The sequence below is a fragment of the Chenopodium album genome, chromosome 3, assembly GCF_948465745.1.
Source record: "Chenopodium album chromosome 3, dcCheAlbu1.1, whole genome shotgun sequence".
NCBI classification, from domain to species: Eukaryota; Viridiplantae; Streptophyta; class Magnoliopsida; order Caryophyllales; family Amaranthaceae; genus Chenopodium; species Chenopodium album.
This window is the reverse complement of record NC_137836.1, coordinates 31,532,606-31,604,694: the sequence shown is the minus strand read 5'-3', so window position 1 is coordinate 31,604,694 and position 72,089 is coordinate 31,532,606.

Sequence of the window (72,089 nt, the reverse complement as noted above, 5' to 3'; positions counted from 1 at the left end):
GTCAGTTCTGGATATAGTTTTGTATCTCATTCATATCTTTTTCGTTATAGCTCGGATTTAATATTACAATATATCATTGGAAATATATTTTCAAGATATATCCAAATCTATTAAATTTGGATAAATATTATGAGGCACGAAAATAAAATCTGAATATATTCCACTTCGTACAAAACAAGGTTACAAAAAAAGGAGTAGTTTTATTCAATTTCAAACTCTTTGAAACATAATTATCAATCATAACTCCATTAGGATTTAAAAGAACCTTATAGAGTATTTTAGAAGACTATAATCAATCCTAATAGCTTTAAGAATGATAATTAATAATAGGCCCTCCTCTAGATCATTGGGCCATAGGTAAAAACCAAACCGGGCTAAGTTTAGTATTTTGGCCATAACTTCCTCAGTATTCATCGGAATTGGGCATATAATATATCGTTGGAAAGGTCTTTTCAAGCCCTATCCAATACACTATTATTGGACCCTTATCGTGGGCAAAACTAAACTGGAATGCACGGTTTTCATAAATAAGGTAAGAAAAGAAATATTTTCAAAAACAGAAAGAAGAGATATTTTAATAAAAACATCCTTATTGCTTGAAGTTTCACACTTTCGCTATGATCTATAATCAAATGACATGAAAGGAATTCATCACTGGGTTTGATTTTGGGGAGACACAGATGGATGTCTACAGAAGCCCCCACTTTGACTGAGTTTGGAGAAACGCAAGTTTCGAAAACAAAAGTCAAAGTATCGATAGGGACGGAGAATGATTCAGAACGTTCTGCGATCCTAAATCACTCTAGTAACGCCGATACCTGCTAACAAGCGTTAGTTAAAACAGATAAAAGAGTAAAGAAACGCGTATCTTGCACCGTCGAGCACACGTCTCTGAAGGAGTAACTGATTTGTTGCTGTTGTTGGTGACAACCTTCCGCAAGCTAGGGAATGTCGTCTTGATGTTTTGACGATCTTCTGCAAGCTAGAGAATACCTCCTGAAGACTGCTACGCTTGTAACTGCCTCCAATTTCTGCTGTGATAGTCTTCGAAAAGACCACCGCTTGTCAATCTTTAAAAGCTCACTTGAACTTTACTTCCGCTATGCCCGTACGTCGGCGCTTTGACCAAGTATGCTTCAATGTTGTGTTAAGATTTCATGACAAAGGGTTCCTAAGGGAAGGACTATTTGGTCATGTATCTTTGATGTGTGTGATAGTGATTCTAAAGTTAGGCCGCAAAGGCTAAGTGTGTGGAAAGATATTATTTTTTAAAAGAGTCAAATGTTGGTGACTCTTAGGCTAGGTAAGCTAATGATGTAAGAATCAAGCCCCCAAGTCTAGCTCTAAGTAGATAGGGATGAGCATTAGAGATCCCTTGATATGATCATGGTGTGTTAATGTGAATATGAATGCATGTTTATTACGGTCGCACCTCGATGTGAGGTTGCCTACGTATCCGTTAGGAATCAGGCCGAACATAGCTCTAGCCGAACCTTGCACAGGTGTGTGTATACCTCAAAGGGTCTTTTTAAGGGTTGTAATGTGGTTAGGCTAAAGGTTTAAAGAAGAAAGGGATAAAAGGCTCAAGACCCTAGATAAGCCCCCAAGGTGTGCAACTTTGCTTTTGGAATATTTATACTTTCATGCTTGAGGTTTCTTACTTTTGAGCTTCTTTTTTTTTTCTTTTTTTTTTTTTGCTTTACCATTCTTTTTATTTTTATAAGTGTAGGCAATCCCGATCATGCGGTCTATCTCTCACTTGGCATTCATGTTTCACAAGCACGGTACCGAGCACTCAATAAGAGACGCAATCTGAGACGTGTTCATATCAAAGACATGTTCATATCAAAGACATTGGAACACTTGCCCTTTTGTACACTTTTATTATTATTATTATTATATTGTATTTTTTGCTATTTTAATCTTTTAAAGTCATTCATGCTTTTTGAAGTTACAAAAGTCACACACCATCCCATCTCAAGGTTAAGTAGATGTAGGTTGAAAACTGAAATGTCTATCGTTAAACGAGGCTCAAAGTGGTTTATGAAGAAAGGATTGTAAATTAGAAAGGTGAAAGGCAATATGATGTGGCTACAAGGGGTGCCTTAAATTATTGGTATACCTTGTGCTTAGCTTGACAATGATTTTAATTATTTTATTTTATTTTATTTATTTATTTATTTATTTATTAATGCAATGTAATGAAATGATCATATGCAAGGAAATAAATACTCATTTTATTAAAAGGAAAAAAAAAGATTCTACAAAATTAATTTAAGGGAAAAGAAAGGTGCCTATGCTAGCCTTATTGGGGGAAAGGGTAAATAAAAAAAGAAATAGAAAAAAGAGGTCATGAAATCTCGTCGTTGAAGCTCGTCTCTGTCTTATGTCGTTTGCTTCATCATTACCCAGTCTTCTCGTTAGCTACAAGCAATGGGATCTTATTTGCTTCTATGAGATCTTGTATGAGATTTTGAAACCTGTAGCATTCATCAGTAGTATGACCGTGTCCTCGATGGTACTTGCAATAAAAGTTGGGATTCCATCTCAAAGATCAATTTTCTGGCGTTGGATCCTCGGTAGGGCCAATAGGTTTCATTAACCCTCGATCAGAGAGACGATCGAAAGTAGCATCGTAGGTCATTCCATCCAATGACCTGAACTCTATCCCGGGTTTCCTTTTGGATCCTTGATTGTCCATGTCTAAGACACCATTATGGTCAAAGGTACTAACAATATTACTAGAGTGGGTGTTTTCGGAAGAAGAAGGATTGTTGTTCTTATTTCCTTTCCAGCCAAAGTGGTTACTATTGTTAGTAGCTTTTTGTTTTGTGAGGTCATCTTCGATTTCAATTCCGATGTCATAAACGTTGATATTTTAAATTCTTTGAATACTTCTCTTGGAGATTCTTGATAAACAACCTCACAGATTCTTTTTCGGAGGGCACCTCAATCATCTTAGTGGAAGTTTCCCTCCACTTATTAAAGAAAGAAGTAATGTCTTCATTCTTTTTTTGTCTTAGCATCTCAAGTTGTCTATAATCGGTTTCAACTTGAATATTGCACTTGTACCTATCAATGAAAGCGCTCACTATTGACTCCCAATTAAGTAGAGGTTCTCTCTTTGTCAAGGGAGAAGAACCATTGTTGGCAAACGGTTTCAAGAGATAGAGGAAATATAGAGGGAAACACTTTCTTATCAATACCCTTAATACTTATTATTGTTTCAAAAATTCTTAGATTAAAATAAGGGTTGTCAGTTGCCTTGAATTTTGGAATGTCGTTGGCATTGAACTTCTGCGGAAGAAGCTCCTTTTCCACCAAGACCCCTTGTGAACTAATGCCTTGAAATTTGTAGTCACTAGATTGCTTGCTCAAGCTCTCTTGCATGAGCTTCATTTGTTGTTGCTTCATAGGATCATTGATTTTGAGGGTTAAAGCCTTCAACGCCTCAGTCACATCAGTCAATTGGTTCCTGAGTTCGTTGACTTCTTCTTGAGTTGTCATTATCTTCTTAGCTTTCATCTTTTGACGAATCGGTTTATCAAAAAGTAAGACTTGAACAAAGGTGTTGTCCTTGATTTATCTCCCTTCCCTCCTTGACCAAGTACTGTGGAAAGGGAAATTAGGGATATCGACTGTTAATTATTTGACTCAAACTGTATTCAACATGTAAAGATGGAAGAAGTTAGGAAGAAAGAAGGTTTTAATGAGAAGAAAGATGATGTAGATGGAGAGATATGAAGAAATTAGGAATAGACTGTACCCCCAACTTAAATGACGGAAAAAATCGACTCATGCATGAACCTAAGACATGGTCATGGTGACATATACTCAAAGTGTGTGCTAAGACTAGTGAGTGTAGGTGACATGTTAAGACTCGTGTCATGACCATGTGGCTAGACTATGTGACCGGACTAAAATAAAGACTAAGTTAAGACTTCACGTATATGCATTAAACCGGAAAGGCTGTGGTATTTTATTCATAACTTTTGATTTGTTACTTTTATTGGGATCAAACCAACGCCAAATTAAAGATAAAACTCGGCGATACAGATCCATAGGTTGTACAACTCGTAGTTCTTTCTAGAACTCCGGCTATGACCAAAACAAGTTGACGCTTGTGCTGTATACAGGAATAAAAATCCAGGTTGACTTAAAGGAATTATGACTCGATTTTAGGTATATTTTTTAACTACAAATTAATTAATTAATTAATTAATTAGGCAAAGTTTTTTAGTCCTTGGTTAGTTTATTTAAGACTTAATTACAAACACAAGTCAAACCAAACGGTTAGCTTAGTCACATAATAAGTATGCATAAGTAAGAGATGCACAAGTAGTCAAGTAGTCACATCATGATGCAATGAGTTTGCAACCTAACCATGGCTCTAGTTCTCTAAAGTTCGGGATATGGGTTAGTCAAAGAGGTTCCATGGTTAATTGTCCGGATGCACCGCGCGGAAGCCTAACCGTAAAGGGTTGGCGAGAGTGGATGGGACACCACGAGTTAAGAAAAACTCTCTTCCATGGTTTGGTGAATTCAACATTCTCGGATGTACCTTCTCTTGCTCAGAGCGTTCAATCAGGTAGATGGAGCATGAATTCCTAGAGGGTTATGCTCATATGTAGAACACATATGGGTTTTAGAAAAGTGAGAAAAACTCAATCAGGAAGTAAGATCGAGCAAACAGTGCTAAAAATTGGTCAAAATTAGAATGCATATTTCTGGCTCGGTATTGGAATAACTTGGCGCCAGCAAACAGAGGCTGGCGCCAACGATTTGGCTTTGGCGCCTGACGACAGAAACTGTCGCCTGGTGCCAGAGTCAAATTAATGGCGCTAAACTCTGTTTTCTTACGCTAGTTCCTACATGTCTCAGCAGCTTTCTGTGCTCGATAAAATTTTCCAGTTTCGTGCAGCATTATTTCGATTCTAGTTGTGAAAGATATTCCTCAAATTTCCTATGTGTAAAAATCTTATGTTTTAACTCATTACGAATGGTCTTTCCAATGAGATCTTTTTTATACATATGACAATAATGTTAATCGAAACTGCGCACATGAAATACTTAGAACTTTTCTAGTCTCATCCACTCATTCTAAATCATTGCCAAAATAAATTTCAGTAATTAAATAGAAATCCTTCCCAGTGGAGTCGCCAAAAACCGTTGGGAATATTTCAAGAATTATCTGTAGCTTAAACCCCACTATGATCATACATTAAAGTACGGTGGCATCCAAAGGGAAAGAAGATAGAGCAAAAGAGTCGCCAACAAGTTTGATGAACTTGTAAACCGTTCACAAGGTGAAGGTTACACCCCTTATTGATCCAGAAGATCGTTAACTCCAATAGGTCTGGAACCATGACTGGTAGTTCGGAGATGAAGGTACAAATCCAACATAAAAGAGATTGAACCTGCCCTAATAATAGGCCTCTACTTTATTCTGATTGTATTCATGTGCGCTTTCTGACGAACATGTAATCAATAGGATTAACCCTAAACCTTTTTATCTATGTTGGTTGAATTTAATGCACAAATAAACCTATTATTGGCGATCACTTGAATTATAATCATATTAACCCTAAACAATATTATTAATTATCTTATTAAGCATGATTACAAGTGCAAATTCTCTTTAAACATGCATAAAAGGCGTGATCAAGCAATAACAAATAAATATAATCAAGCAACATAATAAATAATCAAAATAATAACAATTATAAAAATAATCATAATAATCATAATTAAAATAATCATCATTAAATATAACAATTATAATCATAATTAAAATAATAAAATTAATCATAATTAACATAATCATGTTAAAGCATAGTAATAATAGCAAGACCCTATGCATGATACTAACAAGATTAATAACAAACCCTAGAATGTCACTAAACATATGAAAATCAATGTTTTGACCCTAACATGATACTAACATGAATATTAGGAAAGAAAACAGGAAGCATCGCAGGAATCATAATAAGCATATTTGATATTAGAAATTATAGTAATTACCCTAAACATGATACTAGCAAAATCAAAATGCCTAACATAACACTAGGAATCATAATAATAACCTAGACATGATTTCTATATCATAATATCAATAAATCAATTAAAGCACTTACTTGGATGCCTCGTACCTCTTTCTAATAACAAAATACACACGTTATGTTAAAATATAAAATAAGGAAACTATAGAAAGTTTAGACTAGATTTGGGACCAAACCCTCATAAATTAAAATCTTTCACGTCTAGGGCAAAGGCAACTTTGAAATTGGATAGGTGTGTCTAGATCTTGTGAATGCGGAGTTTTGTGTGCAAAAGGCTAGTTGAGAAAAGAGAGAGAGAGAGAGAGAGAGAGAGAGAGAGAGAGAGAGAGAGAGAGAGAGAGAGAGAGAGAGAAAGAGAGTAATCAAGAGATTCTTGATGAGAACTGGTGATTTGAAAAAGGGTAGATATGACCTCTTTTTATAGAGAAAAAAGAGGGTCGAAGAATAAGAAAAGAATCCGAATTAGAATCGAAATAGAACTCGATGGACAGCAGTTTTTACGGATTTTTTTTATCATATCTTTTGATATAGAATTCTAAATAAGGCACATAATATGTCTTTGGAAAGCTCTTGAAGTATACGTTCCAACTCAATTGGAATCAGATTAAAATCTTTTGTAGATAAAATGTTATGGCCGAAATATTAGGACGGTGTCAGTTTTGGATAGAGTTTTGTATCTCATTCATATCTTTTTCGTTATAACTCGGATTTAATATTATAATATATCATTGGAAATATAATTTCAAGATCTATCCAACCACATAAAATTTTGATAAAGATTATGAGGCACGAAAATAAAATCAGAATCTATTCCAATTCGTACAAAACAAGGATACTAAAAAGAAGTAGTTTTATTCAATTTCAAACTCTTTGAAACATAATTATCAATCATAATTCCATTAGGATTTAAAAGAACCATATAGAGTATTGTCAAAGACTATAATCAATCCTAATAACTTTAGGAATGATAATTAATAATAGGCCCTCTTTAGATCATTGGGCCGTAGTTAAAAATCAAACCGGGCCTAGTTTAGTATTTTGTCCATAACTTCCTCATTATTCATCGGAATTGGGCACATAATATATCGTCGGAAAGGTATTTTTAAGCCCTATCCAAATACACTATTATTGGACCCTTATCATTGAATAAACTAAACTTGAATGCACGTTTTTCATAAATAAGGTAAGAAAAGAAATATTTTCAAAAACAGAAAGAAGAGATATTTTAATAAAAACATCCTCATCACTAGACTTTTAACACATTCGCTATGTTCGATAATCAAATGTCATGAAACAAATTCATCACTGGGTTTGGTTTTGGGGAGACACATTTGGGTGTCTACAGAGTTGTGCGCGCCTTTTTCTGCGGCAACACTAAGTTTTAACTTAGGTGCACCTAAATCCGTTATTATTAGGGTTTAAGCACGGGCATAAAACTTATTATGAATGGGTTTAGTTTATTGGACCTTTTTTTTGGATTTTTTCTTTGATTTGGGCTAGTCTTTTTTGTTTTGTGGCTTAACCAGTTATCCATAATTATTCTTCACTTTGATCCAACACGAAGATGGCTTTATTTATCGTCATTGCACTTCCTGTCCGGACAGGAGGCCAAAAGTAGATGTCTACAGTTAGCCCCCACTTTGATCGAGTCTAGAATAGACGATGATCAAAGTAGTAAAGGAAATAAATCCGAGACTCATTCTGCGAAGTTCTCTAAGGATAGAGAATCTTTCAGTAATGTTTAAGGATGTCGAAACAATCCTTGGTTTGCTAAATGTTTAAAACAAGTAGCTATTAAGGCTAGAAATATTCCTTCCTAATCTTAACATGCTAAAGAATCTAGATTGATCCTTTGCAATTGTAGAACGCTCCTACAAGTAAAAGTATTCTGGGTGATGTCATGTCATGAGAAGAGATCGGTTTTAAAAGAATAAAAGGGGAGGATTTCCTCTCAATCGTGTCATCGTTGGTCTAAAGTCCCTCGATATGTCATTAAAACTTTAGCCTGACTTTAACAAAGTAAAAGATGAAAAAGGGGTTTTCGGTATTCGAGCTGAAATGGTCCGGTATTCGAGCCAGGTCCGGTATTCGAGCTGGACTTCCACAAGATAGAAATACATGTCTCAGGACTGGAGGCATATATCCAAATATAGTGAGAGGAAAGAAAGTCAGCAACTCTCTCATGAGTACACGTGTCTCAAGACTAGGGCACGTGACTACATAGGCGCGACATCGTCTCGTCGCTTCTTTATACAGGGGGTGGATTTGACACCCTGACTGTCCGGTAGGTTAGTAAGCGCACTAACTACCGTATTTGCTCCCATTCAAGAAGTGCCTGTTCTTGAAGGTTCGGCGCGCTTGTCGACTCGTTAAGCTAACGCCTACAGTAATTCTCTACCTATTAGTTCCGAGAGGTAAATCTTGCAAAGCATGGGCTGAATGAAATTTTACGCATCACCTACGCCGTACAATTTTGCACCATACGATATGCCATTTGCATTTTTACGATGCATGAAAACACCCTCCTTTTTGCTTCGGACGTGTAAAAAGAAGAAATCCCGGACATTTGTAACGTCAGTACAGTAAAATGACAAACCTGTCTATGGGTGATTTTACGTAAAGCACCACCACGAAACGTCTGAAGGCACTCTTACGAAAAACGATCAAAACGTATGCTTGGGGAAGGCACAAAGCACGGTGTGCATGCAATATTTTGCAAAAAACTAACAAAAAAGAAAACAAACTACAATATGCAAAGCAAAAAAAATGATTTTTATAATTTACGCGCCATTACGTCTAATAACGAGCAAAAACCATTCAAAAAAATGATCAAACGGATTAAAATTTGGATACCGGTCATTTAAGTGACCAGTATTTGCCCGCAACTCAGTAGGTCGCGCTAGCCAGGTGCGCGCATCGTTCTGAGTTGCGTTGGTTTGTCACGCACAACTAATTCAGTTTCGCGCGACATTTAAGTCAGCAAAAAAAGAATCGTTGAGCGCAATTTTTCATTTCGCTTTCTCTGTCCTTCCTTCAAGATTTTTGCTTCTTTCTTTCTCTAAAGAGCTCGGATTTTCTTGTTTTTCGTAGCTAATGGAAGTAGATCTCATCCCTTATTCATATTTGCCATAATTTCGTTCATTCTTGGCTGAATTTGGGCGATTTTCGAACCGTTAAACCCCTAATTTTGAATTTGGGGGTTTTTATTCGACTTGTTTTCATGAATTTGTTTGTTTGTCGTTGTGACATGTTTAAGAAATAAATTGCAACAAATTTCATGTGAAGTGATAAAGTATTGATCCTGTATGAGCATGTCTAGCATATATGTATATTTTTTGTTCTAATTTTGATTTTGTGCTTGAATTTTATTTCTCTTTTGTTTTGCTCACATAGACTATAATTGTTAATTTTAATGTAAATTGAAGTGTATAGAACAAAAATTATGCATTAATATTATAAATGAAATTTTGAACTTTTATAGTAGCATGAATTTGTTCTTGCGACTCATGTTTATTTTTTCATGCGTAAGTTTCAAAATTGGTTTTATCAATGATAAAAATAACCGACGGTTATTCTTATTCACTTATAAAACTGTGATCTTAAGATTTGCACAAAACTAGTTAGTTTAGGGAATTCTTTAAGACATCATCAAACTAGAGTAGTTTGTCTATACGTCGGGCTTTTGAGCCCCCATTTTATATTGTATCAAATATTGTAGCCCCAATGTTGGGTGACTTTGATGACTTGTTTGTTTTTTAATAATTAGACCCTTTCATGTTGCTTGAAATGGGTCTAGAAATCCTATGCTTCGTCTTATTATGATAATAACTAGGATCTTGGAAATGATTAAACTAGTGTGTTTAAATCGTTTTTTGACCATTCATAGTTTTAACAAAGAAATTTTCTAAGTATATTAATATTGGTCATTCATTAGAACAAGTAAGAGGAAAAATGAAATGTTGTTCAAATTTTTTATTTTTTTTTATATATTCTTGCTACTTTTGAATTCTTTCTTTTGAGTTTGAATTTTTTTCACTGTTTTGAAGCTCGAGAAAGTATATGTTATCCCCCTTGCAAAATTCTAATGTGTGGAACAATGGATAATAATGAAGACTCCTTAATTTAGAATTTAGGAGTCTTTTGTTTACATTCTAACTCATGAAATAATGTGTCTTGATAAAATTTTCATGATGAATGATTGAGTACTAAAATTTCGTATAAGCAAGTATGTTTTATGCATCATGATTTTGTTTCTTTTGCTCTATACTAGTCATACTCTCTAATCTCTAGAGTAAATTGAAGTAATGGAACAACAATTATGCACTAAGATTAGTTTCTGAAGTTGAACATGAAAATGGCTTGAGTATGTAACATGTTTAATGGCCAATTTTAGTTGCAAACTTAGTTTTCAAAGGAACAACATGATTATTAAATCATTGTGATACGTTTGAAAATTGTAAGGCTCGAGATCTACGTAAACCTTTGTAGTTTAGGCGATTCTCGAAAGTAGCTCGAATGGCATGAATATCTCATTTTGTTTTTTTGTTGATATTAGAGCCCCCATGTGTCGGGTTATGTGCATTCTTGCTATTTCACAAGTCTTGGAGCCCCCATTTTTGGGTAGCTCTAATGACTTGCTATTTTTTAGGCCATCCATATAATCATGATATTGGGATGGACCAATGTATATATCCTATTTTTGTTTTTTGAGATATTTAGGATAATGACATGGCTTTTGCATTTTAGTTAAATTCATGTTTAAGAAAGCAAGTTAGTTCTTTGCTTGTTTACAAACCAAAAACAATTGTGTTCAAGGTTTAGTAATCTTACCTAATGTCTAAACGTTTGTAACAATCATTGTGGTGATTTTTTCTCAAAATTGATTTAGAACATCAAATATTTTCTTTTTTCTTATCAATCTTTGATTTTAGTCAAGTAGGTGGTTTGTTTGCCATCCCTTAGCCAATATTCTTAGGAGAACTAAGCGAGAACAAGTTCGAGTCAAGAAGAAGTCGAATCTTAATTCATTCCTTTTGGAAAAATACATGTATTATCCAAACGGTTATAGAGAATCTGAAAATTTATTTATTTTGAGAAAACATAAATTCAGAAAGGAAATTTTGAATACTATTTTTATTATAAACATGTAGTTTCGAATAAGAATTCAAAATTTGAAAAGGGTCCAATAGTTTGTTTTGAGAAGCAACTTTTTCTAGTAGGCAAAAATCATAATCATATTATTTTCAAAACTGGACCCAAAATGTAAAGCAAAGTCTAGCTTGTAAATGAGTGTGACTTTTTTGTCCAAGATTGATGAAGGTAAGTTGTAATTCGCAACTTATTTCAACAAAGATATGAAAATTTGAACAAACTTTTGTATATCTAATTTTGTTTATGTTCTACTTTTTAGTGTTTGTCATCATTGTCATATTTTTCTAATTGAAAGTGAAGTTCTTTCAATAAAATAAGCACCATATTCTGAAAATGAATGTTTATCAAACTTAGGTTTGGTGGAGTGTTAGAATAATTTATAAAATTGTTCTAATCAATTTCCAAAATATAGTCTCATTTTAAAATGAAATTTAAGGTGAGACTTATATTTTTAATTAGAAGCCCCCAAGTGTAGACTTAGGTGACTTTTGGAATTCATGTATACATATGCTAGGGGATGTTTCCCATGTTTATTTAAGTCCCCAAGATTTGTATTTTCAACTTGCGGAATACTGCTTATGTTTATCATAAATTGTTTTATCAAGTAACATAATTAAATATTTTGGTCAAATAATAGGAAGTAGTATTCTTCCCTTTGTCATTTAAAGTTATTAAGATGGTTCATAATAAGCTTTGCATGACATTGATTTCGCAGCATAAATAGCGTATTCAAATCTATAAATAGAGAGAAGTGGGGATGTCCTGGCTTTTTTAAGTTCCCAATTTGAGGCAAAGAGCGGAAAAATTATACTATTTCCGAGTATTTTAGTTGCCAAATGGGAGGGATCATCCCGACTTACCCCCTAAAAAAGAAATTAACAAAAAAGACGAATTTGTTTAAAAAGGAAGGAGAATCCAACTTTCCCATAGAGGAATAAAGAAAGAAAATTAGACATGTTTTTGAAAAGCAAGGATTATTGACTTAATATTTGAATCATCGTGATGACTTGGCAGTGAGGTATACGTGTAATAGTGATAATGATCATTTTTTTCATGAACCAATCATGTTCAATCAATGTTCCTCGCTTAGAGAAGATGGAGATATCCCACGCAGGCGGACATATTAGTTGCTCATGATAAGTGAGAAGACCAATGCTCTAGAGTTGTAAAAGACATCTAAAGTTGACGTCAAGGCTGTCGATATATCAAATCAATTTATTATGTTAACTTTTTTTCTTTCTAGGCAATGTATATAGAACCTGAATTACCTTGGTAATAAATAGCCCTATTATTAAAAGAAAATAAGATGGTTGTGTTTTTTTAAAGTGATAGTCATCTCATTTTTCGTTGGAAAAAGATATGAAAAACATCGAATTTAGTTTGATTATATTGCTTTACTAACATGATGTCATCAAGCCAATGGCTATCAAATCATCCAAATCATTTGATTTTTTTTTTTTTTATGATTTTGTAATTATAACTCAACACTTCATGCATTTTATATATGGGCATGACTACTCAATAATATAGTAGGTCCATATGAGCAAAGGCCTAAGGTTGGCCATATTTTCATGGAATGATGATTTTGGTACATGGTTACGGTCTACTCAAGGTGGGCCATTCCAAGGTTGTAACGTGGCTAGGCTTGGGGATATGAAGAATGGATAGACTCAAGTATACTTCAAAAATCCCTAACTTTTGGTGTTTCTTAAATTAAAACCCTTCTGCTTTGTGTGGCAACGTCCTACATTAGGTGCCTTTTCCCTGTCCTCTCTTTTTTTTCGACAAGTTTTGTTTTGGGTTTAAAACGTGTTTTTCTTTTTTCTTTTTGATTTGATCTTTCCTTTTGGGTTTAGACTAACTTTGTGTCCCCCTCTTATGTTCGTTCCCCCAATTTCCTATTTGTATCTTTGCACCATTTCCATCCCAAGGTATGGAATAATGTAGGTTGAATAACTAAGGCTCAATTGACGAGGCTCAAAAGGGCTGCCAAAAAGATGGATTTTCTCTAAGGTTAAGAACATGGGATTATATTTATGGAGTTTCAAGTTGCCTCCTGTGTTGGTGAAATCATCATATCCTTTATTTGTGGGCCTAAGATGGGCCTCTTTTCATTCAATACATCTTGTAAGCCAAAGCTCATCGAGATTCTTAAAGTGTTGAGTATGTACGCTTTTTGATATTGCCTGTTTGTATGTATACATTTTATTTAATTCAAGTCAATAACAATAAAGAGATTGAAAAGAGAACAAGATAGACGTACTTGAAAATATATTTTTTATTCATTAATTAATGAGAGTACAAAATAAGTAAATTTGACAGCATGAATCCCTTAGTCTATCATAAAACAAAATAAAGAAACAAAACAAGACCTAGGGTGCTACATCTTGAATTGTTAACAACTTCTTGAGATTGCGTCTTCAAGCTTTATCAATTTCTGACGTAGGTGAAATTCTCTCTAAAAATCAAGTCCATCTATATGATTCATGGTTTCATTTATCAAGTCCCTTTCAATTAATATTCCCACAGTATAGAATTTTTGGAATGTGTCTAAACTAAGGTATTGTAAATGGCACTTGTATGGTGGAGACATATTGTCTATGAAATTTGGGACAAGTTCATGATCCGAGGTCTTTGTGGAATAAGAGAAACCTTTGATCGCCACCTAGAAAAGAAGTCAATGAAGCCTTCTTCTTCCCCTTGCTTAAGCAATTCGAGATTGCGCAAGGTAGTTGTGAGCTCGATGTTATCTCCATATTGGGTTAAAAACGCTTTTACAACGTAACTCCAAGTGGAAGTTTGTTTTGCATCGAGGTTATAAAACCATGATCTAGCATTTGGGTCCAATGAAAAAGGAAAAGTACATGCATATAGGCTTGGCTCAACCCCTTTCAATGCCATAATTCCAATAAAGCTCATTAAGTGAGTCCTAGGATTGTCTGTAACCTTAAAAGTTAGAAATTCCGTAGTCAAGAACTTTTCTGGGAGAGTCTTGCCACTAGGTTGTGGTGCAAGCTCATAATTGAAGTACTTATTCCCTGAGTTAGCTCGAAGGACAAGTTTCTCGAAGGCCTCTACTTTTTCGGCTCTTGCTTTTTCTTGCAGAATGTTTTCTTTTTCTTTTTTTTTGCTTTTATTTTAGCCTTTTCTGCTTTTTATGAGCCTTCATTTTGGCTTCTTCTTCTCATAGGGCCTTTAGTTTTGGAGTTCCTCTCTAAGTTTCTCCAATGCTGCTTTGTCACCCATGATTGGACTAGTATGCGAATGTGGAAGATGATCTAGTAATGTGTATAACGAGAAATTGAGCGCGTTCACTTAAACCTTCTCTGCCAAGCATTCAAACAATGAACCTAGGTCAAAATGATTGTTTTATTTCTTTTTTCTTAATTCTTGTAATACGAATTCACTTTAAGCAAGTTTGTAGATGAAGAATGTAAAAAAAAAATTCACGAACAATCATTAATGGAATGTCATGATATGTGTTGACTTCAACAAGGTAATCATCTAAGGATTTTACTTTAAATGAATTGTTTTCGGAAAAGGTAGAAGACAAAGTCAAGAAAGTTGGATTGAAAATGCTCATCAAATTTTAGGAATATTAATTAACCCGAACATACTCCTTAAAATGATCAAATATACTATAGTATTTGTTGATCATTTAGATTACAATAGAGATCAATATCGTTTTTTTTTTTAATTATGATTCTCATATTGCTTATCTTTAAAGGATAATATATTACTATTTGTTTGAAAAGAATGATGACCTTCGAATATAAAATCCAAGAAATAATTAAATCATTTTTGCGGTTTTATCATTCATTATATATATATTTTTTTTTTTCTTACTCTCTTTTATATATATATATATATATATATATATATATATATGGATTTTCTTTTTAAAACATAGAAGAGGTAAACAAATTATACTCTTAAATTAAGGTTGACCAATTACATCTAAAAAAAATGATGAACACGAAAATAGGCACGTTTAAGAATAAACATGTTGATGACGTCCTATTAGGAGATGCGAACTTCTAATGACGAACCTCACAAGAAGTAATGTCATTAGCTAGATTATAAAGTATGTACACAAATCATCATAATAAAAAATAGTATCGTGCGCAATTTGCCACATGCTTTTCTTTTTCTTTTTTTTTTGTTTTATTTTTTTATTTTTTTTTTACGAAAACGCAAAAAAAACGATAAAAAAAAATTTTTTGAAAAAAAAAAAGACGGTCGTAGTTAAAGTTAGACAACGTTTTTAGCCAAAGAGATATTTTTAACACCTACTTAACGATTAACCTTGAAGCGGTAGTATCGTTTTCTCCGTATGATATTGCTCGTAACAAGTCAAAGTCAACGTTGAATAGTGGGCGCTCGCAAGACACAGTGTTGCGCGGAGATGCCGCGCGCAACTTCTGAACTTGCGCTAGGAGGGCGCGTTCAATTTTGACAGTTGCGCGTGCCACCTGGTAGGTTCGAAAATGGAATTTTCTAAGCTATGCCCCTAAGGTAGTCGAGCTAATAAGGTGTACCCATGCTTTTTCAAATTTCTAAGTTGTGCCCCTCAACTCACTACCATTAATGAATGGTACCCTCCTTGGGACTTCCACGTCACCTATAGTTAGCTATAAATTTAATAAAAAGATGATAAGAGGTAAGGAAATGATACGAGAAAGAAATCTTAATCACAACAACTCGAATAACGAAAACTAAAGCCACGAAATCACACTCTCAATTAACTTTTAAATAAGTAATAAGGGTACATTTTAGTATTGATAAGAAGTTGAAGGGCATGTCTTAGAAACTTGAAAAAGCATGGATACACCTTAGAAACTCAACTACCTTAGGGGTATAGCTTAGAAAAACCCATTTTTTTTTTTAACACGAAAACGCAAAACGAACGATAATTTTTTTTTTTTTTTTTTTTTTGTCGAACCATAATTTTTGCGAAATTTTTTTTTAATATATCTCTAAGTAATAAGTTGGAATTAGTTAGATCAGACGCGAAGCAGATATTCATATGTAGTCACATAAACACAGAAAAAGAACCGTCAAAGCATACAATGCCATTTTAAGGTCAAGGCTTGGGTGTCCAAGGGTACCATATCTTAAGAAACGATGCACAAATCAATCACTCAACATGTTGACCCATGACATCACCCTCTCAACATTTTGTTGACGATATGGGTGGGATGATTGTTATTGATTTCGGGATAGAAGCCTAGTGTTGGCTACCCCTAGTCAATAAGCCAATCCCCAATGGTTACATTGTGCTATGATTATGCATAATGCAATGTTGCTTGTTCGGTTTTTACTTTTGTGAAAAAGGAAGATATTATACGTTCGAGTCTCGCTCTCTACCTAGAGATTATCCAAGTTAGTTCCGTTACAATCCATAGGCAACCTAGTGTTGGAAACCTTGAACCATAACTTACGAACTAATCTTGTAACATCTAAGTCCCCAGTGGAGTCGCCACTATACGGAGGGTGATCCCATCGTAAGGAGTACTCTCCTTAAATGCCCTTGGCCACTTAAAAGCCTAGTACTTTACACTTGTTAGGGTGTAGTAGGATCTAAATTCCTGACTGTTTGGGAGACCTTGAATTAGAAATGATACTCTCATCACGCCATTTTGTAAGAAACAAGTAGGAGTCGCCAATGAGTTTTAGAAAAAATCATAAACCTCGTTCATGCCTTTCTTCCATGTGGAGTTCATGGAATAATTACCACGAATCATAAGTTTACCCATTCCCAAATTGGTCTATATAAACCAGAAATGAGTTCGGAAGCGAGGGTACTAAAACAACGTTCCTTTTAGGGAGGAATCGCTATTCTAGCCCTAGTAGAGCCTCTACTATCTCTTCCTTTTTCACAATTTCATTACCAAACAATGTATGCATTGTGATACCTAAAACTATGTTATTAGTTGATTTTATTTACAAGCATTAATCACATAGGAATTACATTGCAAAAGTCGTTATTCTTATTTAATAATATTCGTGAAAGAACAATAAATAAACAAGATTCGCCTTGTCTTAAGTGATAAAACAACAATTAATTATTCAAATTCTAGTCTTGATTAATGAAAGAGTACTATGTGAATTAATTAATTAATAGTATGTTTAAAGTGATCAAACAACACTAATTAATTAATTAAAGTCCTTTTAAAAAAGAAAATAAAGGTGATTTAACTAAGTGCTCGGGAATTTACCACTTCTCTTTGCTAGATCTCCGTTTAGAACACTTATGGACACCTTATTGTTGGGAAACCTCCAGCGTAGTAACAAATTATCGAAAGGGTAAGTGTTTAGGACAAGAGGGCTAGGTTGAACAAGTTCACAAGTAATTTCGCCAGAGTTTTTTAGGTTAATTTTTTGTCTGTTGAAGCCTCGGTTTAAGCTCGTATTTATAGAGAAGGATTAGGTTTAGGGTTTTGAACAATCTGCAGCAGCAGGTGTCGCGCGCAACAGATGAAGTTGCGCGCGGTGACCCAGCGCAGGTTTTAGAGTTGCGCTGCTATGTGCAGCGCAACTATTGGTCTTGCACGCGGCTTTATGGTAAGATTCGATTTTATATTTTTCGTATAATTTCTGAATAATTACAAATTCCGCAGCACAACTCTAGAAGTTGCGCAAGGTGTCGCGCAAAGCTGAAATAGTTGTGCGCGGCAGCCCAGCGCGACTTTGTAAGTTGCGCACGACTTTTTCTGTGGCAGCACTAAGTTTTAACCTAAGCACTCGTAAATCCGTCATTATTACGGTTTAAGCACAAGATTAAACCTTATTATGATCGGGTTTAGTTTATTGGACCTTTGTTTTGGCTTTTTCCTTTAATTTGGGCTAGTCTTTTGTGTTTTGTGGCTTAACCAGTTATCCATAAGTATTGTTCACTTTGATCAAACACGAAGATGACTTTATTTATCGTCATTGCACTTTCTGTCGGGACAGGAGACCAAAAGTAGCTGCCTACAATGGCATTCAACACCATCATTCTTCTCCTTATAAACCTTAAGCAAATGGAGAAGTTGATGCAGCTAATAAAAATTTAAAGACTATCATCGAGAAAATGACAGAAAATTACAAGGATTGGCCTGACAAACTTCATTTCGCACTTTGGGGTTATCGCACATCAATTCGCACATCAACATGAAATACGCCATTCTCCTTGGTTTATCGAATGGATGTTGTACAACCTACAGAGCTAGAGATACCGTCTCTACGCAATGCATTAGAAAGTAAACTCGATGAAGTCGAATGGACTAGAGCAAGGTATGAAGAGCTAATTCTACTTGATGAAAAGCGACTAGAAGCTCTACATCATACCCAATGCTATCAAACCCGTATGGCTAGACATTTTAGTAAGAAGGTTAAGTCAAGAAACATCAAAGTAGGAGACTTGGTGTTAAAAGCATTGAGGAAAAATGTTTTAGATCCAAGAGGAAAATTTAGGCCTAATTGGTCCAGACCTTATATTGTCAAAACAATCCTATCGGGAGGTGCAGCAAAACTTACTAACATGGATGGAAATGAGTTCTCAAGCATGACAAATCTTGACCAACTTATAAATACTACCCATAATTACGTGAGTAAGATACTCAAGAGAGCTACGTTTGCCCTGATTCCTTAGGAAAGGATACGTAGGCAACCCTTTACGGGTGCGGCCACTTTAATTCTTGCAAACCTTGCATCCTAGAAATAAAAAGAAATTCAACAGAAATTCAACAACAACAGCCAACGACATCCGCAAAATAGCGGCGCCGCTTTTCTTGGAGTACCTGGGCAAATTTCGGTGTTTTTCAGAAAATTTTCGGCTTCCGTACTCGAAAAATTCTGGAAAATAAATTTTTTTTTTCATTGCTTTACTAAATTTAATTTAAACAAGTTTATTTAATTAAAAGGCTGAAATTTCATTAATAAAATAAAATTAAAATTACATTATTGATGGAATTTAAATAAAAGCTTAATAAAACAAATTAACTTTAAATTTAAAACTAAGTCTAATAAATTGGAAGTTAAGCAATGCTTCAATCTTTCTTCTCTTTCTTTGCTCTTTTCCAATTTTTATCTGCATCCTCTTCATTGTCCATGACTTTAGCTAGTAGGCATCCTTTGGAGGACCTACATTCAATTTTAGAGTAAATGGTTTCTCCCTTAGCTAGGACTCCATGTTTCTTTTCTACCCAAACCTTCTTCTCTAAAGTGTCTGCTTTTCTTTTCCCTTTATCCTTTCTAGAGTCTTTCTTCTTAGGCATCATAGGTGTTTTGCATGAATTCAATCTTTTCACCCAAGCGTTCCTTAACAGGAATCACTTTGTCACCTAGACGATTCTTCACATTGGTTTTACTCTGATTTTTCTTGTCCTTTGAAGGTTTCTTGAGAAGTCACCTCTTTACATCATTGGGCAGGGAAGGAGGAACCTTTTGGGTAATCACTTCCCATAAAGGTCTAGCGCTCCAATATGCATCAAATTTCTCTACTTCTTGTGAAACAGGGAATTAATAGGGACAACAAAGATCCCCAGAAGGAATTGTTTGAAGTAGGTAGTACTGTCTTTTTACCCTGCAGGGATAATAAAAAGTCATTTTGGTTAAGCTTGGACGACGACAAAAAGGTTGCTTGTTGACACCAACCATCTTCTCTATTTTCCACCAAGGGATGACCCACTTAATAGCAAAGTTGCAAGAAGCGAAGAGTTTTTTCCACTCATGGTGTCCCATCTTAGAGAAGCGTTTCTTTCGCCTCACAAAGCAATTTAGAGTATATTTTTCAAAATTGTCAGGAGGACTAATTGATTCTAGTCTCTCCATTAGACATATCTGAAAAAAAATTCAATGCAAATAAATTAATATTACTATATAAAAATACCTGTAATAAAATTAGATAACCCTGAAAAGGTACTTTTGGATTTCTCTTCAATTCATCAAGACTTAGCATAGTCTCTCCAACAATTAATGACATTGGATTTCTTCAAGATTTAATTTTCTCCAAAACAGTTAATATGATTGCTTGACCCTCATTAGTTTTACCACTATTGAGAAGATATTGATTAAGCATGCAAAAGAGAAAAGCCCTTCTTATATAAACATGAAAAGATTCAGAATAAGGTCTGTCAAAGCAATGGCGTGCAAATTCTTTCAAATTAACTAAACTACCATCTATAATATTTGTAAGATCTTTGTCTCTTAAATTAAAGAAGCGCTCAAAATCTTTATAATAATATTCATTTATTCTTGGGATTACTACAAGATCTAATGAAGGGAAGCCTAAGATGGCACCAAATTCTTCCGGTAAAGGGCTAATTTCATCACACCCTAGTCTAAAAAATGAGTATATGTGTCCCAATATTCTACGGAGGTATGAATAAAATATCAATATCTACCCCGTTAACACAAGGATCGACCCCCTTAACACCATAAATACATCCCATGTGAAAAAAGTCAAGTTCTTTTTATCTCTTTAGCAGTTAAAGACCGACACCATTCACGAGTGAAATCGGTAAAACTCTTAGTAGCTAAAGACAAGATTATTTGTTGAGAAACTAAGACTATGATTAATCTACTAAAATTATGATGAAATTCAGCAAATTAGGGGGGTATTTATACACAAAATCGATGCAGTTTTATTCCGGAAAGGATTCGAAGTCAGCGTACTTATGCGCCAAACGACAACTCTGTCGCTTGGCGACAGAAGCAACGCCCGACGTCAGCACAAAATGCGTGGCAACACATGGCGCTGCAGCGTTTTATCAACGAGCTATTCAAATCGCGCTTTTCTGGCTATGATTCAAACTCGTATAATGACTTTACGATTTTATCCCTTTCTACAAATACCCTTACATATTAATTTCACATATTTTCCTTTAATATTTCTTTTTCGGATTTAATTCAGATTTAATTTAATTTTAGGTTTGTAGCAAATCCAATTTTATTTTTCATTTTTTCTTTTTCGGGGAGAAAGTCAGATACCCTCCATTAATAAAAATGACAGAAATTTTTTGCGCAAAATTATTTTTATCACAATTTTTTGCACAAATATGCACATAAAAATGAAAAATAAATGCAAAAAAATGCAGTAATAATAGATGATAATATGTATATACAAATATGTCTAATAAATGAGTCAATCAGGCAAAGTCCTATACAAGTCAAAATAAAATAACACAGGTAGAAACTACGGTGATGGAGGATGCAGATGATGAGGGATGTTCATCATATCAAAAAACTGTGCAGAACGAGGAGTACGCTCCCCACGAGCTCCAGCTCCAATCTCTTTAGGAGGAGGAAAACTCAGCTCAGGACCCGTCCACCCAAGGTCGCCCTGATGAACCGACAGAGGTTGAGGTTGTGGAGGCTGCTGCAATGACGAGCCGACCTTGTACATCCCACCACCTCTCGGAGCCGAAGTCTCCTCTCCCTTGCTTACCGGCTCAGCACGTGCACCCTAAGATGAAGAGCCCCAGCCCTCCACCGCCTCGGTCCGGCCAGTGTTATATTGACCACCTTAACCGCTAGAACTAGTGCGGCGGCGCCTCGAGCTAGACCTCGCCGACTCTCTACAAACCTTAGGTCTTGTCCGGGTACGAGAAGGAATGGGTTGACCCTGCAAGAAGAAACTAAGTTAGAAGCAATCAAAATAGAAATATAACAGTGTAGAAATAAGGAGAAAAAGTTACCTCCTGAACAGCGTCGTCGCGACGATAGGTAGCCATGTTCCTCATCCGAACGAGCTGGCTCCAGAAGGCGTCTATGTACCTCCTCATCGCCGTAACCACCTCACGCAAGAACTGTCAAAGAAATGAAATCAGTAACAATACAACACATAAATGAACAAATAGCAAGTAAATAAACTCACCTTAGTCTGGGGGCGAGGAATGGATCACTCCACAAAGACCTGGTCCTCAGGAGCCAGAGGAATCATCTCCTCGATAGGCCCGTATATCCCCTGGTAGTGGATGGACATACGAGGGGGCATGAACTTAGTAGGCCTAGCCTGACAAAAAGCAAACCAAATTAAGTAAAATATCACTTGGGGGCTACTTAGCGAAAGGTAAAAAATAAAAATCATACCGCCGCCTCCGCTAACATAAAAGGGGCCGGAGCTAACAACGGTAGCAACTTCTCGTCGTAGTACCGCCCTAGGATAGCATGAGATCCGCCAATGGGTACCAGCAGGTGACCTCTCGGACATGGTGAGCAGCCTCACGTCATTAAACATGTGACGTGGCGGAGAAACAGAAACGACAAAAATATCCGAGGAGTGCTGAACTGCGGCTCTCTCTACTAGGTACGCTGCTGCCCCATATGTCCCTGGGAAGTAGCGACGCTCAGCAGTGTAGTGCGCGGCAAGCCCAAGAACAACCAAACCGCCCCATGGCTAGTATAGCACCTCAGGCTCATGCAAAGAATACTTATGAGATAAAGATCTACTAAAAAGCAATACAAAAATGATAGCTATGCAAAAAGCTCATACCGAGAGGATCTGCTCTCGAACATGGGCGGTAGTCGCTCGGATGTAGCGACCTCCCCAGCAGGCGCCCACAGGAAACCCGCATGGCAATGACCTCGTCGGCGCGAGAGAAAGAAAGTACTCGTAGAACCAGATCTACAAAAGACAAAAGATATCAGCAAATGCTAACAACAGCTTAGAGCTAACTTTGTAAGAGGCAAAGTATACCTCTACGACTCTCCAGAAGCCTGAAAGAGCGATGTCTCTGGTGTAGGACCGGTGTCGACACGAGTCATAAGTCCCGATCAGGTGAAGATCGCGATCAGGTAAACATCGCGGACAGCAAGAAGGTAGTAAAGCAGCGTCCCACTACCCTAGTAAGGGGAACACGTCCCTGACAGCAAAATAAGCGCAAAGAAGTGCACTCGCTACTCTCGGGTGGTCGCATCATCCTCGAAAGCTGCCGCCAGAGTAGACCGGCGAATACGCTTGGTGCTGAACTGTGATGACTCCACCTGAGCAAGGGCCCGAACAGCAATCGGACCCAGCAGCTCATCAACTCCAGGAGAGTAGACGCTGATGTTGCTGTCGAACGGCAGCGAAGTAGAACTGAACTCCATTCCCGATATGAGACTGTAGTCACTGGGGTGACCATCATCTTACCCTAAGGAAAGTGAAAAGTGTTGGTGGTGTCCCAAAAGAACTCCACCAAAGCACGAACCACGCGGTGACCTCCGTAAAAAAAAGCTCATGGCCTGCGTGGCCTCAAACAGGGCAGTAAGCCCACAAGACTCCCAAAGAAGTCTCAACTCCCCATCGACGCTGAAGAACGTATGGTACAACTTGCCTAGAGTGTCGTTGCTTAAGCCATGGCAACGCGTCCTACCAGCGGTGATCCCACGATGCACCCTCTCAGAAATGTGGTGGCCAGGGGAAAAGTACAAAGTCCGCTCATCCCACTCGGGTAAGGGACCAAGAGAAGTGGACGGGTCGGCGTCCTCCTCAATGGGCTAATTCTCCTATCGTGTATCTCGAGACCATGAACCCGAACCTCGTTGTCTAGCCATACTACATTGTGCAAAATTAACATAAATTAAGGTTCTATGTATCTAAGGTTCGCCTAGCTGCATGATACTATGTTCACAAAAACAGAGTACGTAGTACTAAAACAGAGCACAATTTGAATTCAAGTATATATGGCATTTTTCAAGCAACCAAACAATTTCTTGCAATACTATGATAACTATTGTGACAAATTGGACAAGAATTGCAAGAAAAAACATCAAGAACAAGCCACATTGTTTTCCTGACCTTAAGAGGTCCAACAATGGTGAATTGTTCGTTTCTTCACCAAATTGAGTCAAACAAGTCTCAAAATACTCCCAAGGCAATATACAAACATAATCAAGCAATTTCATGGCATCAAATTTGACAAACAAAGCGAATTAAGCAAAAGAATTTTCGAATTTTTCAAAAATTCGTGAACAAAAACGCACAAATTCCGCAAAATCGGGGTAAGTTTGAAGAAAACTTACATATATCGGGAAAGTAGATGAATAAAGCTTCGATTTGCAACAAATTTGAGCAAACTTGGTTAAGAAACGAGCAAGTTAGAGCAATTCGAATTCTGCAGCGATTTTCGAAGAAAGAAGAGCATTAGTGGCGAAATGAAAATGAAAAGCGAATTTATACGGAATCCCGATTCTGGCGCCAAACGACAGCTATGTCGCAAGGCGGCAGAGTTCAGCGTTTGGCGATTGAGCCAAATCTTGGCGCCAGCGACGTTGCAGCGGTGACACAGCCCTCAACCACTAAAAACGGTTATTTTAACCTCGTACAGCAATATTTGGGTTCCTCGGTACGCCAGTTAGCCCCTATAAGCAATTTGACATGATTTAGTAAGCAGCTTTGTTACAGTCGCATTAAGTGATTGACCTGATAAATGATCGTCTCCCTTAGCTTAAAGCGTCTAAACATTGGCTCACTGCAAAAGCACCAATATAATGGTTCATACATATACAAAAAGCACCGACATACTAGTTCACAATTCAGAGGCACCGACATACTGGTTCACAAGCAGCAAAAGCGCCGACGCACATGCATAGCAAAAGCAAAGGATCGATAGGCATTGGTCTTCGGTGATACTCTTCAGGGTATTGTCGCAACAAATGAGGATAGTTTCAGGCAAAGCAATCTTCGATCGTGTTCTGTGGCTCGCGGAAGATGGTCACAAAGCGCTAGAAAGTCGTTTCAGGCGAAGCAATCTTCAATGGGGTTCTCTAGCTTGTAGAAGTCTATCACGGCGGAATTGGAAGCAGTTACAGGCGTAGCTGTCTTCAAGCGGTATTCTCTAGCTTGCGGAAGATCGTCAAAACAAACAGTAGGATGGCGTTCCCTAGCTTGTGGAAGGTTGTCACAACAATATCAATGCAAAAAATCGGTTACCTTCAGAGACGTGTGCTCGATGGTGCAAGATACGCTTTTCTTAACTCTTTTATCTGTTTAACTAATGCTAGTTTTGCTGGTATCAGCGTTACAAGAATGATTTAAGATCGTAGAACGTTTTAAATCATTCTCCGCCCCTATCACTACTTGGACTTTTGGTTTCGAAACTTGCGTTTCTCCACACTCAGTCAAAGTGGGGGCTTCTGTAGACACCCATTTGTGTCTCCCCAAAACCAAACCCAGTGATGAGTACCTTTCACGTCGAATCATAATCGAATGAGGTGAAAGTGTGAAAAATCTAGTGTGCGGTTAGTGTTTTTATTTCTTTTCTTTCTCTCTGTTTTTGAAAACCTATTTTAAGAAAACAGCCAATCTAGTTTGGTTTGGTCCATAGCAAGGGTCCAATAATAGTGTAGTTAGGTTGGGTTCAAAAACAGCTTTCCAACAATATATTATAAGCCCAATTCCAATGAATAATGAGGAAGTTTTGGCCAAATTACTAAACTGGGCCTGGTTTGATATTTATATGCGGCCCAATGATCTAGAGGAGGGCCTATTATGATTTATCATTCCTAATGCAATTAGAATTGATTATAGTCTTGTAGAATCTTCTAGAAGGTTCTTTTGAATCCTAGTTTAATTAGCATTGATAAATTGACTTTAGTTGACTTTTAAGAGTTTTAATCAGAATAAAAGAAGTGTTTTTAAGGAATATACAATTTTTCTTTCTCGTACGGTTAAATTTTATCAAAATAAGGAGACGCATGGAAAATTATTTCTAGCGCCATATGACATCTCTTTCACCTGGCCACAGACCTGGCGTCTGGCGACAGATCTGTCGTTTGGCGACAGGTGCGTGTTTGGCGCTGCAGTCGTGTTTTATTCTTTTCGAAAGTCTGATTCGTTTTTTATTATATCTGGCTGATTTTCTCTATAAATAGCCTCCTAATACCTCCGTTTTCAATCACCAACTTTCATCAATTCTCTCTAATTCTCTCTCACCCATTCTCATCAAGAATCTCTTGATTACTCTCTCTCTCTCTCTCTCTCTTTTCTAAACTAGCCTTTTGCACACAAAATTCCGCATTCACAAGATCTAGAAACACCCAGCCAAGTTCGAAGTTTCCTTCGCTCTAGACGTTAAAGGTTTTAATTTTTGAGGGTTTGGTCACAAATCTCTATTTCAATTATTTGATTTAACTGTTTGTTTATTATTTTCCTTGAAGTTACTAACGTGTGTATTTTGTTATTAGAAAGAGATACGAGGCATCAAAGTAAGTGCTTTAATTGATTTATTGTTATTATGATATAGAAATTATGTCTAGGTTGTTATTATGATTCCTAGTATCATGTTTAGGGTAACAACTAATAAAGGTTATAATATCAAATATGACAAATGTGATTCTTGCGATGCTTCCTATTCTCTTCATAATAATCATGTTAGTATCATGTTAGGGCTAAAGCTTTGATTTTGATTGCTTAGTGACATGCTAGGATTTGTTATTAATCTTGTTAGTATCCTGCCTAGGATCTTGCTATTATTATGCTTTATTTTTAACATGAACATGTCTATTTAAATTATGATAAATATGGTAATGATTATTATTATGTTTATTATGTTGCTTGATATTTATTGTTATTGCTTGATCACGCCTTCTATGCATGTTTAAAGTGAATTGTTACTTGTAATCACACTTAATAAGATAATTAATAATCTTGTTTAGGGTTAATATGATTATAATTCAAGTGATCGCCAATAATAGTTTTATTTGTGCATTAATATTCAACCAACATAGTTAAACAAATTTAGAGTAAACCTATTGATTGCGTGTTAGTCAGAAAGCGCACATGAATACGATCAGAATAAAGTAGAGGCCTATTATTAGGGCAGGTTCAATCTCTTTTAGGTTGGATTTGTACCTTCATCCCCGAACTTCTAGTCTTGGTTCCAGACATATTGGAGTTCATGATCTCCTAGATCGTTAAGGGGTGTAACCTTCACCCTGTAAACAGTTTAAAAGTTCCTAAAACTTGTTGGTGACTGTTTTGCTCTAGCTTCCTTCCCTTTGGACGCCACCGTACTTTAGTGTATCATCACAGTGGAGTTCAAGTTTGGGGTAATGCTTGAAATATTCCCTACAAGTACTAACCTTTTACATGCTATATGTATAGTACTAACCTTTTGGATGTTATGTTTCTAACTTGATGCATAACTTTTTTTGCTAAATATAATTAAACTTTAATGCAATTAGTATGTAGCTTAATTTATGCATTATTATGTTATTTATATTACTAGTGCTATGGATGAATTGATATAGGTTCGGCTAAGGGTGAAATAGGTGGCGTAAAAGGAGACAATTTTTATCTCACGTATATTGCGACAGACTAAAGTTGTCGTAAGTAAGAAGTTGACGACATATAAAAGCTGTCGTAACTTACGACGGCTTCTAACTGTCTTTATCAGCAACATTTTTGAACTGTCGTACAATTTCATGTTTGCGACATTTTGTGGTTGTTGCAAATTACGACAGTTTTGAAAACCGTCGCTAGCTGCGACAGCTGTAAACTGTCATAAACTCACATGTTTGCGACAGTTTTTACGAGGCACAACACAATTACAATGACGTACTTAGAATAAGTCGCTGAAATAACGAACAATCATCGTTATTGTGTATGCGACAGTCAAACATTCTTAAAATTTTGTTTTTGTGACAACTGTGACAACGATAAAAAAATTACAACAGTAAGCCATCGTAACTTGAAATTGCGACGATTTTTGCTTATTTGCGACTGAAAAAAGTTGTCGTTAAATGTATGTTTTCTTGTAGTGAACATGAAGAAGAGGCTAGAAGGCGCTAAAGGAAAATGGGCAGATGAACTACCTAACATACTGTGGGCAGATAGAACAACTCCAAAAGATGCTACAGGTCACACTCCTTTCTCACTTGTGTACGGATGTGAAGCAGTAATCCTAACAGAAGTACAAGTCCCTACTGCAAGGTACGGGTTGATGACAGATAAAAGATATCAAGCCGAGCTGATACACAGCTTGGATTCTATAGAATAACTTAGAGAGGACGCAGGAAAGAGAATAGCAACCTACCAGCAGGAAGTAGGAAGGAGTTTCAACAAGAATGTGAGAGCAAAAGTCTTTAAGATAGGAGATTAGGTCCTTAAAAAGGTGTACGAGAACACAAAAGAAATAAATGCAGGAAAGCTAGCACCCAACTAGGAAGGACCCTATGAGATCATCAAGGTAGTAGGCAATGGAGCATACTATCTAAGAAATGCATAAGGGAAAGAGATACAAAGAACCTGGAATGCAGCACACCTAAAGCTTTATCATTTCTAAGGAACAGAGAATGGTACGTAGTCATTACTCCAACCCCCTTTCGTTTTTATAAATAAAAAACAACAAAAAAGTAGAAAACAACAAAAAACAAAAACAATAAATAAATAAAAAGCAAAACGAAAAAAATCTCCAACAGCCAGATGCAGCACGACAGATACTTTTCCTTACTCTAAAACTTTATTCAATTTAGTTTATTTTCACTACGAGTACTGACTTAAGCACGAAGGGCCGTTGGAGAAACCCACGAACACCCCTCACTCTATTTTGTTTTGTAAGGACAACAGCGCAATACAAAGGGTTGTAGGAAGCAGGGTTTTGTTAAGGGACTAAATCAGAGTGATCGCTTGTTCTACGAACCCCCTCTTGGTCGTGGAGAAGGTTCGTCGCAACCATACTTTCCATCAATTAATTATCAAGTTAAATACCGGGTATAAGAAGAGGTTGCAGCGCCCTTAGAGGACATCCATGCTCAGTTCGATGTCAGGGTGCAAGAGGCACTCAAAAAAGAAAGGGATGAGGCACAATGAGCGAACAAGGTTCTCATTACGCAAATGCTGAAGGGTTGGTCTGAGTTTGGCCATAAGTACCTTTCTTCTTGCACTCCTACTCCACCTCTCCATCCCACGTGGGAGGATGACTCAGACATGGGAGGTGGTGGTGCTGACCAGACTCCAGTGTCTTTATTCGTAGGTGTTAGTTGTTATTAGTCCTAACTTTAAGCAAGTTATGTGTAGTACTAACCTTTGGTATTTTATTGTTAGTACTAACCTTTTTTATGCTATATGTATAGTACTAACCTTTTGGATGTTATATTTCTAACTAAGTGCAGAACGTTTTTTGCTAAATATTATTAAACTTTAATGCAATTAGTATGTAGTTTAATTTATGCATTATTGCGTTATTTATATTACTAGTGCTATGGATTAATGGATATAGGTTCAGTTAAGGGTGAAATAGGTGGCGTAAAAGAAGATAATTTTTATCTCACGTATATTGCGACAGACTAAAGATGTCGTAAGTAAGAAATTGGCGACAGATAAAAGCTTTCGTAATTTTTACGACAGTTTCTAACTGTCGTTATCAGAGACATTTTTAAACTGTCGTATTAATTCATATTTGCGACATTTTGTGACTGCAGCAAATTACGATTGTTTTGAAAACCGTCACTAGCTGCGACAGGTGTAAACAGTCGTAAACTCACATGTTTGCGACAATTTTTACCTGTCGCAACACAATTACAACGATATATTTGGAATCTGTAACTGAAATTACGAAAAACCGGCGTAATTGTGTTTGCGACATTCAAACTGTCATAAATTTTTTTTTTCGACAACTATGATTGCGATAAAAAATATTACGATAGTTTGCCATCCTAACATGAAATTACAGCGGTTTTTTGCTTATTTGTGACTAAAAAAAGTTGTCGTAAAATGTCTGTTTTCTTGTAGTGAACATGAAGAAGTGGCTAGAAGGTGCTAAAGGGAAATGGGAAGATGAACTACCTAACATACTGTGGGCAGATAGAACAACTCCAAAAGGTGCTTCGGATCACACTCCCTTTTCACTAATGTACGGATGTGAAGCAGTAATCCCAACAGAAGTACAAGTCCCTACTGCAAGGTACGGGTTGATGATAGAAGAAAGATATCAAGCCGAGCTGATACATAAATTGGATTCTATAGAAAAAATTAGAGAGGAAGTAGGAATGAGAATAGCAGCCTACCAGCAGGAAGTAGGAAGGAGTTTCAACAAGAATGTGAGAGAAAAAGTCTTTAAGATAGGAGATTGGGTCCTTAGAAAGGCATACGAGAACACAAAAGATGTAAATGGAGGAAAGCTAGCGCCCAACTAGGAAGGACCCTATGAGATAATAAAGGTAGAAGGCTGTGGAGCATACATGGTAAAGAACGCAGAAGGGAAAAAGATACATAGAAGCAGGAATGCAGCACACCTAAAGCTTTACCATTACTAAGGAACAGAGAAAGGTATGTAGTCAATAATCCAAACTCCTTTTGTTTTTACAAAAAAAAAAAAAAAAAAAAAAAAAAAAAAAAAAAAAACCAACGATTAACAAAAACCAAAAAAAGAAGATGAAAAAGAAAAAAGAAAAAAATCTCCAACAGCCAGATGTAGCACGACAGGTACTCTTCCTTACCCTAAAACTTTAGTCAATTCAGTTTATTTTCACTACGAGAATTGACTTAAGAACGGAGGGCCATTGGAGAAACCCACGACCACCCCTAAACCTATTATATTTTGCAAGGACAACAACGCAATACAAAGGGCAGTTGGAGGACATCCATGCTAAGTTCGATGTGAGGCTGCAAGAAACACTAAAAAAAGAAAGGGAGGAGGTACAACGAGCGAACAAGGTTCTCATTACGCAGTTGCTGAAGGGTTGGTCTGAGTTTGGCCGTAAGTACCTTTCTTCTTGCACTCCTACTCCACCTCTCCATCCCAGGCGGGAGGATGACTCAGACATGGTAGGTGGCGGTGCTGATATCTGTAAACTGTCGTTAACTCACATGTTTGCGATAGTTTCTACCTGTCGTAACACAATTACCACGACAAAGTTGGAATCTGTCCTAAAATTACGAAAAACCGTCGTTATTGTGTTTGCGACAACTATGATAGCGATAAAATAAATTACGACAGTTAGCCATCTTAACTTGAAATTTCGATGGTTTTTTGAGTATTTGCGACTGAAAAAAGCTGTCGTAAAATGTCTGTTTTCTTGTAGTGAACATGAAGAAGAGGCTAGAAGGCGCTAAAGGAAAATGGGCAGATGAACTACCCAACATACTGTGGGCAGATATAACAACTCCAAAAGGTGCTACAGATCACACTCCCTTCTCACTAGTGTACGGATTTGAAGCAACAATCCCAACAGAAGTACAAGTCCCTATAGCAAGGTACGGGTTTATGATAGAAGAAAGTTATCAAGCCGAGCTGATACACAACTTGGATACTATAGAAGAACTTAGAGAGGACGCTAGAATGAGAATAGCAGCCTACCAGTAGGAAGTAGGAAGGAGTTTCAACAAGATTGTGAGAGCAAAATTTTTCAAGATAGGAGATTGGGTCCTTAGAAAGGTGTACGAGAACACAAAAGAACTAAATGCAGGAAAGCTAGCACCCTCCTCGGAAGGAAAGAGATACATAGAAGAAGCTGGAATGCTACACACCTAAACCTTTATCATTTTTAAGGAACAGAGAAAGGTATGTAATCATTACTCCAAACCCCTTTCGTATTAAAAAAAAAACAACAAAAAAGCAGAAAACAACAAAAACTAAAAAAAAAAAAAAGAAAAAAAGCAAAAAGAAAAAAGAAAAAAATTTCCAACATCTAGATGTAGCATGACGGGTACTTTTCCTTACTCTAAAACTTTAGTCAATTCAGTTTATTTTCACTACGAGTACTGACTTAAGCACGGAGGGTCGTTGGGGAAACCCACGACCGCCCCTCACCCTATTTTGTTTTGCAAGGACAACAGCAAAATACAAAGGGCAGTAGGAAGCCAGCGTAACTTGAAAGCGCAGCACAGCTGGAAGCAGCATATCTTACTTGCAGAGCATGAAACGCCAACAGGGCATACATGTAAGCAACATTACATCCCTATTGCAATACAACTGTAATACAACTATGATACACAAGATAACACAAAAATACACATAGCATAAAAACATACTGAAATTACTTAGTTGCACGAAGCAACAAAACATGGAATGCATCAAACTGCAACAAGGCAACACAAAAATAAAAAATATCCAGCTGTACTAAGGCAACCACAACAAACATACTAAAAGAAGAAAAACAAATTGTTTAGAAAAGCTAGGTGACACAGCACCACGAAAACTAATGTTTTCTAGTGTTGTCAATAGGGACCTTCTCCTCAGTAGCAAACTTCACATCTCTAGGGCCATCCTTAGCATCCTCGTTAATGGGTGAGTTAACTTCCTCATCAGCACAGCTCGGCAATAGTGAGCCAGGAGCAGCAAACCCCTCAGGAAAGGTCTTCTCAAAATCAGTCTTCTCAGTAGTGTAGTCCCACGCTTCATGCTTCCCTGATGATAGTCCTCCATCATCTCCAGGTGTGCCTTCCCAAAGTAGTAGTTGGCCATGTCAAGAGATTCATTCGCAGCATCCTTCAAGGTACTTTTCAACCCATCCCGTTAAGCAAGGCATTCCTTGTGATTGTTCCTCTTAGCCTTCAAAGCATCAGAAGCAACCTTATACTTGTCAGAAAGGGAGTCACATTATTTCTTCATGGCATCATAGACCCGAGTTAACTATGACACCTTGTTCAATACACCCGAGCATGATTGAAGACTCTGCACAAGCACACAACTGAATTAGGACAAAATAATCTATTATTTCTGTTTTATCGATTTTTTTAAAGTATACTATACTTAGAAGGATTGCACAGCGGTTTCTTGGGAAAGGTCAGCAAAGGTCTGTGTAGATTGGCACTCCTTAAAGGAGGGAAAAGGAAAAGTGTCTGCCTGAGGAGCCAGAGCCTCATAGGAGAAAGTTGCAGCGTCCACAACAGCAAACATCTCCAACTTACTCTTAAGACTAGTATGAGGCAGAGGTGGAGGAGGAGCATTCCTCAACATGGTCACCTAAGTCGGAACATCCTCAGGAGTCCTAGAAGAAGCCCGTGACCTAATGCAATCCAAGATGGAAAAAGAGCTAAGCAGATCATGGGACCTTAGTGACCTAGAAGTATCTAAGAAAGACACGACAAATAAAATGAAATTCAACAAGGCAGTCATAGCAAAACAGAAGTAGTCCTCACAAAACAAGTTCAGCAGTACAATCTCAACAAGGCATAGCAAGAAAACAGAGAGAAACCAACATATGACAACAGTAAAATTAAAAGACAATAACATTACAACAAGAACAAGTGTTATACGAGAAGAAAAGGCATACCTAAAGACACAACAGGGGCAATTTTTTGTTCAGAATCATAATCGTCCAAAGTCTCGATCTGAATAATTGCTTCAGGCTGCGTCAACTTGATGAAAGATCTCTCGTCTACACTCAACTCGTACAGCTTGTCAATTAGAGAATGTGATTAAGAGAACTGCTTCAATTTGCTTACTACAACCATCACGCAAATAAGCCCAAATCAACAAAGAAGGAAAGCAACACAAAGGAACAAGAAAATAAATACCTTCGGCCTTAACAGTGTCAATCATGAAATATTTGTCATGACGCAACGAATCAATCCTGACAAAGAAAAACCTATGATACCACTTCTTATCAAATGCCTTCTCCAAATCTGCCACCAAAGGATCAACACCTTCCTACAAGCGAAGTTCAACCCGAACTTTACCACTAGTTCTAATAGTGTAAGGATAGCACAAATCCCTCACATCCAATTCTATACGTAACAAACCTCTCACTCAACTAATCAAGAATTTGCAAAATTCTCCAAGTCTGGGGCAGCAATTGACAAGGCGAAACCTTAATCTTGGACATAAATTGACAAACAAGAGCAGAAAAAGAGAAAGTGTGCCCAATTACAAAGGGGTACTCAAAGAACCACACCCAACAAGGGGCTATCCAGTCCGCCCTCTCCTTAAAAGATTAAATCTTCACCACCACACCATCAGGAAATTGCAACAGTGGCAATTTTCTTAACATCCTCCTTCGTCATATGAGAAGGATAGACGTCCTTAACAGGAAAAACATTTTATGCAACAAGACTCGGCTTATTCAAGCTTTCCTCAGCCCTAGAAAACACCACTTTCATCGTCTCACCCATCGCAAAACAAAAAGGAAGCAAAAGAAATAAAAACATAGAAGAGTAGAGAAGAGAGAGAAAATACTTGAAGAAGAAAGTTCAAAATTGGGGCAAAGAGTGAAGTGATTTGATGTGAGCCTGCATATCCAATAAATACATCAAGAGAAATAAACCGCCCTTCACAGTTATCGAAGCAGTTGCCTTAAAACTGCTACCATGTTCCCTTATTTTTATTAACCGTTGAAATTACTTCCAAAATTCAAAATTTTTCCAACAACTCCCTTCTTGTAATTTCCATCTTCAATGCTTGAACATAGAAATTAGGGGCTATTGTTGGGCCCGTATTATTAAGAAACCCAATACAATTAGTGCACCGTTATATAAAAGGCATTCAAAATCAAGCAAGCGGCCTGATTAAGACATTTATGGCAAAGAAGATCAAAAGATCAATCATAAAGTTACTTGCCAAGAATACACCTGCTGAACAAGGAAAAGAGAATAAAATCAAAGAGATCCTCTCTATTTGAATATATTCTAAATATTCTTGTAACCCTAGCTGTAACTAGGTATAAATAGAAAAATTGGACATGGTAATAGAGACACGTGCCCACTCACACATTAATACAAACAAAATATTTTGATTATTCTCTCGGAATTGTGTCTTTACTAAACAATGAGCCTATCCTTTCTCAATATTGTATCTTTAAACTCTATCTCTTTAATATAATCATTTACTTATTGCTTTAATATTGTTCTTAGTTATTGCATTTGATTATTATGTTTTGATTGTTATTAACCCTTAACCCCTTAAGCAAATTCCCGGATGACCCTATTGAGATTTGCCTAAACATAATTGAACAAGATATTATATGCATTAATGCATATATTGTTGATGGATTTTAGCGGGAGCTTACAATTTTTAGGTTCAAAAATTAACAATTGTTTAGGAAAAAAATAATGCTTAATTATCATTTCAACTAAATATAAATATAAATATTTAGTTATTTTATATATCAACATGTTGATTTTCCAATATGAACACTTTGTATGTACTAGCTAGATGTTTGTTTTTTTAAGGATAGATGTAGGTTATAGTAGTTGCCTTGTAGCTAAGGCAACATATATGAGGCGTATTATATGCCCTCGTTGTCTATTCATAAGGCAACACATTTTTATTCAAAGGCAACAATTTTTAAAGCCAATGTAAAATGATACATAAGGCAACACTTTTACAAAGACAACAAATGAAAAATGTTGCCATCTAAGGAGACAATTCAAAAATGTTTCTAAATGTTGCAACTCCCAAGCATTTAGTAGTTGGAAGGGCTCGAGCTTGTTTCCTCAAAGTCACAATGTGAGTTCCCCACCAAGTCAACCAAACTTGCTTATATATATATATATATATATATATATATATATATATATATATATATATATAGGGTATATAACTCATTTTTTTGTAGTACTCAAGAAAAAAGAAAAGATTATTTTTCTCTTTTATAAAATCAAAATGAAATTCTACACCACAAATATATTAGATATCAATATATACAATACAATTCAATACATAATATCAAGCATAATAAACTTCTAAATCCAAATTCTAAAAATTCAAGTTCGTGCTATTGATTCATGTTACATTGCTTGGCGATCCCATGCCTTCTTAATTTCCTTCTCTTTGCCGACTTTGATCATTTTTTCTTGCTATTGTGTGGTGTAATTGACGTACGTTATCCACGATTCTTCTTGGATCTAATTATAGACAAAACCATCCAAATTATTAGATAAGGATAAAGACTATAGTTGTTTAAATGAACCGAGTATTAAATAATAATTAACATGCATGGAAGAGTATAACAATTGATATGCTCGAAACAATATGCAAATGAACATCTATTTTTATATTAATAAACATATATTAGTTTGGAAATGAACATAAAAAGATAATTATAGATTAACATGATATGTATGAGAATAAACTATTGAAGTTTCCTTCTTATTGTTTTAAGTCTTCTATTGCTTATATGTAATATTTTCTAAACTAGTTTTAACATATATACTTAAATTGATTAAATAAAGATTTTTTATTAGAATTCAAAACCCATATGAAAAACTATCAATATGTGATTGATCATATATCCCTATAAGAATGAACATATATTGAAATTAAAAATTGAAATGAACAATTGCCAATATGAGTAATGATTGACTATGTACCTTAATGAGAATGAACATGTATCGTAATTAAATGAACATTTTATGTTACATAATAGAATGAGTATTAATAACCAAGTGTATATTTATTAATACTAGTTATTGGTGCGCGCGCAATGCCCCCCCCCCCCAACGCTATGATATGTAAATTTGTAACTGTTAATCGTGTGTGTTATCTTGAAAATTATTAAAATGCATGCAAAATTAGTTTATATTATTTGGATATGTTTTAATGATTGTAATGTTTAGGTTTGTATGTGAATGGTAAAGCAGCTTACTGGGCGAATGCGTGCTCTTGTATCCCTTTCGGTGTTTTTTTTTCGGTGGCCATGATTACGTGCTAGTAGTAATCGATTACTTCACAAAATGGGTAGAATCTCAGTCATATGATTAGCTCACTACACCTACCACCGCCTTTCTTGAAAAAGAAAGGTCGGAAGTTGTAGCTCTCTTCGATCCTTCGAGGAAGGCTGCAGTAAAGAAGATGAAGCTAAATATTACACTTTAAAAAGTATTCTATCTCGTTCTGTTATATCCCAAATTTTCTCTTTCTCATTCGTGGACTCTCTCTCTTTCTCCTTGTTCCTTTTTAATGGATTCATAACTTATAGCGCTCTGTCTCTCTCTCTCTCTCTCTCTCTTTTGTATGGTCATGCAAACACAAACAAATTTTTCATATGAATCTAATTAAACATGATTACAAGTATTGGAAAATAAATTTCTAGGATATATTAGATAATACTAACCACATTCACCAATCTTGAAAATACTGCAAAATTTACAAAGTAAATCTTTATTGGCCACCCCCTTCCTAGTCTCCCTCTTCACCATAATCTGTATATTTTACTTAATGTTTTAACAATTGACTTATATGATTTTACAAATTATAGAATCTTTTCTACTGTATAATTGTTGTTTATCTACTCCTTGATCTGATTACCTACTAAAGATGGTCCTTTGAACAATCTTTCATCTTTTTCTCACCAATTTTCTTTATTATATTCACATTTCTAATTTATCTCCATTTTTCTCCTCCATAGCATCTAAGTCTCTTCCCTGTAGAATTAAATACTTAAAACAGTCTCCTGAACTCACCTTTCTTCCCCCCCCCCCTCTATCTCTCTCTTCTCTCTCTCTCTCTCTCTCTCTCTCTCTCTCTCTTACTTTGGCATTGTCTCCCTACTCCATCTTTTTTAAAAAAGTTTTATTTTTTAATGACTTTTTTAAAAATTATAGGCGGCATTTGCTCTCCTCTTACTCATTCCTTATTTTGTTTGTCGAAACTCTTCTTGTCACTCTTATTCTTTCTTTCCTAATCTTTCTTATCCTTGGTGCATCTTTGAAAAGGTTTTGAAAATTATATTTTACGGCTATTTCACCAAATGCCACTGAGTACTTTAAAAATTCACCAAATGCCATCGGGTTTTTCTAAATTCACCAAATGCCACGGACAAACAATGTATTGTCATGGCGTGCCATTATTGAGCTCTAGCCGTTAGTTATCCGTTACTGCAATTCTTAATTCACCAAATGCCACCGACTACTTTTTATTTTTCATGAAATGCGTTTACTTATATAAATTATTACACAATATACCTCAGACCTACTGAGTTATAACCACTAGTTAGTTTCGCCTTTTTTTATTTTTTTAAGGGTAAACGATACCCAGTTTGTTGTATAAATTTGATACTTAGAACACACATAGTAAGTAGCCCTCTATTTGCATAATCATGAGTATTGCCCGTTACAAAAACTCTTTTGTAACGAATTTAATTGTGCCCGTTACAAATGAGGTTTTTCTACTAGTACACCAACAAAAAATTCTCAATTTTGTTTTTAAATTAGGTGTACTGATGTGTAATGGTTGCGATCGTAATGTTGAAGTGAACTATTGTAATTGCAATTAAATTGAATAAAGTGGTGAATTGAACATTCATTTAAGCATACTTGCTTACTGTTTAAATCATGTTCTAGAAAAATTAATTTCCCGTTTACATCAAAATGCCCAAAAAATAAGTACATAACAGAGAAAGCAAATAAAATTAACGGAAAATTCTTTGAGGCATGAATGGGATCACTTCCCAAAAGTATAATTTCGACCCTATACTACAACCGAGTATCACGAAAATTACTCAGGAGATACAACAAAGGCCAATTGCGAACAAGTAGGATGATTACAAAATAATGTAAATAAGTTTTGTGATTTTTGATGATAATAATCAAATAAACCTTTGCAAACAAGAGAATGAAAAATAGAGAAATTACTGTTTAATCTTTCATTCTCTAACTTCCATCATATCATATAACTAATATATAAAGCTAAACTTTTAGTCAGGTCACAAGGCAGCGACACTTTCGCCAAGTGCCACACCACGTTGGAAAGATAAGATAAAAAAAGTTAGTTTTGAATTCTTTTTAGATAGAATTTTAGGACAAAAAATGTTAGTTTAGAGTTTTATTTTCGATAAAATACCAATATTTCAGATGTACAAATTGAATTATAATTTTATTTAAAAAAAAATTATTAGATTATAATTCTAAAAAATGATCATATAAATTTATTTTAAATTATTAACATAAGAAAGTAGTTCAAAGCGTAAAACATCTATTTATAATATATACTAATCGGTTAAAATAATATACTTCACAATCTAACATAATTTTATTACTATGTAGACTTGTCAACTAGGGTCGGGTCATGAGTCATCTCAGATTGTGTCACTTCAGGTTACGAGTCAAAAAATGTTCAACCCTTGCCTAAAGTTTTGGGTTCGGGTCAACCCAACGGGCTTTGAACATTTATTTATTTAATTTAATTTTTGCTAATTTTTTTTGTAATGTATTAAATTGAACATTTTCACCAACATTAATATTTGTCATTATATGCTTACTAGAAAGAAAATCGTCACAAAAGCACATTAATTCCTAACTAATTTTGTATCAATGATATATTTTAAAATTTATCTTAATATTCAATAAACAAACCGAGCATCGTACGGGGCACAAAACTAGTGTATAGTGTATAATTATAGAGCAAAAATCGCCAACTTAACCGTCAAAATCAAGCAGCGTTGAACCTAGAAATTATAGCTGATCAAAACTAGCCCAGCCCAATTTAGGCGGGTTTTGGGCAGCATTTTCTGACCCGAAATCGGGCCCGGCCCGAAGTTTTTTATTTTTTTGGTCGGGCTTGGGAATGTTTTTTATGCTATTTTAGTTTTTTTTTGCCCGGCCCGAAAATGGCCCTAAAAGCCCGCATGGCTTGGCCATTTTGGGCGGGTTTGGACATGCAAAATTTGGCTCGAAGCTTGGCTCGACCCGGTCTGGCCCGAGAAATGAGCATATTTTTTATGCATCGGCCCGACTCGCCCATTGATTTGGTCTACCAGAATCACCCGGGCCTGATCGGGCTAGAGAACCCTGCAAAAATATAAGCTCTCGAGCCCGATCGAGTGGCTGCTACCTAATCAAGCGACGGAGAAAATTTTCTTAACCTCGCATACACGCCTGATCGAGTAGTCACTACAAGAAAACAACAAAATTGCGACGGAAAAAGTTCGTCGTAACATATGTCAATTCCGTCGTAAAGTAGGGTTACGACGGAATTCCGTCGTAACTAGTCGTTGAAAAACCCTTTGTAGGAAAATGGCCATATTCCGACGGAATTTCCGTCGTAAACCTACTTTACGACGGAATTTACGACGGAAATATTATCGTCGGACTTGAAATTGGCCTTTATTGAAGATCCGTCGCAAGCTTCTGACGGAAACAGATCCGTCGCAACCTTTAATTTACGACGGAATTTTCTGTCGTAATTTATAATTTACGACGGAAAAAAGCCTCGCAAATTATAATTTACGACGGAAAAAAGCGTCGCAAACTCTAATTTACGACGGAAAATAGCGTCGCAACCTTTAATTTGCGACAGAAAATTCTGTCGGAAATTTATAAGTTGCGACGGAATTTTCCGTCGTAAATTATAGTTTGCGACAGAAAATTCCGTCACAACCTATATATTTCCAACAGAATTTTCCGTCGCAAATTATAAATTACGACAGAAAATTCCGTCGTAAATTATAGGTTGCGACAGAATTTCCGTCGTAAATTATAGTTCCTGCCCAAAACAAATTTCTGTAATTTTCTACATTTTCAAACCTGAATTTTTTTAGTGATAAATCAACAAAAAAAAAAAACTAAATATTGAGTCCTGAAATTGTTGTTTTAAAAAAATTAATTACCGACCTACGAAATTATATTTATGTACATATATATATAATAATTATCTCCTAGTACAAAAGATAGTCCACATTTTGGTATCTATACCAAACAAAAGCTACGCAATCGCCTGGAAACCCTGGCCTACTCCACCACTACCCGGGTCGTTCCTTGGGTCTCGATGCTGAGGATGAATGGTGGAACATGAGTCGTTGTTGGTCAAACGAGTCATTATCTCATCCATACTCTCCTTGTATCTCCTCTCCATTTCAGCCATTCGGGAGTCAATTCGCCTTTCCATCTCGGCTTCCATTTGAGTTTGGAGAGCTTGCACCCTGTGTTCCATCTGGTCTTGCATTTGAGAAATGACAGACGGCGTGTATTGCTGTGAGGAACGGGAACCTCGACCCATCTGTTTGCAATAGTAGAGCTCTGCACCTTGGCCAAGTCCCTTCACACGCCCCTTCTTATTGCGCCCACCCACCGTCTCCCAGTACAACTCGTTGGGACTCATCTGAATCCCCTGACTCCTTGTTTCTTCGAGCTTCTTCTGGTAGGTCTCCTACAAAATATTGAAGATAATAAAAAATATTGTTAAAAAAACAACCAACAATATAAGGTAAGGTTTCTTTCTTCTAACATTCCAATATCACATACTTTTAGGTGCATAAGGATAGAAATAAAGAAAAATAAGCACATAAGTCAAATATCGACCCTAACCCATCCATAATCATCCAAATTTGGGCTATATGGCTAAAACCATGCCTATTTCTATGTTTTCAAGCAAATGTAAGGTTTCTTTCTTCTAACATTCCAATATCAATTGCTTTTAGGTGCCTAAGGATAGAAATTAAGACAATTAAGCACATATGTCAAATATCGACCCTAACTCATCCAAAATCATCCAAATTTGGGCTATATGGCTAAAACCATGCCTATTTTCTATGTTTTCAAGCAAATGTAAGGTTTCTTTCTTCTGACATTCCAATATCAATTGCTTTTAGGTGCCTAAGGATAGAAATTAAGAGAAATAAGCACATATATCAATTTTCGACCCTAACTCATCCAAAATCATCCAAATTTGGCCTATGTGGCTAAAACCATGCCTATTTTCTATGTTTTCAAGCAAATGGACTCGTTCTTTCTTCTAACATTCCAATATCAATTGCTTTTAAGTGCCTAAGGATAGAAATTAAGAGAAATAATCACATATGTCAAATATCGACCTTAACTGATCCAAAATCATCCAAATTTGGGCTATATGGCTAAAACCATGCCTATTTTCTATGTTTTCAAGCAAATGTAAGGTTTCTTTCTTCTAACATTCCAATATAAATTTTCTTTTAGGTGCCTAAGGATAGAAATTAAGAGAAATAAGCACATATGTCAAATATCGACCCTAACTCATCCAAAATCATCCAAATTTGGGCTATATGGCTAAAACCATGCCTATTTTCTATGTTTTCAAGCAAATGGACTCGTTCTTTCTTCTAACATTCCAATATCAATTGCTTTTAAGTGCCTAAGGATAGAAATTAAGAGAAATAAGCACATATGTCAAATATCGACCCTAACTCATCCAAAATCATCCAAATTTGGCCTATAAGGCTAAAACCATGCCTATTTTCTCAGTTTTCAAGCAAATGGACTCGTTCTTTCTTCTAACATTCCAATGTCACATACTTTTAGGTGCATAAGGATAGAAATTAAGAGAAATAAGCACATATGTCAATTTTCGACCCTAACTCATCCAAAATCATCCAAATAAGCATATAATGAGTTCTACTTTGCTAATTTGCCATATATCAACTCATATAATAAGTGTTTACCGCAATCCTTTTTGCTTTGTTATTGGCAGCTACTTGGCCTTTTCCAGGCACTTCCTTGAAGTGTGTCTTCAAGAAAAGATCATGGGCATTTGGTAATTGGCCTTGGTTTTTTGCAGCCTTTATATATACATGCAAAAAATCAATGAAAACATGTTAGCCCACCAAAATTCATTAATAGACAAATGACTTAATTGTTACTGGACATATTGTAGGAACCTTACCATCCTTTTAGCATGTTGTACAGATGACATTGAACCTTGAAAGTGGGTCGGTTCAACGACATTTTCCATGGATCCGCCTCTTTGGTTCTTCTTGTTTTGTTCCGACCGCTTCTTATAATCTGGATCGGTGGCAACAATTCGCATCATGCCTTCGTGGACATCCTTATTAAGCCATCTTTGTCTGCGACCATTCAGCCTGTGTGTGATGTTGTAGAACGTGTCACGTAGGCGATTTGCAAACTTTTCTTCGATATTGTCCTTCACTTGGTTGTTTAACTCAGGTGCCCACTTGAATTTTTTCTGCAAATCAAGAAAATGTCTTTATTACAAAATTCAACTCCATCAATATACTTTATAAAACATGTATTATGTTAGGTTAAAGTTATCATACGCTGAACAAGTTCCAAAAGTGCTCTCTCGAATCTTCATCAACCTCTCCATAATTCCTCCAAGGCTCAACATAGTAGCCGGTTAGCGAGTCGGAGAGCACATTCTTCACCGGGATATCATCAAACCTATAATAAAGGATAGACATTCATGTAAGTAGATAATCAACAAAAAGTGAACAAAACATGGTTAAAGTGATACAAATTCACTTTATCAAAGTAAATACGAATTTAAGGATATTTCATTATACAAATACATACGCACCAAAGTGTGGAAGGGTCCAACTCTAGCAAGTCATTAGGATGCGGGTCCTGTAGCTCTTGTTCCTGTTGCTCCTGTTGCCCTTGTACATGCCTAGGAATCTGTCTCCGATTGACGATTTTTTTAGAGGCCCCCAAATCATGTGCCTCCTCTTCCTCCATTGACTCATCCTCGTCAACACGTACAACCTGAGATTTCCCCTTAGTCTTTCTCCTCTTGGACGTTTCTCCTTTATTTCCTCCTCCCATGATGACCACCTGAAAAAGTTGTTAGTACCATGATCGCACATTGTAAATTCATAAATTAGATCCATAAGACATTAAAATAATAAAATGAGACCAAAAATGTAATGTAATATTACAAGTCTGAGTAGTCATTATAAACTAAACATTCGAAGACAATAGTTAAAGGAGTAACTACATATTCTCCTCTTCATTACTCTTATCACTACTACCACTATCATTATCACTATAATTATTACTATCACTAGTGTCATCTAAAAATACTTCGATGTCCTCTTCTTCGTCACTATCACTGGAGCCAATGCTTTCTTCTTCTTCTTCGTCGCTTGAGATAATAAAGCCATCGTCATCACTATCAAGTTCATAGTCTGGAATGTCATTTGGTGGACAAAGCGTTGCATGTACTTGTGGTGAAGGACCCTGCCAAAACTCTAAATCCACCGGAGCATCAATCACCGACCTTGCTTGAGTTCTAAATACAGCCCACCATTGAACCCGATCACGTTTAAGGCTAGGGTAAGATGCATAATACACTTGAGACACTTGGTAAGATAAGACAAATGGATCGTACTTGGGATACTTCTTAGTATGATTTACTTCGACAAGCTTGTATTGTTCATGAATGTTCATTCCTTTACCACAATCCATCAAAATACAACTAAACAAAATAGTCTTGTACTCTTTTTCGGGACCGGTGTAGACAAGTTCAATTATGTCGTTTAAAATGCCAAAGTACTCTCCACCGTCCTCACTTGAGACACACACCCCGTAATTCATCGTAGATTTGTGTTTGCCATAGGACTGTGTGTGGAAATTAAAGCCACCGACAAATATCTGGTTCCAAGTTCGAACACGCTTGAAAGGCCTCATAGACAATGCTCGCAACACATCGGAACTTGGTTTTTGTTCTCTCACCTATAACCGTTACGAATACAAATGTCACACTAACTGAAATGAAATATATTATATTATATTATCACAAATTAATCGATATGCAATGTTCGAAAAGTATTATCACCTTGTGATGAAACCAATCAGGGAATTCAGTTTCGCATTTTTCCATGACATCTTCTCGACGTAAATAAGTTCGAGTACTAAGAATGTAGTCCTCAAACTGTCTAATAGATTAATGACACATGGTTAATCATTGCATCAATTATATTAAATTTAAGGGATTTTCAAAAGTTTATCCTAAACATATATACCTTTCGTATTCACCAAGAATGTCGGTATTTCTTAAAACGAACAAATGAGCACGTTCGAGTTCCTTGTCATCTAAATACCGAGTTTTACCCAAATTTGACACACGACCCTTATCCACCGTGAACAGATCTGGGATTTCATCGTTGTCAGCCGGGGATTCCACATCAGCATTCACATTTCGACCTAGCTAGATCTCGTGTTTTTGTGTCAACTGAGGGCTGAAAGTAATTGGAGCAGAAGTTTGATATCTCTTCAGTGAGATAAGCGTTGCATATGGAACCTTCAACACGAGCCTTATTACCAATTTTTTGTTTCAGGTGATTGAGGAACCTGTAATTATGTTTATGTAGTCGTAGAAGTATAAGTAACGAAAAGCAATGAAAGAGATGAAAGTAAGAGTTGAGAAAGGACCTTTGATTTACCTTTCGAAAGGATACATCCACCGATATTGAACAGGTCCACATAACTTGCCCTCATATGGCAAATGAATTGGTAAATGCTCCATGGAGTTGAATAAAGATGGGGGGAAAACCTTCTCAAGCTTGCACAAGATCTCAGCTATGTTTTTTTCCAATCGCTCCATGTCGCTAACTGTAATTGTGTAGCAACATAAATCGCGAAAGAATTGGCTTATCTCTGTAATTGCATTCCATATATGGGTAGGGAGAAATTCTCTCAAAGAAGTGGGCAACAACCTCTCCATGAACACGTGACAATTATGACTTTTTATTCCATGTAACTTACCTGATTGCAAATCAACGCATCAGCTCAAATTGGAAGCGTAACCATCAGGAAACCGCAGCTGTTTGACCCACTCACATAAAACCTTTCTCTGAGCCTTGTCAAGAGCAAATGGAGCCTTTGACATGAATTCTTTTCCTCTATCATCCTCTTGAAGATGTAGCTGGGGCCGTTTACAGTATTTAGCAATGTCATTCCGAGCTGATGGCGTGTCACAAGATAGCTTTTTCACGTCCATTATAGTGTGAATCAACTGATCAAAAAAGTTTTTTTCAACGTGCATGACATCTAAGTTGTGACGAACAAGCAGATGTTTCCAATATGGAAGGTCCCATAGAGTGCTTTGCTTGAACCACCCTTTTTTTTCATTCTTGAGACGTTTCAGTGCCTCGGGGCCATCTGTTGCTTTCGGGAGGTTTTTCACACATTCCTAAAGTTCCTCTCCTGACATGATGTGAGGTGGTGAACCTTTTTCGACTTTGTTTTTACAAAATGCATTTTTACTATTTCGAAAAGGATGATTTGTCGGAAGGAATTGACGATGGCAATCAAACCAAGAAACCTTACCACCATTTTCGAGCCAAAATGCTTTGCTTTTCTCCATGCAATATGGACAAGCCTTCTTACCGGCTGTGGTCCAACCAGATAACATACCATAAGCTGGGAAGTCACTAACGGTGCATAGGATGGCTGCTCGAAGATTGAAATTTTGTTTTCTCGAAATATCGTAAGTATTTGCCCCAACTTCCCACAACTGTTTCAACTCATGTATGAGCGGTTGCATGTAAACATCCAAGTTGCCCTTAGGGTTTTTAGGACCAGGAACGAGTAACGAAAGAAACATGAACTGTCTTTTCATACACATTGACGGAGGCAAGTTATAAGGGCTCAAAATGACAGGCCAACATGAATAATGTCCCCCAAACTGACCATGTGGAGCAAATCCATCCGTACATAGGCCAAGTCGAACATTACGAGGTTCAGAGGCAAACTCAGGAAAGCAACTATCTAGGTGTTTCCACGCTTCACTATCGCTAGGGTGTGCCATTGTGCCTTGAACTCGAGGATTTTTAGCATGCCATGTCATTTCCTCAAAAATGTTTTTAGTTGCAAAAAGCCTTTGCAACCTAGGTGTGATAGGGAAATAAAATAGAACATTCAAAGGCACTAAGCTACCTTTAGAAGTCTTCTTGTATCGGTCGCTGCCACACACCCTACATGTAGATAATTGAGCATCATCTTTCCAAAACAACATACATCCTTTCGGGCATGCATGAATCTTTTCATGGGGCAGCTCTAACCCCTTAACAATTTTCTTCACCTCATAGAATTTCTCGGCCATGTGATTGTTGTTAGGAATCGCTTCATTAACCAAAGAAGCAAATCCATCAACACATCTATGCGGCAAATTATACTCACACTTTAGGCTAGTGATTCTATAAGCCATCTCTAACACAGACAATGAACTCCCTTCGTATAACGGTTGTCAAAAGCCCTTAACAAATCAAAAAATGGCTTGGCTTGTGCATTAGGCTCCTCCTGTAATGAAACAGGTGGTTCTTCGGAATGGCCTTGATCTTGAGACTGACCAAAGGCATCCAAAACCATTTCACGATATTCATTTGACTGCCTTCTACGAGTTCCTGGAAACCCTTCCCCATGACACATCCACTCATAGTAATTAGGTAAAAAACCGCTGCGATACAAATGAAGTTTGACCGTATCTGGATCCCAAAGACGTTTGTTTTTGCATTTAAAACATGTACACCTAACTTCATTTGGGTTGCTACTCTCGGGATGATCTTCCACATATTTAAGGAATTCATCTACCCCCTTCAAGAACTCAGGATTAATAGAATTCCCAACCTTCCTTTCGTACATCCAGCTACGTTCTTTTCGTTTCATGATTACAAGTTCTACACAACTAACACATATGCCATTAATCACATTAGTCATAAAGCACAATATATATTCATTATAGATCAAATTGTTATGGAAATGCAAATGAGAAGAGAAATGATTTCCATGGGTCCTTATCACTCCAACCTAACCCATCCTTGTACGTTCAATCTCACTAGTGAATGTATGCCAGAATTTCAATTCTATGGAAAATCCGGCAGCATCTCCCTACAGTTCCCCAAGTACACAATATAGGCAATTAGAAACACCTATATATGTACCTAGAGAACATTTTAGAGAAATGACAAGCAAGGATCTTCCTTAGAATTAAAATAAAGGAATACATTCACCACCTAAGTGAGAATAAACGTACAAGGACAGTCCCAACCGGGGACTATTCAAGACATACTCCTAATGTGTATGCCTTGAACGGGTATCTAGGTATATTATTATGCAAATAATTTTTTTAAAAATATATATACTTAACTAACATACATAATATTAAACAAATATATCAAGATTAAACTAAACAAGAGAAACAAATCAAACCAAACCAAAGTAAACTAATATATCATATTAAAATAAACCAAACCAAACTACCGTTTTATATATTAAATTAAACTAACATATTTCTACAAAAACTAAACTAAATTAAGATACTTTATATTAAAAAAAAATTAAACTAAAACACATTATATTAACATAAATTAACTAAACTACATTATGTTAAACTAAACTAAACCAAACTAACATTGTTTTTTTTTTAAGAGAAGGGATCAATTAATTAATTATAAGATTTATTTAAAAATATATATACTTAACTAACATACATAATATTAAACAAATATATCAAGATTAAACTAAACAAGAGAAACATATCATAACACCATACTATTAATATAAACCAAATCAAACCAAACCAAAGTAAACTAATATATCATATTAAACTAAACCAAACCAAACTACCGTTTTATATATTAAATTAAACTAACATATTTCTAAAAAAACTAAACTAAAATAAGATACTTTATATTAAAATAAAACACATTATATTAACATAAACTTAACTAAACTACATTATGTTACACTAAACTAAACCAAACTAACATTATATTGTTTTTTTAAAGAGAAGGGAGCAATTAATTACTTATAAGAGATGACCAATGTCACTAAATTAACCAAACTAAAAGTTATTGAATACATTTTAATTATAATCCAACACACTATCTAACAACCAAAGTAAGATACACACATACATTATATTAGGGTTTGTAATGTAACTAACCTTTAGATCTGCACTTCTTTTTAACAATTAAACCAACAAAATTGTACAAATCCTACAACAAAATTAAAAAAAAAAAAAATAATTAAGGGTTTGTAAACAAAATTAAATTGAAAAAAAAAGGGGGAAAGCAAAGGCAACTTACTGAATTTTCAGGGGACGGAGGTGTGGCGTCGCGGGAAACAACCACGGCCAGGTGGTTCAGTCACGGCTAGGGGACGGAGGTGCGGCGCATAGGCTGCGTTGTGGTGGTTATATGTTAGCCGGTGGTGGTTTTTTTGCAAAATAAAAAATATAAATAAATTGACCAATTGCACACACTTACCTAGACGCCGGAAACCACCAGGGCGTCGCCGGAAACCACCAATTGCACGTTTCTGCCTGGGCAGCTCTCCGTTCCTCCTTATCTTTCTCTTTCTTGTTCTCTTTCTCCTCTCTCTTTCTTTCACCCTTCTTTCTCTCTTTCGTTCTCGGCGGCTGGTGTGCGTCGACTGCAGGCGTCGCCGGCGTAACGGTTAGGCGTCGCCGGCGTAACGGTTAAGCGCCGCCGCGACTTTCTTCTCTCTCCTTCTCTCTCTCCTTCTCTTTCTCTCTCTCCTCCCGCTGCTTTTCTTTCTCTCTTTGCGTTTCTTTCCCCCTTTTTTTTAGGTCAAGGATAGATTTTTAATTTTCAAAAATAACAATGAATTTTACGACGGAAATAAATTCCGTCGTAATTATAACTTCCGACGGAATATTCCGTCGCAAAACACTTTACGACGGAATATTCCGTCGGAAGTTTATTATTACGGCGGAATTTATTTCCGTCGTAAAATATACGAGGGAAAATACATCGTAATTAAACTTTTCCGTCGCTAAATTGCGACGAAATGTTTTCCGTCGAAAATATCCACCTTAACGACGGAAAAACAGGTCCGTCGTAAGTATTCCGTCGCAATTTAGCCTATTTCTTGTAGTGAGTGATGGCTGATCGGTCGGCAATTCAGTGAGTTTTATCCTCACTCTCGCGTTCGATCGGGCTGCGTTAAAGGAGTTTACTACTCCTTGATTTGCTCTTATTAATTGTTTAATAAATTTCAACACCATTTCCTAAGAAAATAATTAAACACCATGAATTTTTCTCAAATACTCCAAATTATTCAGCACTATTAACATCTACGTACTGTTAAAAAACTAGAATGGCATAACAATTTAGTTGCGCATTCAAATTTATACAACAAATTGGGTGTAACGACTAGTTTACCCCAGATAAATTCAGAAAAGGTGAAACTAACTAGTCGTTATAACTTATTAGGTTATAGGTATATTGTGTAATAATTTATATAAATAATGGCATTTCATGAAAATTCAAAAGTAGTCAGTGGCATTTGGTGAATTAAAAATTGTAATAATGGAAAGTTAACGGCCATACCTCATTAATGGCACGCCATGACACTATAATGTTTGTGAGTGACATTTGGTGAATTTTTAAAAACCCAATGACATTTGGTTAATTTTTAAAGTACTTGGTGACATTTGGTAAAATAGTCGTATATATTACACATGCTCTCTCTCGCCCAGCCCCTCCACCTCTTTCTCTCCCTCGACCTCATTATATCTTTCAGCTTTCTCTCTATCTCTCTTTCTTTCGGCCTCTTCTCTTTTTTCTCTCCCAACACCTCTCTCTATCTCTTTTTATCTTTCTTATCTCTCTTTATCGCTCTCTCTAGGCCCCTCTATCTCTTATAGCTTCCTCTTTTGACCCTTTTGTCCCTCTCTTGGCCCTCTTTCTCTCTCTTCTCCTAACTTCTCTCTCCTAGCCCCTATTCATTCACCCTCGCTCGCGTCCTCCTTTTTGCTCTGTCTCTTTTCGGGTCGCCTTCTCTCTCGACTCTTCTTTTACCCGGCTCCTTCGGTCTCTCGATCTTTCTAATCCTCTTTCTCTCTCCTTCCCCCCTCCTTCATCCTCTCCCTTTCACTCTCCCCTTCTTTCCCTCCCCGATCCATGCCCCATCTCTTTTAAATGTCATTTATTAATATGGTTATACAAACATAAAATTTAAAAATAAAAAAAAAACCCACATGCTGATGAATCTAGCATGATTTTTAAAATATAAGTGTTTACAAAAATGTGCCTTATCCGGGCTCCTTTTGGTGCTCTTTTTCTCAAATTTGAGTTGAAAATATTCAAAAACACTTGCAAAATATTTCATCCCAAGCTATTATTGCACCTAAAGTTATCCTTGCTCGAAATATTTTTTTTTATTAAAAAAAAAATAATGAATAAATAACTTCTTGGTTTAATTTTTATTTGTTACTAATTTATTTTGAATGTCTTAGTGATAGACTATAAACAAACGATAGTAAGATTTTTATATATTGAAATATTATTGATTAGATATGTTTATATATCATTGTTCTTGAACAACCCACTTTTAAAATCACAAAAAAATAGTTTGATAGCATACTTTTGCATTGCAATTCATCTTCTTCAATCCCAAGAGATACTCACAATAGCAAAAGTATGCTCACCAACTAGGGGTGTTCAAATTCGGGTACCCGGGTTTTCGGGTACCCGAAAACCCGGGTACCCGGAGTTTCGGGTAGTTGTTAATCTGTCCCATGTCCCGACCCGAATATCTCGGGTACCCGGGTTTTGGGTACCTGAATTATTCGGGTCGGGACATAGGGTACCCGGATTTCCTTCTTTTTTTTTAAAAAAAAAAACACCATTATAATTGTATTAATTTTAGGTATTTATTATTGCTGTTATTTAATTTTTTTTGTTAGATAAACACAAATTATAACCATTAATTTCCCAAAAATAAAATCCAAAAAATTACATCTGATTCCCAATTGAATTGCCAAAAAAAAAAAAACAAAAAAAAAACAAAAAAAAAAAAATAGTAATGCCGTAATGGAAGACGAATGGTGCGATAATGGGAGACAAATTCTTGCTTGGAGGAAGAGGCCATGGCAATGATAAATCTTGATGGAATACACCCTTGCATAATAAAGGCTATGTGCTGTAGTTTCTGAAAAATGCTAACCTTTGCACTGATAATTCTCCTTAGCTTGAGATTTATGACTCGAGACAGCAAACAAAAGTTATGATTTTTACACCAAGGTATCTCATTTCTCATAGAAATCGACCGCCACTGTGTAAATCAGTAACTTCCATTTGAAAGTGGAGAGTTGAAGATGGGAAATCGACGGGAAAGGATTGAGGAGCTCAATTCAAGGAAGAAGAGAAAGAGAGAGGAGATGCAAGAAGAAAGAGAGAGGAGATGCAAGAAGAGAGAGAGAGGAGGCAGATGCGGGAGGGGGGTGAGAGGCGTGTGAAAGAGCCCTAATTTGGTGGGCTGGGCTTAGTTTGAGGGAGGTTTTTTTTTGTTTTTTTTTTTTGTTTTTAAGATTTCGGGAAATCGGGTACCCAGATATTACAAAATTCGACCCATGTCCCGACCCGGATAACATGCATTTTTCCCGGGTCGGGTACCCGTCCCGAAAAAACAACTTTTTTCCCCAAATTTTCCATCGGGTATTTACCGGGTCATCGGGAAATCGGGTCGGGACATTCGAGTCGGGTTTTTTTGAACACCCCTATCACCAACAACATAAAATTATAGCTTAAATCTCATATTTCTGATTGCACAATGCTATGAGATACAACATTTATCCATTACTAATTGATTTGAAAAAAAAATACAAATAGAAAATAAACCCAAGATTTATAATGAGCTTAAAACCATATGGTCAAATCATCAGCAAATCTATGGACAAACATTCATAGATCATACCTTTCAAAATAGAAACCCTAAATTTCTTTTGAGTAAATTCAATTTTATAACAATGATAAATATACCATGTTTATCAAGGGGCAATAATAAACTTTTAAGTAAGCTATCATGGGCTATTTAGTAAACTTATTCCCTCCAATTACATTGATTGTTAACAGACGTTAATGGGCTACTTCCTCTACCTTTCGTTTTCATTTTCTCCCTTTTCCCCAAACTTGTTCCCTTTATTTAGAGAAAATACTTGCTGCCAATTTATTCTTGCAGAATCTTAGTAGCCAATTTATTCATTGTTAAGCAGCCAACTTGTGCTTTTATTACTTGGTTATATTTAGTTTTAATTTTACGATTACGTTGTCCTTCTTCTTCCTCAACTTTATTGGGGAAATGAAAACATACACATACTCAAGCATCTTTAATGGAGGAGGGAGGATATACCCTTCAGAGTTAACCATACTCTTCATTTCTTCCCTTTCTCTTAGGGTTTTCGTTTAATTGGCCGCCGGAAATATGAAGGTTGAAATGGTGGTTACGTCGCCATTGGAAATGGTAGGTGTTTGTCCGTTGACATTTTTTCTCACAATTTATTTTAGCTTTGTTTGTTAAGCATTTTTTTTTTTTTTTTTTTTTGCCTAAAACACATAAATATTATTTTTATAAAACACGATATTCCAGGCAGAGTATTTACAAATGTGTTATTTGAGAAACAAAAACCGTTTATCATTGTTAGCATTCTGGGCTCCCTCATTTCTTTTTAACTCCGTAATAACTTGTCATATTGGTGCAAAATGATCAGTTTTCTTTATTAATAATTTATTTATTTATTTGCGAAATTATAACTTTTATTTTATTTTGTATAAATATGTATGGGGTACAAGTACAATCGTACAAGTATGATGATGTAAAGTAAATTAAAATTACATTTATTGAGTAGTTTTTTAGAAGTTACATGGAACTAACCCACAAAGCAAACAACCAGTTATTTTTATTTACGGCTATTTCACCAAATGCCACTGAGTACTTTAAAAATTCACCAAATGCCATCGGATTTTTCAAAATTCATCAAATGTCACTGACAAACATTATATTGTCATTGCGTGCCATTAATGAGATATGACCGTTAACTATCCATTACTATAATTCTTAATTCACAAAATGCCACTGACTATTTTTTATTTTTCATGAAATGCTATTATTTATATAAATTAATATACAATATAACTATGACCTAATGATTTATAACAGCTAGTTAGTTTCACCTATTTTGAATTTCTTTTTGGGATAAAATAGCCACACAATTTGTTGTATAGCTAAATTGTTATGCCATTCTTGTTTTTGAACATTAGAAGTCAACAGTGTTGAATAATTTAGAGCGATCGAGCGACGGAGCAGACTTTCTCAACCTCGCATACGCGCCCGATCAAGTGGTGATGACCTGATCGGGCTGCAATTCAGTGAGTTTTATCCTCACTCTCGCGTCGATCGAGTTGCGTTAATGGAGTTTACTACTCCTTGATTTGCTCTTATTACTAGTTTAATTAATTGCAGCACCATTTTCTAAGCAAATAATTAAACATCATGCAATTTGTCTCAAATACTCTAAATTATTCAACACTATTAACTTCTAATATTCAAAAACTAAAATGGCATAACAATTTAGCTGTGCATTCAAATTTATACAACAAATTGGGTGTAACGACTATTTTACCCCTAAAAAATTTCAAAAAATGTGAAACTTAATAGGCGTTATAACTCATTAGCTCATAGGTATATTGTGTAATAATTTATATCAATAATGACATTTCATGAAAAATCAAAAGTAGTCAGTGGCATTTGATGAATTAAGAATTATAGTAACGGATAGTTAACGGTCAAACCTCATTAATGGCACGCCATGTCAATATAATGTTTGTCAGTGGCATTTGGTGAATTTTGTAAAACCCGATGGCATTTGGTGAATTTTTAAAGTACTCAGTGGCATTTGGTGAAATAGCCGTTTTATTTAAGTGTTGGAATAGAACCAACAAAGCCAAACATGTAGCATCTTTTGTATTAATTAAATGAGGGACATTCCCAAGAGCATTAGGCCAGAAAAACATGGTATGGTGATTCTTCTCAGCCACAATCACCACAAACTTTGGGTTCCACTTCTCATTTAGGAATTTTAAAGCCTACCAAAAGTTCATAATATGTTTGGTTACGAAAGTTAAAAATTATCAAAGAATAAAAGTCATGGGTGATATGTCCATTTTATATAGTATTTTACCCCCGCCCCTTGGTTATAATTAGTAGTGTTTTTGTCTCTTCAGAGCCACTTTTATTACTAATTGGTGTTTTCTTAGATTTGGTTGACTTTTATAGGGATTTGCGCTTTTGGAGTATTTTCCCAAGATATTATGGAGCAACAACGAGCATTGGAGAAGCACGACCAGTTTCTATAGCCCAGGGCCGGTTAGAGCCATCGAACCAGTGATTAAGGGCTCGGTGTATGTGATACCGGGGCATTTGGACCGAGTATTCAAGACCCAAAGAGGAAATTCGGATTGGCCCGAAGAATTGGAGCCCAATCGAAGTCCAAAGAGTGGCCCAAGAGTGCTGCTCGGCCAAAGGAGCGCCCGCCCGAACACGCGCCCGGCCAGGCGGGGGAAGCAAAGTTGGCGCCCGAACTCGCGCCCGACCGGGCGCGAGAGACACACCTGATGAGTAAAAAGGCGCGCCCGATCGGGGGGTGCCTCTCCCGATCGGGCGTGTGTTATTATTAGGCGGTTTAATCGTCGTTTAAGTTTGTTTTAGTTTAGGATTCTTGCTTAATATAAATAATTTTCTGTTAATCGTCGTTTAATCATGCGCGAGTAGTTTTATTTCTAGGGTTTGTGGAGATCCATAAATAATATGAAGGGGTAATTTATTGTTGTTGATTATTAATGCTTGATTAATTTCCTATTGATTGATTTAATGCTCTATGACTAGATTAGGCCTGATCTTTTATGCATGGGTTTGACAATATTAATTTGAGATTCGAGAGATGAGAATTGATGTTTAGGTCTAGTTTCAATAGGCAGGTTAATTTATACATAGTTAAGTTGAGATTCGAGAGATGAGATTTAATACCGGTAGATTAATTATGTGGTTGTAATATGTAGCGAAAGCCCTTTATGATCTGATTAATTGATGATTGATTATTATGTTTTACCCTGGAATGTTATTTATTGGTGAACCTATGCCCTAGGCCTTTATTCATTGTTTTCTCTTTACTCTTAATCTCTGTAGTTTAGTGTTATATTCATATTATTAAATTGTTACTTTATAATTTAGATTGCTTTAATTAATTAGGAATAGAAAGACTAGTTTCCCTGTGGATTCGACCCTAATTACCTATCTGCATTAGTTAGAGGATTTAGGAATTACTTTTGATTGGTGATACGACTTTAACCTGTCAAAATCCACCACCTTCACAAGAATCACAGGCGCCACAACAACAACAGCAGAAATATTACCACCCCAATGCTGGCCAGAAGAACCAACAACAACAACCCTCCTCATCTTCCGACCCTACTTTGGTAGAAATTAGAGCGATGCTGGATAATATGCAAAAGCACATGGAGAGTAGAGATGCCCAAACTGATTCGATCCTAGCACATAATAAAATTGTAGATAATCAAATTGCGCAAATTTCTGCTACTCTGCAAGCCCGTCAACAGGGGGCCCTACCAGCACAGCCGACCAGGCCTACGGATCAAGCTTATGCAATTACTCTAAGGAGTGGTTCACACTTTGAAGGGCCTCCTATGCCTAGAGATGATGAACCTATTTTAATAAATAATGCTAATCTTGATTCCGTTAAACCTGACAATGTAGCTAATAGCCCCACAAGGCTAAAGAATAGTACTAATATATCAGATTTTACATTGCAGGGTACGACTCCAGGGAAGGTAGTAGCTCCAGATAAGAGCAGTAATGCTCCAAAGCCAGTTATCAAACTTCCATTCCCCAATCGTCACTTGAAAACAAATTTGGATAAGCAGTTTGGTAAGTTTCTAGAGATGGTTAAATATTTGCAGGTAACAGTTCCCTTCACGGAATTAATTACACAAATACCTGCATATGTAAAATTCATGAAGGAAATATTGACAAGAAAAAGGTCTATTAGTGAGGTAGAGACAGTAGCTTTCACTGCAGAGTGTAGTGCCGTACTTCAAAATAAATCTCCACCTAAACTGAAAGATCCGGGTAGTTTTTCTATCCCTTGTCATATTGGCAATCTAATAATTGATAATGCATTATGTGATTTGGGCGCTAGCGTTAGTATTATGCCATTGTCTTTGTGTTCCAAGCTAAATATGGGTAAACTAAAAGCTACCAATATTACTCCACAAATGGCCGACCATTCTTTTAAATACCCCTTAGGTGTTTTAGAGGATGTTCTTGTTAGAGTAGGTAAATTTTATATACCTGTTGATTTTTTTGTTCTTGATATGGCTGAGGATATGCAAACCCCAATTATTTTGGCTATACTATTCCTTAATACGATAGGGGCAATTATAGATGTGAGATGTGGCAAATTAACACTATTATTAGGGGACGATAAAATTATTTTTAATCTTAATAATACCACTAAAAGCCCCATGACAGAGGAGAAGTGCTTTAGTGTTGATGTGGTTCAAAATTATTCTAAGAAGCCCAAAGCTCTTGTAAAAGATCCCTTGGAGGCGGTATCTTGTGTTCAATCCTTTACAGATGAAATAGACAAATGGCAGAAGGAAGTTGATGCAATAGAAAGAGCCCTTTACATTATCGATCTTGGCTTTGAGGATGAGAAGGTGGAATTAAACAAGCAAGCTATGGAAATTGAGCCTACAATAATTGTTCCGCCATATTGAGTTGCAAGTGCTAAATGTAGTGACAATTTGAAGTAACCATCGATCAAAGAGGGATCTTTGGTGCGTAGCATTGAAGAGCCCCCAGTCCAAATCAAGGAGGATCCACCAGATAAGGTGAATTGGCGTCCCACAGGGTATGTCAGGAAGCCGCGTTGTAGCCTAAACATCGCTCGATCGGGTGAGAAACAACCTAACCAAGCGTTAGGCCAAGGGTCCTAACTCTTGTACTTGATAAGAAGGTCGTGCAGGACCTAGATAAACCAGCGCTTTGCGGGAGACAACCCGTATTTTAATGCTTTTTGGACTAGTTTTTATTTCTTTTTCTTGTGAGAGTAGAGTGGAGGGAATCTAACGAGTTTTATGAGTTTTTGTATAGGTTTGAAGGAAAAGAGTTAGCCAAAAATTGAAGAAAAGAAGAAAGACACATATCGTCCAAGATTAGCCTCGTGCCCGATCGGGCGAAGCTCGCCTAACCGGGCGCGAGAGCAAAAGTTGAAAAGGCTTAATTTTTGCCCGATCGGGCGCGAAATTTGACGTATTCGGACATTTTAGATCGCCTGATCGGGCGAAGGGCGCCCGACCGGTGGCGAGAGTGGAAGAAATTTCGGGCACAAGATCGCCCGATCGGGCGAAGCTCGCCCGACTGGGCGTAAGAGGAAAGCAAAATTAAAACTTCAGAACGCCCGATTGAGCAACGGTCCGCCCGACCGGGCACGACACCACCGTGCTTCATTTCTTCTTCTTCTTTCTTTCTTCATTTCTCTTTTCCTCCATAACTTTCTCTCTCTAAAACCTTAAAACCTCTACCTTTTGTCTAAGATCTACTCTTCATTTCTCACCCAAATCCAATAATTTTTACATATTCTTAATACTCTCTTCATCCTCTACAATCCTATATAAAAATTTTTAAGTTTCAATCAAATAATTTTACCCCCATTTTTCTACTATGGCTTCAAAGAGGGCTCGATCAATTTTTGGGAGGAGTTCTAGTTCGAGGGAGGAGTACGATCCAGATTTGCAACTTTCCTATTGGCCAACAATCCGAATTGCTAGCCAGGAGCAAAAGGAACGGCTAGAACACCTTGCCGGGCGGGAGGTAAATCCTTCACGGTTGTTACACCGCCCTACTCTTTAATCTTAATTATGGTTTGTATGATTTTGTTAAACGATTTTTAAATGATATAGGAATGATAAAATTCGTTGGCATGCACTATCCTACATACCGTGAATTAACATGTGAATTTTTGTCTTCTTTAAAAGTTGTAAATAGTAGAAATGGACCGAACTTAATTTTTAGGTTGAACAATAGGAATATTAGTTTGACATATGTTGAATTTTGTAAATTATTTGATTAAACTCTGAATTACCTTTGCAATGGCATGCTCATTATAAAATGGGTTATATTTATCATGCACTAACTGGTTTACCGACCCCCGACCCTCAACATGCTAGTACGAAACCTATCCATCACCCTATCCAAAAAATCTGGCAATGATTGTCAGGATTGTGTTTTCTTGGTAGGAACGAGCCTCATAACGCCCAAACCAACGAACTAGCTGTTATTGGACACTATTGTGTATGGGTTTGGTAAACTGAACATAGGTAGATACATCATCCACCTCCTGAGTAGACATGCCACAACCATTACCCAGTCTCGTACCCCTATTCGTATAGGAGGCTTCATCACTAGGATAACAGTTAAAAAGGTCGGTTATATTGAGAGTGAACCCCACCATATGACTAACTGTGGACCGGATACCTATATGACTGCTAGGTATTTTGTGGAGTTGGGTTGGGTACGACTGGATAGTGAGCAGACCCCCCACTGGTGTATTAGGACTAGGACCGAGCGGCCATTGCCCATCTTAATTTTTAGGTTAAACAATAGGAATATTAGTTTGACATATGTTGAATTTTGTAAATAATTTGAATTAAACTCTGAATTACCTTTTCAATGGCATGCTAATTATAAAATGGGTGATATTTATCATGCTCTAACTGGTTTACTGACCCCGACCCTCAACATGCTAGTACGAAACCTATCCATCACCCTATCCCAAAAATCTGGCAATGATTTGCAGGATTGTGTTTTCTTGGTAGGAACGAGCCTCATAACGCCCAAACCAACGAACTAGTTGTTATTGGACACTATGTGTATGGGTTTGGTAAACTGAACATAGGTAGATACATCATCAACCTCCTGAGTAGACATGCTACAACCATTACCTAGTCTCGTACCCCTATTCGTATAGGAGGCCTCATCATTAGGATAGCAGTTAAAAAGGCCGGTTTTGTTGAGAGTGGACCCCACCATAAGACTAACTGTGGACCGGATACCTATATGACTGCTAGGTATTTTGAGGAGTTGGGTTGGGTACGACTGGATAGTGAGCTGACCCCCCACTGGTGTATTAGGACTAGGACTGAGCAGGCATTGCCCATCTTAATTTTTAGGTTGAACAATAGGAATATTAGTTTGGCATATGTTGAATTTTGTAAATTATTTGAATTAAACTCTGAATTACCTTTTCAATGGCATGCTGATTATAAAATGGGTGATATTTATCATGCTCTAACTGGTTTACCGAACCCCAACCCTCAACATGCTAGTACGAAACCTATCCATCACCCTATCCCAAAAATCTGGCAATGATTTGCAGGATTGTGTTTTCTTGGTAGGAACGAGCCTCATAACGCCCAAACCAACGAACTAGATGTTATTGGATACTATGTGTATGGGTTTGGTAAACTGAACATAGGTAGATACATCATCCACCGCCTGAGTAGACATGCCACAACCAGTGCCCAGTCTCGTACCCCTATTCGGTTAGGAGGCCTCATCACTAGGATAGAAGTTAAAAAGGCCGGTTTTGTTGAGAGTGGACCCCACCATATGACTAACTATGGAATGGATACCTATATGACTGCTAGGTATTTTGAGGAGTTGGGTTGGGTACGACTGGATAGTGAGCAGACCCCCCACTGGTGTATTAGGACTGGGACCGAGCAGCCATTGCCCATCTTTTCCCTACCTAGTCCTGACTTGACCGCCTTTCCCCCTGGGTAAGCATTTTACACGTATGACCTTTTAGTTGCCCATGCTAGGGGGCAAACACCACCAGTACCACCACCAGTTCCACCACCCCAGCCTGAGCCCGAGGTAGCTCTTTCACCACCTCGCATGTCTCACTCTGTCCCCCATGTTAGCTATAACCCAGTTTGGGACCTTCAGAGTATAGGTCAGGCTTTAGGCCGTATTGAGCATTCCCACACTGACCTTAGGAGGATGGTAGGCTCCATTGACCATAGGTTAGGGTACCTTGAGAGGAACCAGGGTAGAGCTCTCTACCCTATGTATGATGATTATGCTCGTCGGGGCAACATTCTTGACGATGCCATTTACCATGACTCGTTTCAGCCTCCACCCCAGGGATACGATAGGGATCCCACTGCCCATGGTATTTATACTGACTATTCTGCCTTCCATGGGTACGACCAGGACATTCCTTTCGGGGGACCGGCGGGGGGGAGTTTTTACGCTGATTATTTTGGTGGTAGTTCTTCTAGTGCAGGTGGTGCAGGTGGCAGCGGAGGTGGAGGATTCAGCTCCATGGATGAGGATGATGAGGACTAGCCATGATGTGCTAGTTCCCGAGCCAATGAGGACATTGTCTGATTCTGGCTTGGGGGAGATTTTGGATTTGGTATCTTTCTTTTTCTCTTTTCTTTTGTTTTTGGTGTGTTTTCTTAGTTTAGATTTATTACTTTCTAGGTTAGTTTTATTGTTTTCTTATATGAAAAAATACAAAAAATTTTGAAAATTAAAAATCCAAAAATACGTTCCAATGAATTGTAAATCATGATTCCCTGTGCCCCATACATGGAAAATATTGTTTTGATTCTTGGTATATGATGATAAGCATTGTGGATTTGTTGATCATGATTTGAAGTTTGATTGCTTAGATGTGCTAACATGCGTCAATTTTGCCAACCGTTTGTGAATATAGTGCTTGACTAGTTGATTTGGTTAGGAATGTGTGATAAATCCTGGTATGTCAATGAATTTGAGTATTGATTTGTAACTATAAGTAATGTTTATATGATTCATTATTATGCACATTGTGGAGGACTAAGGCATTTGTTCTTTTAGGTAGCCTCCAGATGATTGTAGATACATTTGTTCCATTATTGCTACCCATGTTGTTGCCTTGACTTCTTGTTGTTTATTAGCCACATTACAAGCCTATTTTGCCCCATTGGTTACTAGCCCAAGGTTGGCTTTGGGGAGCTATTAGTGAGTGAGGTGAGGGAGTTTGTAGTGTGCTTATTATTTGCACAATTTGGGTGGGTTTTGAGAATTTATTTTGTTCTTGATCATGTTTATTTTTGATGAGTATGAATGTTTAATCCTCTTGAGGAAAAAAATAAAGTATGATGTTGTGAAAAAAAAGTGAAAAAAAATAAGTGAGCTTCAAAAGGAAAAAAAGAGCAAAGAAAAAAAATTGTTCAATGTTCAAATGTTCTAGTTGGAGGTTAATCAAAAGAAAAAAAAAATAAGATGATGAGTTTCAATGAAAAATTCAAGTTTGGAAAATAAAGTTTTTTTATTCACTCCAGTTTTTCATTACCAATCTTTTGAGTGAAATTTGTTAGTGTTGGGATTGTTGTTTATGATTGGAGAATATTTAGTGGATTTTGTTGGAGTTGATCATGTAGGAGATGTTGATCATTATTTATTTTGATCATGGGTTTTATTAGGATTTGCTCCTTTAAGCATAGCTTTTCTCTCACTTGTTCCCAGATGTTTCCTACCCTTTACCCTAGCCTTACATTACAAGCTTTAAAGACCTTCCGACCTTTGTGCATAGAGTTGAATGAATGTGAAAGTGTTGCTTATCAATGCAAGTTATGATTTGACATATTTTGAGTCGACTAGTAGGTTGAGTCTACATCTTTTTATACACAAGAGAGTGTGAGTTGGGAGGGCATTGTTCACATAAAGGCTTTGGTTGGAGAATGATCGAGTACATCTTTTACTCGCCACATAAATGAGAGTTGAGTGTGTGAGCACTAGTCTTGAAATCTATATGCTCCTGTGGTTTGCTTTATTTGATAATTGTTAGGGAGGAAGAGTAATTGGATGAATTTGATTGGTTAACTTTGAAGCATTTTTATTAGATTTACCTTTAATTATTTATGCTTGATTTTTACTTTATGGGGTAAAGCATATTTATTTATTCATTGATGAGATCTTTGTTTAGAGACAAGCAAAGGTTTGGCTTGGGGGAGTTTGATATGTCCATTTTATATAGTATTTTACCCCCGTCCCTTGGTCATAATTAGTAGTGTTTTTTGCTCTTTAGAGCCACTTTTATTACTAATTGGTGTTTTTGTAGATTTGGTTGACTTTTGTAGGGATTTGCGCTTTTGGAGTATTTTCCCGAGATATTATGGAGCAACAACGAGCATTGGAGAAGCACGACCAGTTTCTATAGCCCAGGGCCGGTTAGAGCCATCGAATCAGTGATTAAGGGCTCGGTGTATGTGATACCGGGAAATCAGGATTGGCCCGAAGAATTGGAGCCCAATCGAAGTCCAAAAAGTAGCCCAAGAGTGCCGCTCGACCAAAGGAGCGCCCGCCCGAACTCGCGCCCGGCCGGGCGAGAAAGCTGAGTTGGCGCCCGAACTCGTGCTTGGCCGGGCGCGAGAGACACACCTGATGAGTAAAAAGGCGTGCCCGATCGGGCGGTACCTCGCCCGATCGGGCGCGTGTTATTATTAGGCGGTTTAATCGTCGTTTAATTTTTTTTTTTAAGTTTAGGATTCTTGCTTAATAATATTAATACTTTTCCGTTAAGCGAGTTTAGAATCTTCTTTTTACTCTTTCTTAATTCTTACCTTAGATTTTCTCTATCTACTTAGTTTTAGATTAGTTTCTCTCTCTAATACTTTGTTCTTAACTCTACTTTTAATTCCAGATTACTTTGGTAACGATTTCTTTTTTCTTAATCTTAGTTATTTATTTATTTCTTTGATCATGTCTTATTTTATTGCTTTGATTAGTTTAGATTTAATTATGAGTGAGTAGTTTTATTTCTAGGGTTTATGGGGATCCATAAATAATATGAAGGGGTAATTTATTTTTGTTGATTATCAATGCTAGAATAATTTCCTATTGATTGATATAATGCTCTGTGACTAGATTAGGCCTGATCTTTTATGCATGAGTTTGATAATATTGATTCGAGATTCGAGAGATGAGAATTGATGTTTAGGTCTAGTTTCAATAGGTAGGTTAATTTATAAATGGTGAAGTCGAGATTCGAGAGATGAGATTTAATACCGGTAGATTAATTCTGTGATTGTAATACGTAGCGAAAGCCCTTTATGATCTGATTAATTGATTTATTGATGATTGATTATTATGTTTTACCCTGGAATGTTATTTATTGGTGAACGTATGCCCTAGGCCTTTTGATAAGTGAATTTTATGTCACTTTTAGGGTGTTTATTGAGTCGCTTTCCGGCTTATTTTCTAATAATTTAACTCTTTTTATCCTTTATTTCTATTATTTTCTTATTCTTGTCTTTTGTCTTTTATTTGAGTGTTTTGGTAATTTTTAGAGTTTTTGTGTTTAGTATCTTTATTTGATTAGTTTTAGTTTATTTTCGTAGTTTTAGTTAATAATTTCCCTCTTTTCTCGTTTTATTTATTTTCTTTTAGTTTCTAGCTTGTTTCATTTTATTTTTTTTATTTCATTTAATTTTATTATTTCTTTAGTTTTAGCATTTTATTTTACTTTATTTATCTTATTTTATTTTACTTTATTTTACTTTATTTTATTTTATTTTATTTTATTTTATCTTTTGATAATCCCCTCGTGTTGTTTTTGGTTGTAGGTGTTTTCGGGTCCCTGGTCGATCGGGTTCAAGGTCCGAGAATTAAGTCAAACAACATGCTCCAAGCTGTCCTAGCTACAATCAACCACTAAGTTCCCCTGCTCTAGCAATAACAGCACCCACCATCTCCTCCACACAAAGCGTCACAGCCACGCACCTGTCAACCACCAATCACCACCGCAACAGCCATCACCATTTCCCCTACTCCCTCACGCACTCCAGCCATCAGTCACCACCAAACCACTCACCAATTAAACCGCTCAACTCATAGCAGCAAACCACCATCAACAACCACCCATCAATCCGACTCCACCAGCCACCGCATCCTCACAACACACCACCTCTGCCACCATCTCCTCCTCACTAGCCCACAACTCCACCAATTTCACTCCTTTGATTTCCCCCTCCTCTTCTCACCCTCACGCAACAAGAACCACCTGAACTCACCTCCAATCTACCTCTGTCAGCCACTAATTAAGACCACCATCAGCCACCAAAACAACAACAACAATTGCAGCCCGCAATTCGCCCAACACCCAAACAACTCACCAATTAAGCCACGCAACTCACAGCAACCCAAACTCACAGAGCAGCCAATTTGCGGCCGCGCAGCCCTGTTTGAAAGCGCACAAATTGGAGTCCAAAATCAAAGTTGAGGCAGTAGCTTTGCGCGACCTATGCGCGATGTCTTCGCAGGCGCGCATTTCTGGGTTCATATTGAACCATATTACGAGCTTCGCACGTGAATTTAATTAAAATCGGACGGCTGCGATGTGATGATGCTTGATGATGATAATACTAATTGAAATTGATGAGCGGTGGTGATGATGGTTGATGATGAGCAACCACGAAGTGAATTTGGGGGAATTAGGGGTCTGATGCTTTTCGTGGGTTTACATCTTTTTTTTTTCCTTTTTTTTTTCTTCTTTATTTTAGTTTTGATATGTAATTAGTTTATTTAGTTTTCTTTTTATTTTCCTTTCATTTTAACTTGTATTATAAATACCCCCTTTGGGGTTATTTTCTCTTAACTTTTAATCAACATTTTTTTTACCTAGTTTTGGAGTAGTTTAGCATTTTTTTTTTCTCTCTTAGTGTTAGATTAGGATTTTCTCTCTCTAGTTTAGAAGTAGTTGTAGAGAGAGAAAGCTTGGATTTCCATGGAGTTTTTGAGAGGTTGAAGAAGCAACTTTGTAGAACTTCTTCTCATCTATTCAATGAGCATTTTCTAACTTTCTCTCATCTTTATTTCTTTGCTTAATTCTTAGTTTTTGCTTTTTGTTTGCTGATTTGAGTACATTAATTAGTTTGTTTGTTTAATCTTGTTTTTATTCTTATTTTACCTTGTTTTTCATGTCTTTCTTCATTATGTTAGCTTAGGTCTTGTTCTAGGGAATTGGATGAAGGTTATATTAATGAATTGAATGATTGATTGTGATTAGTATGAAATTGTTTCTTGATTATTGTGTATGGGTGATGCTTCTATGGATTAGAATCTTTCTAGCTAATCGATTCTATGCTCTTAATTGTGCTTTCAATCAATTGTGTGAGAGTGAGTTGGTTGAGAGGCATAAATTCTTCCGTACCTTTGCTAGGCTAGTTGCACGAGAGTGAATTAGTTTAGTAGGATAATTAGCATGCTTAATTGTGCGAGAGTGAGTTAAATGTGTTGATTTTCCTAGTCGAGGTCATTTTCATCTAATTGTATGATGTTGTTTAATGCATTGATGTAATTGGATTCCATTTTCCCTAGTTTTAGTTATTTGTTCTTAGTAGTGTTTGATTTAATCTCTCTCTATTTCACAACCTTTCCTACTAGTCTAATTTGCACAAATTGATACACTTAGTCTTCGTGGTTCGACCCTTTACTTGCCACTTACTAATTTAGTGTAAGTTTAGGTATTATAAATTTCTAATTTGGTTAGGGTTAGTAGACCAACGACCTACTTCCACCCTCGATCACCTTTATTCATTGTTTTCTCTTTACTCTTAATCTTCGTAGTTTAGTTTTATATCCATATTATTAAATTGTTACTTTATAATTTAGATTGCTTTAATTAATTAGTAATAGAAAGACTAGTTTCCCTGTGGATTCGACCCTACTTCCCTATCTGCATTAGTTAGAGGATTTAGGAATTACTTTTGATTAGGTGATACGACTTTAGTCTGTCAATGGGAAAACCTTAATGGTTTTGAAATAAAAAATGATGCATAGATCTTAACTACTAATCAGGCAAAAACACGTACCTAAATATGATAATATGTTCAATTGCCATAGAAATCAAGCAGATCATATGATGACCCATTTTAGAACTGCTTAAGCTTAAGACAACATTTACATAAGTAACATCTTTAGAAGACATATCTCATGACACCTTCATCTTAGACACAAAATTGTCAATCATTTCGACCTGCGAAGACTGAGTCCTTAGACACCATGTATTGTGAAATCAATGATCATTCCCTGGAGCTAATAACCTAAAGAGCATAAGAACAAACAACATCAATTAATGTTGATAGCAAATTTTCCTTAAAATGACGAGGAAGGGGACTGTAGAAATAAATGCTACGGTGATTCGTGAGATACATCCATCCCAAAAATTATTGCGGGCACTTTTGAGATTAGTGGTATAGAAAGAGTATGCTCAACAACGAACATGGAGTTCAATCCACCAAGTTGCATGAACTCCAACATCAAATTTTAATTATAATTGCAGCTTGGTGAGTTGAACTCCATGAAAACCTCGGTGATTAAATGATAATATTACAAAAATGAAAATTATAAATATAAAAAAAAAAAAACCAAATTGAATTAAACATAAACAATTTGACTGAAGCCAATATAAAAAACATTCTTACAAATTTTTAAGCTTTATAGCATATGTAAGTGACCTAGAAGGCCTCAATCAGAGAAGAAACATTCAACATGTGATCATATGAACAAAAATTTACATAGTAGGTTTAGATGCTAAAAGAGAAGATTAGTGCTCTTGCTGACATTTCTTGATTTTGAGATTAAGCTTTTAACATTTCTAAATTCTAATGCAGTCTATACTTGATTCCCTTTTTAAGGCAAGTTCTAAATAAGTAAAGAGCTATAGAAGAGAGCATCCCTATGCCTAAAGTTGTTAACACACTAGTAGAAAAAAAGCATTAGGCACCCCCCATATGGCACCGGTTCAGCCTAAACCGGTGCCCAAAACCGGTCTAGAATTGGGCGGGTTTTTACCAAAAGAGAAAAGGCACCGGTTCAGCCTGAACCGGTGCCAAAAATCAAAAAGGCACCGGTTTGAACCGGTGCCAATTGAACCGGTGCCCTTGTTAGATTTTAAAAAAAAAAAAACCGGTCAACTTATCTATATTATAATTGTATTCCTAACCCTAGAGAACTAACTCAGCTTCATTCTCCTTATAATTGATTAGCTGCCTCTCTCCTCCTTCTCTCTCCTCTCTTCTCTATCATCTTCCTTCTCGATCTCTCCGACCACAACGCGCGAAAAATCAATAGAGATCTCTTCTCTATTGTCCTCTTTCTCTGTCTGATCTCGCTCTCCTCTTCTTTCCCCCCTCTTCTCCGACCTTTCTTCTCCCTTCTGTCTTTTGCCCACCGTACCACCGCTACTAACCACCGCGACTAACCACCGTCGCCACCTACTGTTTCTGGGTTTATTATTCGAGGTAAGGGTTTACTAACCACCGCCGCCACCTGCATGTTTCTGGGTTTATATTCGAGGTAAGGGTTTCTGTGTTTGATTATTTTTGGTAAATGCCTTGATTTTTTTTGGTTTGATTGTTGTAATATTGTTCGAAATTGATGGGTTTAATTGATTTTTGAATTTTCTGGGATGATTTTGAATTTTTTTTGCGTTTAATTGATTTTTGAAATTGATTTTTCTGGGTTATGAGTTTTAATTGATTTCGAAAATTTTGGGAATAATTTTAATTGATTTTTCTGGGTTCTGAGTTTAATTGATTTCGAAAATTTTGGGAATAATTTTAATTGATTTTTCTGGGTTCTGAGTTTAATTGATTTCGAAATTGATTTTGAATTTTTTTTTTCGTTTAATTGATTTTCGAAATTGATTTTCTGGGTTCTGAGTTTAATTGATTTCGAAAATTTTGCATTTAATTGATTTCGAAAATTTTGTGGTTAATTGTGTTTCGATTTTTTTGCGTTTTGTTTGGTTATTTATTTATTAAATTATTTTGATTTTTGAGTTCGTACATGAGTTTTCCGTTTTTTTTTTTTTTTTGCATTTTTTTTGTGAGTTTTATTGACTTATGGGTTTTAATTGATGCAGGTGTTAATTGATGCACAACGATTCAAGACTTTGATTTTGGAATATTGTTTTTGATGTTGTAATTTTTATTTGTATTTTTCAATATCAATTTAACGTTGAATTTTATTGTATGATTATAATTCATTGTATTTTTTTATTTTTTTTTTGTATTGTACAATAACAGTTTAATATATTGATATACTCCATTTCATTGTCTTTTGCACTTGTTCTAATTTATATTTTGATGTTCTAATTTATTTTAGTTGATTTAAAGGCAACAAAAAAAAAAAAAAAAAAATATTTTGGGCAGTTTTGGCTCCGGTTAACCGGTGCCAAAACCAATGAAATAAATATTTTCTTACATTTTTTGCACCGGTTAACCGGTGCCTAATTGGATATATGGCACCGGTTTTGAACCGGTGCTATAAAGGGGGTATTTGGCACCCCCCACATACGCAGCGGTTCAAACCGGTGCCTTAGACCAGGTTTGAACCGCTGCCAAACCACTTTTTTCACCTAGTGACATTCCTAAATCCTGATGCAATCTATACTACTTCCAATATAAATTTTCTTCTTCGGATCTAGATTAAAAATATACAAAAGCTAATTCCTTCGTCTACAAATAATACTCAAGTACCATGTTTTATTTCCTCATGAATTAGGCAGTGATATGTTTGACCAAATTAACCTCCATATTTCACCTTTTCTCTCGTGAGTTCTTGAAGTATAATCAAAATCTAAGTGTCCAACTATAAGTACACATGTTCTAATTTCTGCATGATACATTACTTACAGCTTGAAACCCAAGGTGATGCCACTAATAAAGAAAGAAGTTGTAGAGTATTCTAATATTAAAATTTTAATTCTCATACAAAGAGCAGGTATTGTGGTTTTTGTTCCACTTGGCCTAAAAATGGCGTAACAATCTTCATATTGCATAGTGAAATTGCATGGAGAGCACTTACTTCTTAAGCCAAAAAGGCATCATGATTAATCAAGGTTCAAGATAGTAATTACATTAAGTATTTGCCTACATCAAACTTCAGAACTCATGACACTATAGCAAAAAGTCATGTATATATGACCATTCAACATTACTACACCTGGAATAAGAATAAGATTATTTAGTAAGACATACTCAGAATATGTTACTTCCGACTCCAAGTTTCCAACATCATGGCTCCAATTTGAATAAATGAGATAATGACTCCACTTGTTATACGAGCTGGTCATTTATGAGCTAAACTCTAATTTAATTTTTAAGGATGCCGTGAGGACATTCCAGGATAATGGAAGAGCTGCTTTCTAACATAATTAACTTAAAACACACCAAAATTTTGCAGCATATTATTGGTTAGTGGATGCTCTCATAAATCATAATAGGTATTGATTGTACTCGTTCAGTCATTTAAGTGGTTTAGAATAGAAATAAAGTATACTTCCTTACAAATAAATAACATACCACAACGCCATAGTTGATCAAGAAATCAACAAATGAAAATAAGTAAGACATTTGTTGAGTAAATTACAAAAATCAGCAAGACATATTTGTTGAGTAAATCACAAAGCTTTCCAACTATGGTGGCCAAGTATACAACACTTTTTTAAAAAACCATCAAGAACACCAAAGTGCCTCGTGCATCTACAATTTGTCATCACATAAATTGTCAAAACCTCAATGTAATATTTAGAAACCATTCATTCTAACTACTATAAGAACTAAAACATAATCGATATCACAACATCACTATCACCATCACCAGTAGTATCAAATGTACGCAACCTTGCCCCTAAAGTCACAAACTGACCATCATTTTCATTCTACTCTTGATTCAAGACGCATCAGGTTTAAATTACATGACAACTAAATGGAGACATTTAAGTATAATCCATGCAATTTGAAGCTCGAAAAACCAACAAGAAAATACCTAGAATAAACTCTAGGATAAGCATGAGGAGCAGAAGAGCAGAAAGCATGACCACCAACAATGCCACTAGACTTGTGTAGGGAATATTTCAAGCATTACCCCAAACTTGAAACCCACTAAGATCATACACTTAAGCATGGTGGTGTCCAAAGGGAAAGAAGCAAGAGCAAAAGAGTCGCCAACAAGTTTTAGGAACTTGTAAACCGTTCACAGGGTGAAGGTTACACCCCTTAACGATCCAGGAGATCATTAACTCCAATAGGTCTGGAACCAAGACTGGATGTTCGGGGATGAAGGTACAAATCCAATCTAAAAGAGAAAGAACTTGCCCTAATAATAGGCCTCTACTTTATTCTACTCGTATTCATGTGCGCTTTCTAACTAACATGGAATCAATAGGTTGACCCTAAACCTGTTTATCTATGTTGGTTGAGTATTAATGCACAAACAATACTATTATTGGCGATCACTTGAATTATAATCATATTAACCCTAAACAAGATTATTAATTATCATATTAAGCATGATTACTAGTACCAATTCCCTTTAAATATGCATAAAAGTCGTGATCAAGCAATAACAATGAATATAATCAAGCAACATAATAACAATAATAATCATGTTAAAAAATAAATCATAATAATAGTAAGATCCTAGGCATTATACTAACAAGATTAATAACACACCCTAGCATGTCCCTAACTAATAAAAATCAAAGCTTTAGCCCTAACAGTACATGATACTAACATGCTATTAAGAAAGAAAATAGGAAGCATTCTAACATGATACTAGAAATCAAAATAACAACCTAAACATGATTTCTGTATCATAGTATCAATAAAACAATTAAAGCACATACTTTGATGCCTTGTATCTCTTTCTAATAATAAAATACACGCGTTAGTAACTTCAAGGAAAATATAAAATCAAAACAATTAAATTAAATAATTGAAATAGAGATTTGGGACCAAACCCTCAGAAATACCAAATCTTTCACGCCTAGGGCGAAGGCAACTTCGAACTTGGCTAGGTGTGTCTAGTGCTAATGTATGAGAAATTTTGTTTGTAAAAGGCTAGCCTAGAAAGAGGGAGAGAAAGAATAAGCTTTAGCTTAGAGAGAGACGAGAATTAGAGAATTCTGGTTGAGAATTGATGATTGAAAACGGAGGTCTAAGGACCCTATTTATAATAAAATAGTCCAGAATCAGTAAAAAGAATAAGAGTTCGAAAAGAAATAAATCACGCCTCTGTCGCCAACAACAGGACCTTTCGCCAAGCGACAGGGTCTGTCGTTTGGCACTGCCATACAGTTTTTGCGGATTTTGTTTTTATCATATTTTTTGATCCAATAGTCCAAATAATTCATATAATATGTCATTGGAAATCTCTTGAGATCTACTTTCCAACCCAATTAAAGTCAGATAAAAATCTTTTGTAGATAAAAAGATGTGGCCGAAATAGTGGAAGGGTGTCAGTTTTGGATAGAGTTTCGTATCTCATTCATATCTTTTTCGTTATAGCTCGGAATTAATATTATAATATATCATTGGAAAGATAATTTCAAGATCTATTCAACCATATAAAATTTGGATAAATATTATGAGGAACAAAAATAATATCTG